The sequence below is a fragment of the Bidens hawaiensis genome, unplaced genomic scaffold, assembly GCF_021521415.1.
Source record: "Bidens hawaiensis isolate Kalapana, Puna unplaced genomic scaffold, B.hawaiensis_p1.1 tig00009543_1, whole genome shotgun sequence".
NCBI classification, from domain to species: domain Eukaryota; kingdom Viridiplantae; phylum Streptophyta; class Magnoliopsida; order Asterales; family Asteraceae; genus Bidens; species Bidens hawaiensis.
In genome coordinates this window covers 370,627-425,523 of record NW_027491711.1, presented here as the reverse complement: position 1 = coordinate 425,523, position 54,897 = coordinate 370,627, and the positions used below count along the sequence as shown (strand labels likewise).

The 54,897-nt window shown below is 39.6% G+C and overlaps 2 protein-coding genes and 2 pseudogenes across 3 annotated transcripts; all 4 read right to left on the bottom strand.

Annotated features, from left to right (window-relative positions):
- Positions 1–1,774: 1,774 nt before the first annotated feature.
- Positions 1,775–4,720, bottom strand: LOC143532829 (cytochrome P450 704C1-like; annotated as a pseudogene). Its single transcript, XR_013135249.1, has 4 exons — positions 4,316–4,720; positions 3,053–3,553; positions 2,266–2,601; positions 1,775–2,191 (listed from the first exon to the last, which is right to left on the bottom strand). The product of XR_013135249.1 is annotated as a cytochrome P450 704C1-like (transcript).
- An 18,294-nt stretch (positions 4,721–23,014) lies between these two features.
- On the bottom strand, positions 23,015–24,510 carry LOC143532828 (xyloglucan galactosyltransferase XLT2 pseudogene; annotated as a pseudogene).
- A 9,877-nt stretch (positions 24,511–34,387) lies between these two features.
- LOC143532802 (CDGSH iron-sulfur domain-containing protein NEET-like) lies at positions 34,388–35,361 on the bottom strand. The gene is made up of 2 exons (XM_077027746.1): positions 35,149–35,361; positions 34,388–34,575 (listed from the first exon to the last, which is right to left on the bottom strand). The coding sequence occupies exons 1-2, from the start codon at positions 35,334–35,336 to the stop codon at positions 34,473–34,475; spliced, it is 291 nt and encodes a 96-aa protein (XP_076883861.1). The 5' UTR covers positions 35,337–35,361; the 3' UTR covers positions 34,388–34,472.
- A 7,587-nt stretch (positions 35,362–42,948) lies between these two features.
- Positions 42,949–43,704, bottom strand: LOC143532778 (protein PSK SIMULATOR 1-like). Its single transcript, XM_077027728.1, has one exon. It carries the CDS (start codon positions 43,702–43,704, stop codon positions 42,949–42,951), a length of 756 nt encoding a protein of 251 aa, XP_076883843.1.
- Between the last annotated feature and the right edge of the window lie 11,193 nt (positions 43,705–54,897).

The following is a 54,897-nucleotide window of genomic DNA, read 5'->3' as shown; positions in this document are numbered from 1 at the left end:
ATTTAATAATTAAAAAACTAATAACAAAAACCAAAAATGACATGAGAACTATATTAGGAAAACCTATCAGCAACTTGTATTATGGCTTTTGCAGCACGACCACCAGCACCTTTAGCAACAGCCGGTTGAGGAGCCAATATATGTTCAAATTTCATACCTTCCCTCTCTAACTTTTAAATATTTGCCTTTCGTGGCTCATAAAGTGTGATTGATCAAACACCAGATTTTCCTAAAAGACCACCAAAGACATTAATTGAATGCTTATTACTTTATTATGATAAATAATTAAATATCAGAAATATGGAATTTACCTGCTCTTCCTGTCCTCCCGGATCGATGAATATAATCTTCAATGTCACGTGGTTGTTCACACCGAATGATTAAAACGCAACTTTAGATGTATTCTATAAGTACTGAATTTAAGTTCTAATTTAGAACTTTAGATATTGATTTAAAGTATAAACAATACCTGGATGAGCAAGCAGTGTCAGGGGTGGCCAAAACAGCGGGTTCGGGCCAGAATTGGTTTTAGACAATGACCATTTGTGGACGTATTGGGCTCCAGATAATAATATAAAAAAGGAGCATTGGATTGAAATGACTGTGGCAAACAAATGTGTGAGATATAACATCGTGAGGATTCAAGAGGCGATCGGGCTGGGGCAGAGGATTAAAATGCATGAGTGTATGTTGATGGTAAACGGGTTGCGAAAGGAACCACAGTTGGATATAAGAAGCTTCATAGGCTTGAGAATGGAGTAGCGAGCGGGCACAGAGTCAGGATACGGGTAGTTAGTTTGTTAGGGGTTCTGTTAATGTCTTCTGTTGGACTTCACTTTGATCCGTTTTGGAATCCAGTTGGAAATAAAAACAAGTTATGATTAATTGCATTTTTGTTTACTAATTTGTGGATACTAATTTAATTTTCATGAATTGACTATCTCGGTTATGAACTTGATTAAACTTAGAAGATACAATTTACCATATATAAACATTCATGTTTTTAGAAAGTATGAATACCCGTAATTAAAATGTATGAAATTGCATAAATATTTATTCGAATTTTGGTAAGCCAGAAGAGATATGATACCTGACCCGTCAAGGCGTCAATTAGGGTCTATTTAGCCCACGGAATCCTGATCCGTTGGGTTGGGTCTACCCAACTACTAACATGATGGCTATTCACTTTTGAGGCCCACCCTTTTGATGGTATGAAATATAATGATATCGGGCATTTGCTCTCTACGTGTTATTATAATCTTACACGTATTGTGAACCATTTATCACGTTGGATGATGTTCACAGAGGGGAAAAATCTCACTGTGGTGAGGCTAATGCGACTTGTTTTGCAATTAATTGATAGGCCCCGGGTACTTGAAGCTCCAGTCCTTTGAAGTGATCATTACTCAGATCTTAGTGGTGGAAATTTGCTTTTTCACCAATAACATCACAAAGGGCTCTCTAGAGCTAGGGAAAAATAAGTAGCATGTTATTAATCAAGAGACTAATTAAGGAAAGTTATAAAATCAAGCTTGCTTTATTACTTTCATTGTTTTGAATACAGAAATACAATTGGCATCATAGTTTAAAAGTGAAAGTGCTTGTGTATAATTAAACTATTGTCTTCCGTGACAAATGAAGTATCAATTATAACCGAAGAGTTATTTAGATGTGACCAAATAAAAGCTGAAATCAGTAACCTTCCATTGTTGCTGTTAGAAACGAGGAAAAGCATACAAATGAAGCCCTTCATCCATATGAAGATTGAACATGGTTCTATACCTAACTTGTTTACTTTCATCCTCTAGTTTGAACTTGAAGAAGTAAACAAGAAATGCAGCTAGTATCTTCATTTGCCTGTAAGCAAATTCCTTCCCTAAGCATATCCTTGGCCCACCCTAAACATACCAAAAAATAAAAACAAGCAAACATTGTCTCAATATCCCAAAATAAACCATAACAATCCTCAAACTGGTCACTGATTACATACCTGAAAAGCAGTGAACTTGAAAGGACTTTCAGGTTGAAAAACACCATTGTTGAGCCATCTTTCTGGTCTAAAAACCTCTGCATCTTGTCCCCAAATGTATGTCATCCGTCCCATTGGATAAGCCATATAACCTACACCATCCCCTTTCTTGATCTTGAATCCATCAGGAAGAACATCATCTTTTTCTGCACTCTTCCCATCCTGATAGAGCGATTCATGGTTGATTTGTAAAAGAAAATATATATATAAGTTTTTTATTAATGAGCAAAACTTACTAAAGGGACTGCAGGATAGAGCCTGAGAGTCTCTGTCAGTGATGCATGAAGATAATGCATGTTTTGAAGCGCGGATTCGGTCAACTTGAGTGCGAAGTCGTCGATAGATGTATCCTTATTAGCTTCAGTGACTGATATAACTTCTTGTCCAATCTTTTCTTGAATTAATGGATGCTTGCAAAGCATGTAAAAGAACCATGCGAGAGTGCTTGCAGATGTATCCTTTCCTGCGATCACAAAACTTAGTGATATATCTCTCAGATACTCATCGTTCATATTCTCTCGATTGTTTTCACTTTCCATTATAAACCTCGACAAAATATCTTCTTTATCTCTCTGTCACCATTAAAATGAAAGGAAAAAAAAAGTCAAACCAACATAACCGCTCACCCATAGCATGAAAATAGACATCTCGACCCACCTTTTTACCAAAATATGGGCATTAACTTTTAACCATTCAAAATATTAAGCAATGTCAAAATATTTGGGGAAAAAAAACCTATATGACCTGCTATCAAGGTCAAGTGTCTATGATTGAAATACTAAATAAAGTTTAGGTGAACCAAATAGAACAAAACTTTACACTAGTGATCTGATTGGAACAAAACTGAAACAGTGAAACTTGTTTACTATTATGTAAACTAATCCCATTTTAAAAATGTTAAAAGTCAAAGCTATACTTTTGCAAAATATAATGTCAAAATGTCTCTTTTGGTGACCATATAACTTGAAAAAAGTCTAAAAACATTAAAATAATTAACTGAGTTAAATGGGAAAAGATACCCACATAAAGATTTTCGTTTTTCATCTGCTCCCTCTTACTGTTTATCAACTCATACACAAAATTGTCAATGATCCTGATGTTATCCTTAAGAGCAGCTTCAGAACCAATATTAAGAAACCTTTTCACCTTCCACAAAAGATCATCAAATCACCAATACACTAAACCGTTTGAATCGTCAAACGCTGTCATAAACCGGTTACTAACCTCATCTGACCCTGAAAGAGTATCAAGATCAAACCCAAATCCCACCTTAAATATGGAGTCCATAGTCAATTTCATAAGCAAATCCTGCAAATTCATGGCTTTCTTAGCGGCTGCTAGTGACTCAATCTTTTTCACTAGTTTAGCACTGTTTGACTTGAAGATAACAGTACTAAAATCTCGTAAAACTTTGGTTGAGAACTCAAAGCTTGCAAGCTTCCGTTGATGGCGCCATTTAGCTCCATCCACCGTGAAAATCCCGTTTCCCAAAAGATCTTTCGTTATATCAATATTGTACTCACCCTGTCAACAGAAACCATCAAGTTAAATTTAACATGTAAAGTGGTGGTTAATAGGCACCAAAAAAAAACAGAGCCCAATAGGAATACCGAAAACACAAATTCACAAAACCATATACGGGACCCAATTACCCGACACCATATTCTAGTTTACTCGAATCATATATACGAAAATTTTCTTTTTTTTCTTTTTTTCTTTTTTTACTTCAAGCCTTGTCTATTAATCCTTCATTCTATTCTAGTGGTTTCATAATGTTGAAAATGAACTTATATTTTGGAATATGCATTTTGATAATTTTGTTTGTATTTGTTTTATATATGTATATGGTACAAAGTGCTCGTAATTGTCTTTTGAGATTTATATCATCTTGAAATTTATGCATTCTAGATATTTTAAATATTTTATGATAACAATGATATATGTTTAAATTTTCATATTTTAGTTTTGTAGTTGTTAAAAACATAAAATTATGTTAGGAATTCAAGGAACAGGGGAAGGATTTCCTCCGTATCTCAATTCTCATATGGGTTTCATTCTTATAGGAATTGACCGACCCTACTCTTGCTACGACATTTGCAAATTAAAGTGAAATAAAATATATATAAAAACCCCAGCAGGTATTATTAACAAACTAATAGATAAGCCAATGCCTGTCAAGTAATTGCCTAGCAAATACGTGACAAGTACTATTGAATCGGGCATGGGACATAGTTTTATAATCGGGTATGATAGTGGGTTACCAATGCCTTTGTGTTATGAATATACCTTGGTGTAATTTGTGAAATTGGTCTTGAGGATGTACTCAACGTTCACAGGATCAGCAGTATAGACTTCACTATGTGTAGGTGTGACGAAACGAAAAGTGGGATACTTTCTAGCAAGTGATGTCATGTGATCGTAAAGCGATCGAAAGTGTATGACTTGAGCGTGTATTGGCCCGACAACAGGTGGCCGGTGATCATTAAATATTAATTCTATGAAGTAAGGTACAAGCACCACAGCCAAGAGTACAAGCACAAGGGAAGTAAGAAGCCCACTCAGTGCAAGCATTAAAGATGGTGAAACGCAATATCCGGTAATAAGGAAGATGGTGGTAACAAAGAAGGGAACCTTCATGGTGGTATTTGTGAATGACCAGCTTTTGGTTTTTCATAATGCTGGAGATTGGACCTTTATATAAGGTAAGGAATAGAGTTTATGATCACTTGTTTGGTCTTTCATTTTTTGTTTGGTTTTGCATAAAAACAAAAAATCATAGATATTTTTATTTGAGGATTAGACTTTTGTTCAACCCGCGCCTAATCCAATCAATGCAAGAATAATACGTTTAACTAATCTGGTAGACGACTTGTACAAATCATGTTAAATGGATAGATGTTACTATGTTAACATAACATGTTGAATGTTTATAACCTAATTTTCCAAAAAAGAAGATTAGCATGCAAACAAACATGATTAAACTAATCCCCCCCCCCCCCCCCACAAAACCAACCGGCTAACGTAGCTCATTAATGACTTTATGGTTTATAACGTAGCTCATGTTATTTTGTAGCAAGGTTGTGACAAAGTCCATTAACATTTTGTGACGATTTTGTCACAATAAGAACTTAATTAAATATTAGTTTTACTAATGTTATCAATAATTTAATATATTTTAAATAATACGGTGACAAACTTGCAGTAAAGTTGTAAGAAAAGGTAAACAAAACTATTGTGACAAAACTGTCACAATTATAGCGGCAACTAGCATTTGCAGTAAATTTGAAGCAAAATTTGTCGGAAAATTGCCAGTAACCGAATTTGCCACGGCTTTTTTTTCTCTCAAATTGGGTTTGTCGGAAAAATGTGGCTATGAGCTTTTTACCATAAATTTTCTACAAAACTGTTGTCGCAAATTGACCAGTTTTCTAGTAGTGTCTTATCGGTTATGTTTATTATCATGGTTGCAGAAGTTGATATGCGCTGCCAACTTGGTCGACTGAGTAGTTGCGAGTACTTGGCCTCAGTTGGGGAGCACTCGTCCTAGGCGAGAAGTACTTGTGGCGTAATCAACACCTAGGCGCGATTTTTACAACAGTGTTTATTTATATATTAACCATGTTAAACCTAACACGTCCATTTAATTTGGTTATGTGTAATCATGTTGAACAATGAACTCGCTATGTTTAATCATGTTAAACTTGTATTAACACTACTGTATTGGCTCCAACCTCTTTTAAGTCTTACCATTTCCTATAACCACCGTGCCATGCACTGCTGCCACCACGCCTTCCACGCAAAAATCTGCTGCCATGGCCGCCTCCAGGTCCATGTGAGAATCCACCACCACCGCCTCCAAATCTCCCCCTTGACTGCTCCTTTTTCTAGCAATTGTGGCAGTTCTTTTACCACCAGTGGCGAAGCTTGAGAAAAATTATCGGGGGGCCGAAGTTATGGATCCAAAAAATTTTGGGTCAGTGTTCGGTTTGAGTCGGGCCAAACTCAAACAATAAAAAAATTTTCAAGTCAGTGGTTCGGGTCGGGTCATGATATACCTATTACCTAATAAAAAAGCAACAGCACGATTCGGTTAAATTACGATACTAATTAAGTAGATCTGAGTTCATACAAGCAGGATCTAAGTTCATACAAATCGATTTCTGAGTTCAAAAAAAAGCAACAGTACTGAAGAGGTAGGTCCCAGCAGAGCCCAGTTGGACCCGCAAGACTCACCTTGAACAGGGACGTCTGCGCAATGACCAACTGCTCCAGCAGGACCCACCATGCTCAAAGAACCTTACGCGCAGTACGCCAGCTGTACCCGCAGGGAAAGCCTCCCAATGGTGAAGTACCCCGCCTGTTCCCGCAGCTGCGGATACAAGCCATCAGGGAAGGCTACCCGCACTAACAGCAAGGCTACACGCACAAGGCATTCGTTCAGTAGTCACATGAAGGAATGAGCAAGGCGGGAACACTCCCGCCTAAATGAGCCAGTCCGTATGCTTCTGGAAGGTCTTTCGTACTATACCTACTAAGCTATGGGCGGAACAGACAATTTGACCAGAGCAGCCCATGAACTAATCACAGGGTGACAGCTCACCGACAACAATACGAGGAGGAGCGCCCTCTAGTACTGTTTGTCACTATTAGCCGCTGCCTACTCACCAACCCTTACGAGGGGACGTGCACAGCCTACAGTTGGTGGAACAGTGCGTAGCCGGCAGTAAAGGAACAGTATACGGCCGACCTTATTACTGTTGGCCGTAACCTATCCACCAACCAGCATGGCCTGTGCGTACGTCCACTGTTGGTAGAACAGGAATACTATTCAGCCGGCTGTACCTGCTTGGAAACCTACCTTCGGCTATAAATACTCCAACACCTTGGAATGGTAAGGACATCATCTAACATCCCAATCTTATCTAGCAATCTCTTAATATACACTTATATTCAGAGCAATCTAGTCTGATTCTCACGCCGGAGGGTGGTCACAAGGAGGAACCCCCCCCCCTTCTCAGTGACGAGCTTACGGTGTCTGTTTTGCAGGTCCCCTGAATAACAACCTTCTCTGCTGGACCTCATCCGTGGGAAACATTACTTAACCCCCAGATTATCTATAATCTGCCTGTGGGTTCACTTAGTGTTTCTTCATTGGCGCCATCCGTGCATAAAAGCTAGAACTAATTTAGTTTTTTTCAAAATTTCTGAAGAAATGGTTAACGTTACTCCGGTCCCAAGGCCAGTAACCGACCAAGAAACCCCGGTAACCACAACCCCAGCAACTGGGGGGAACACCGGCGGTTATACAAATCTTACGAACACTACCCCGACTACCCAAGCCGGGGCAAGTGCAGTAAATATTCCACTGGGGTTCACTGATGCCCAGTTGGAAAAACGAACGAGGGCCCCTCGCCAAACACTAGATCAAGTGAGGGCGTGGGCTGAAGCACGTCAAAGAGAGTTCCAAGCTGAATTGGATGAACGCTTGCGTTCAGTCCAACAGGCTGACGAATTCGGCAGTACTCGCCAACAGCTCAATATGAACAGCGAGTGCGAGTACTCAGACGAGGAGAGAGAAGAATCCGATACCGACGCAAACCCTCGCCATAAGGCGAAAGGGAAGCGTAAGGAAACGGACTTCCAGCCAAAAAGGAATTTTGGGGAAGCTTTTAAACCAACAAATGCGGAGAGAAACCCGCGTGACTTCTCAAAAACCTTTAGGCCAACTGCTACAAATGCAGGAAAGTCAAAGTTTGCAAGGGACATTGCGGAAGCAATCGCCCCGAGAAGTGCCAAACAAATGTCTAACATTGGCACTTATGATGGTCTATCCGACCCAGATGACCACTTGAACAGATTCATTGCGGGGGCAACCGTCAGTAACTGGACGGAACCCACGTGGTGTTATATGTTCCAGATGACTCTGGTTGGAGCGGCCAGGGCATGGTTCGATCGTTTACCGGTCCACCACATATATGACTGGGCGGACTTTCAGAACAAGTTCAGCCAGCACTTCAGCCAACAGAGGAAATACACTGAGGAACAGTGGACGATCCTCAACTGCGTTAGAGAGGAGGATGAATCTTTATTAGACTTCATCACCCGCTTCAACTCCAAAAAGCTAAGTCTCGGCAACGTAAGTGAAGATCTTGTCCGCGCCGCTTTCATCCAAGGCGCCGAATACCCGGAGCTTATCCGCACATTGACGGGTAAGGATGGCATGCCATCAACATGGGATGCCATCATGACGGCGGCCAAGCGCTTTGCCGAGACGGAGAAGCAACTGGGAAGGGACCTTCCCCAGAGTACACACCTCTACACGCATAGGACAAGAGAGAACAATGTCCGGATCGCCCGGCAGAACAAAAAGAGGAAGCTAGGTATCTGGCAGTCAAGGGTAAACTTTGACACCTCATCCAGCTCTCGCCCTCTTGTTGGCGGAAGAAATCACACACACCTTTCAAGCCAAAAGCACCGGTGGACGCCACTCACCAAAAGCGTCACGGAGATATTTGCCACGGAAAAGCTACCGTGGCCAAAAGCTCCAGTGATCCGGCACCGGCCTAATGCGGATCAGAACAAATCCTGTGACTTCCACGGGACAAAAGGTCATGGTACGGAAGAGTGTACATCCTTGAAGGATATTGTTGAAGCATTCGTCAAGGATGGAAGACTGGCACACCTGGTGGCATCAATCAAGAAGGGAGGACGGAACGACAACCGGTACAGAGGCAACGGACGAAAGCCCGTTGACATCAGCATCAACATGGTTCATGGTAACATCAGAGGAAGAAAAAGGCGAACGCCAGAACCATGCGCGTGGAAGGAAGCTGAGGTGCGCTTCCCGCGAGTGCCAGGAGGACCCAGCAAAGAAGGCCCTATCGTCATAAAAAAGCCAGCTGGGGCACTACATCACTTCTCGCACTCTTGCTGACAACGGCGCCTCGTCAACGGTGATGTACAGGCAGTTCTTCGACAAGCTAGATGACGAAGACAAGGAGCGCCTGGAAACGATCTACGCCTCGATGGAAGGGTTTGATGGCAGCACAAACACCCCCTGGGTATCCTATCTTTCCCCGTCACTCTTACAGATGGAAAACACTCCCGCACAGAAGATGTGGACTTTGTCGTGATGAGGAAGCCACACCACACGTACGACATTCTCTTCGGGAGAGACGGGATGGCAAGATTCAACGCCGTGGTATCCTCAGTCCACGGCATGATGGGATGGCCAACAGCTGAGGGTGTAGCGATGATCACCGGCATTCCCCAGGTATGCATCGCATCTGTCTCATCTAAACCCAAACCAAAGATGGCTAAACCAACCATCACCGAACCAGAAAGATGGGCCTTCAACGGCAAGTACCCTGACCAGGCCGTAACCATTGGCCCAACAATTGTTGATCCCACACGCACCTTACTTAAGCGCTTATTACAAAGGAACGCCGACATCTTCGCGTGGACACCAGCTGACATGACTGGTGTACCCCGGAGTAAGGCAGAGCATAAGCTCAAATGCGATCCGGCTGTCACGCCGATCGTACAAAAGCGCAGAGTAATGGGGCCAGAACAAACTAACGCGTGTAGAACCCAAGTCAAGGAACTCCTTGACGCAGGCATCTTACGCGTTAGTAGATATCAAACTTGGGTTGCAAATCCCGTTATGGTACCGAAGAATGACAAACAATGGCGCATGTGCATAGATTTCAAGGATTTGAACAAAGCATGCCCCAAAGATTGTTATCCGTTACCTGAAATTGATCTTAAGGTGGATTCATTGGCACCATTCCGCCTTAAATGCTTCCTGGACGCGTATAAGGGGTACCATCAAATCCACATGGCCGTTGATGATCAGGACAAAACCGTTTTTCGGACGCCCGATGGCACATTTTGTTATCAAATGATGCCATTCGGACTTAAGAATGCCGGGTCCACATACCAACGCCTGATGGACAAAGAATTTCATTCCCAAATTGGGAGGAACTTGGAAGTCTACATGGATGACTTGGTCATCAAAAGCCCTGACCCAGAAGCGATGTTGAAAGACATCGAAGAAACTTTCAACACGCTCAGGAAGATAAACATGAAGCTCAACCCGAGCAAGTGTGCCTTTGGAATGGAAGAAGGGAAGTTCTTGGGGGTCATCGTCACTAAAGATGGCTTTAGAGCGAACCCTGAAAAGGTCGAAGCCATTATCAAAATGGAATCACCTACTACCATCAAACAGGCTCAGACACTGAATGGACGACTAGTGGCACTTAATCGCTTTTTGGCAAACCACGCGGATAAGTCGTTTCCCTTCGTGTCAACGTTGAGAAACTGTTTGAAGAAAACGCACTTCCGCTGGACACCAGAAGCGGAAGCAGCTTTTCAGGAGATTCGGTCACGCTTGATCGAACTCCCAACACTCACAGCACCAGAAGCGGGAGAGGAGTTAATCCTATACCTTTCCGCAACAGATAGAGCAACCGGGGCAGTCCTGCTAGTAGAACGAAAAGGCATCCAGATGCCAATCTATTACGTCAGCCGTATCCTAACAGACGTAGAAACCCGGTACTCTACCCTAGAAAAATTAGTCTTAGCACTTATACACGCTTCACGCAGGTTAAGACGATATTTCCAGGGTCACCCAATCACCATTCTCTCCAACTTCAAACTTGCAAACGTTCTAGGCAAACCCGAGTTATCGGGACGCCTAGCCAAATGGGCAATTGAGTTGGGGGAATACGCGATAAAGTATAAGCCAAGACCAGCCATAAAAGGCCAGGTTCTGGCCGACTTTATTGTAGAAGTGCCTGCATCGCGGGAAAAAGAGTGCTAGGAAGAGGCTCAACCCTCTCCAGCACAAGACATCAATGATGTCTGGCGACTCTACACTGATGGGGCAGCCAATAACGAGGGTTCAGGCGCAGGGCTAAAGCTAACCAACCCAGCGGGCCAAGAATACACTTACGCTATTCGACTGAATTTTCCAAGTACGAATAACGAAGCCGAGTATGAGGCATTCTTGGCTGGGCTGAGAATTGCGCGTAAGATGGGAGTTAAAAACTTGGAAGCCCACGTGGATTCCATGTTAGTAGCCAATCAAATCAACGGGGCGTACACGGCCGTGAACGACACAATGGCCCTGTACCTCGCACAAGAAAAATCCCTTATGCGCGATTTCAATGACTGCAAAGTCATACACGTCAAGCGAAGTGAAAACAAATCTGCGGATGCGTTAAGCAAGCTTACATCATTAGCCTTTACCCACCTAGGAAAGGATATCCGCATTGAACTCCTCGAGACACCTTCGGTCCCGCACAAGGAAATTTGTGTCATCCAAGCCGGCACGGAAACATGGATGACACCAATAATAAAATACCTTGCGACATGTACACTACCGGAGTCCAAAACACAGGCAAGAAAACTACGCTGTAAAGCACTGAATTATCAACTCATTGATGACATCCTTTACAGACGTAACTTTCTTGGCCCACTCTTAAGATGCGTGGACAACCAAGATGCTGACTACCTCCTAAGGGAAGTACACGAAGGCATCTGTGGAGTACACGCAGGTCCCCGCGCTGTTGTAGCCAAGCTAAACAACGCGGGATACTTTTGGCCGGGGATGCATACGGATGCACTGGCATACATCAGAAAATGCAGGTCTTGCCAGCTTTACGCACCCAACACGCACCGCCCGAAGAATGAACTTGTTCCAGTCACTTCTTCATGGCCATTTCAGAAGTGGGCCATCGATGTGACAGGCCCATTTCCTACAGCAGCAGGAAATGTTCAGTTCCTAGTGGTAGCCATCGACTACTTCACCAAGTGGATAGAAGCAAAACCTTTAGCCCAAACAACCGCGAAACATATCAAAAAATTTATTTGGGAATTTATTATTTGTCGTTTTGGACTTCCACAGAATTTGGTGAGCGATAACGGCACCAACTTTGCTGACAAGAAGCTACAACAGTGGCTGAAAGAACTTCAAATCACCCACACCTTTACCTCAGTGGCACACCCGCAAGGTAATGGTGAGGTGGAAAGAGCAAACAAGAGCATCGTCGAAGGCATCAAGAAAAGACTCTTGGAACACAGATCCGGCTGGGTGGACGAGCTTCCGCACGTCCTTTGGGCAAACAGAACGCTGAAGAAGGCCAGTACGGGAGAAACCCCGTTCAGCCTCACTTATGGCACGGAAGCCATGGTCCCGGTCGAAATTGGTTTACCCTCACCAAGGATCTTAATTCAGCCAGAAGACAATGATGCGGAAAGACGGTTGGATCTTATGCTGACCGAGGAACGCAGAGACTTAGCCGCAGTGCGTGAAGAGAACTACAAGCGACAAATGCAAAAGTACTACAACACGCGGGTAAAACTCTGCAACTTCAATGTAGGAGACTACATACTGCGTAACAACGAGGCTTCGAACCAAGAACGCCCAGGAAAGCTGGCCCCGGTCTGGGAAGGGCCATACATTATCAAAGAAGTCCTGGGAAAGGGCGCATACCGGCTCGAAAGGCTCGATGGCACTCCCATTCCAAGAACATGGAATGGAGCTCAATTACGCAAATGTTATATGTAGATCAATTCCAAAACTTGTAAAGAAAAGGCCTAGAGCCACTTCTAATGGAAATGATTCTCCTTTCATAATGTGTTAACTTTACCTTTATACTTATGAACTTCCCACACTGGTGCCGGTATTCACCGCATAAATGGGGAAGAAGTAAGTCGTTACGTGTGGAAGGCGGCAAAACCCGCATAAACACAACGCTAAAAATAAGGAAAACCTACACGCAGGTCAGATGTAAGTAAAGTTTAGCCATCCTTGTAAGTGCAAGTGACGGTCTTACCCGCACAATCACGAACAAGGAAGCAAAACTTCAACCTATCATCTACCACGTTCAAAGGTTATCCTAAAAAAGGATGAGGAAAACCTACACGCAGGTCAGATATGGGTAAAGTTTAGCCATCCTACTAAGTGCAAGTGACGGTCCTACCCGCACAATCACGAATGAGGAAGCAAAACTTCACACCTATTATCTACCACGTTCAAAGGTTAACTTATCCTCAAAAGATGAGGAAAACCTACACGCAGGTCAGATATGGGTAAAGTTTAGCCATCCTACTAAGTGCAAGTGACGGTCCTACCCGCACAATCACGAAAGAGGAAGCAAAACTTCACACCTATTATCTACCACGTTCAAAGGTTAACTTATCCTCAAAATATGAGGAAAACCTACACGCAGGTCAGATGGTAAAGTTTAGCCATCCTACTAAGTGCAAGTGACGGTCCTACCCGCACAATCACAAAAGAGGAAGCAAAACTTCACACCTATTATCTACCACGTTCAAAGGTTAACTTATCCTCAAAATATGAGGAAAACCTACACGCAGGTCAGATGGTAAAGTTTAGCCATCCTACTACGTGCAAGTGACGGTCCTACCCGCACAATCACGGAAGAGGAAGCAAAACTTCACACCTATCTACCACGTTCAAAGGTTAACTTATTCTAAACACTTGGAAAATTGCTAATTTAAACTAAAGTATGCAAGTCGTATAACGTTTATAAAGCAAGGAATCCAATGAAAGAAGCGGTCTTAGCCGCACAAAGATTTATATTTCATAAATATTCGTTACAAGAATGGCCGGGTAACTACCCGCCTACAAGAAAGTAAATCTATACAAACTAAATCTATCCTAGCGGCGGGAAGGGATCTTCAGGATCAGGCTTCAGGGCCACTTCCACTTGGACCAGCGCCGTCAGTAGAGCGTGGCAGTTCAAGGAAAGCCTTAAGGATAGCTAGCCCATCATCAGCAGCAACAACTTCATTCACCTTCTCCACCACCGGATGCGGGAAGGCAGCATACTGGTTCACTGCTTGGTCGTAAATAGCTTCAGTATCCACATTATACAAAGGGAAGTTGGAAGGCGGGACGCCTTTCTCAACGAACCCTAGACCAAGCAGGAAGCCGGTCCGTTCCCCATCCTCGTGAGAAGCGTTGAGGGCTGCGCTCATAGCATCGTCGTAAGATGTCTCTGAGAAGACCCGATGCACAACCTACAAAAGAAAATATACAAGTGTCACCCTTTCTATTTACAAAGAAGAGCGTAAAGACATGAAAGCTTACCTGAGACAACGCTTCTCGAAGAAGCCATTCCTTGGCAACCAGAGCTTCTTAGAGGGCAGCTTGAACTTCGTTACGGGCGCGTTCGGCTTCACTCTTGTTAAGGTTGGCAAGCAACACTTCTTTAGCCGCAGCCTCTTCGACGCCCTTCAGCTTCCGCTCAGTATGGTCAAGCACCCCCCTCTGGTCCAAGATCTCCTGGAGCTTTTTGGCGTCTTCCATCGCCAAGGCATCATGAGCCTGCTGGAGAGCCTCTAATTTGGCTTTAAGTTCTTCATTCTCCATGCGCAGAGGCTCAGCAACAGCTTCAGCCTTGGTGGCCCTCTCGGTTGCGTTCCTCGCAGTTTCCTTAGCCAGCCGAAGCTGTTCATTAACAGCTTGGGCAGCCTTGGAACGGGCCTCGAGTCGAGCCTGAACTTCAACCTCGAGGGCCTTGAAGGCCTTCTCCTTCTCCGCAGCCACTGCGGCAAGTTTAAGGTTCTCCTCCCGGACAGCCCGCGCCTGAGCTACTTCCTTGAGGCGAGCTGCTTTTAACTTGTCGTTTTCACGACAAAGCAGCTCGACGCGCGGCTGCATCCGGGCCAGGAGAACCCGAAGCTCATTGGTTAGCCTACCCTCCTGGTAGCTAGCCATGGCTTCCCCCAACGCACCACTGGGAGCAGCGTGACGAGCCCATTCCACGCACTCCACAGGGGTGCGAAGGGTTGTTCCTCGGCGAATGTTCCATCGTGGAACATACACTTCATTGGAATCCGACACTGCAAAAAACACAAAGCAGTTAGGAAAAGATGATAAAATATATATATATAAAATGGGCCAGAAGAACCCTACGCACCTGTAGGGTCAATAACAGGCCGATAGCCGCCGAACCCATCACCTGAACCCAAAGAAAATCCATCCAAGAGGTCAGGCAGATGGGAAGGTGGCAAAGATTGGCGGGAAGCCCCATGCGTAGCTGATGGACCGGCCGTCGTTGCCGATGGCGGGGGCATGGTAGCAGCCGCCGTGGTCGCCGTCGCGGTCGCTGCCGCGGAATCCGCAGCAATAGTAACCGCCGGCTCGGTGAAGGATGCTGTAAAAATCGCACTCACAGCCGGCGGTGACGTCATCTCGGCTGGAACAGTCGGCTCAAAGGAGTAAGCAACTGAACCAGCGGAAGCAGGCGCAGGCGCCTGGGTCGACGCCTCAGGTAGGCTGACCAAGCCTACCGTCATTGGCGGAGAGGTACTACTCGGCGCATCACCCTGGAATGCGCCAACATCCACGCCTGCGTAAAGAAGAAAAGTGTTAACAGATTAAGCTGTGAAGATAAAAGCTAAAGAAAAGTTGTACTTACGGGTTTTCTTGAGCCTAAAGGTACGGAGAGGCAGGGACGCACCCGATGGAGCCGGCCTCTTTGCGCCGGTCACCGTCGTCTTCTTTGGCTCTCCGGAGGTGACAGTCGCAACCTCCGGAGCTGTGGTCTTATCACCACCGGGATTCCCCGCCACCTCTTCGCTCTCGGTCTCCGAATCAGACCGAGGCGCTGGATCGGCAGTGGAGGCCTTCTCCTTCCCCTTCCCGCCGGCAGCCTTCTTCTTCCGGACCAACGGAGGACCATCTGCGGATTCCTCAGAGGAATTCCAGCAGAGGTTTCAACATTGAGGGGTCGAGGGTCGAAGAGCGCCTTACCTGGCCGACGGGCGCTAAGGATCTCATGGCCTAGCGGATAGACCTCCACGAACCGATCCGCCGTTTGATCTAGGATGGGCAACTCGTTCTCATCTAGAGCGCGAGTACCCATCCGTGCGGGACCGTCAGCCTCCCGCGGGTTCAGGAGCGACTGCAAGTCGTTCCCCTCTGAAATAAACAAGAAAGAAGTTAGAAGAAATTCAAAATCAACAAAAGGGAAAAAGGCATACCGTAAGGAACAGAGTTCGAACCGTATTCGAGGACGATCGGAATCTTGCGCGCATCAGCCTCCTTCCACACCCGGCTCATCCCCAGCATCACCATCCCGGACTCCGCAAACCGGTAAACCGGAGATTGGACCCGAGATATCCTCGCAAACCATTCCGCCTCCTGGTAGCTGGAGGCGTGAAGGCTGGGAAGTGCTTGCCCGTTCTTGAATTTCATGGCAATGGGGATGGCGCGGGCGGATATGAAGAAGAACTCCCGCTTCCACGAGCAAAGACTGCGCTCGGTCGCGCAGATCTTTAAACCCTTGATTCGGGTTGTCAGGGTATACCACCCCTGGATGCACCTCCAAGTGTAGAAGGTCATCAGGCGGTCAACATAGGGCTCAACGCCCAAAATCCGGCACACCCACTCGAAGTGGCGAATCTTGGCGATCGCCATAGGGTGCAACTCGGTCAAATGAACACCGTGCCTCTCAAGGACACGGTAAACAAACTTTGTCAATGGGAACCTAAGATTCCCATAAACAAAGAATGCTGCATAAACCCCGATCTTGCCTCTGGGGGCATCGTACACAGTATGATGGGGTTCAGGAAACTCAGGCTCGAGAGACTCGAGCATGAACTTCCTGACGACATACCGGTACAGATCGCCAGGCAGAGCACACTGGCACTCGCCAGCAGTACTCTTGTCATCGGCTGTGGATTCAACATCACGAGACGACATCTTGTGAAGGAAAGAAGAAAACGATTTCGGGAGAATGCTTGCCTGAAAAGGTGAGTATTCGCCGGAAATCGCAAAGAAGATGAAGAGAAGAGTGAAAGTGTGGATTACAAAGAACCATCTCCCCCTTTATATACTAATCGCAATTAATGCGATGAAATTAATGCGGAAGAGAGAGAAAACGAAGGTGCAATGAAACTATGACACGTGGCAACAAGCAAGCTGGCAACAGCTGTTGACAGGACGCATACCATTAATTTCGCGGCCACGCGCCCGAAAAATCGCGCCCACGCGCCTGAAAAAGCGTCTGGAATGACCATGTACCGTCACGTCACCATAACTTCCTGCACGTCCTGACACAGTCAGAAGAAACCGTCGCACGACGTTTCAGAGGTTTGGACTGTTCTTATCCTTTCACCAACTCTTCGAATTTCAAAATTCAAAATTCAAAAAGATTCAAAAGTAAGCGGGAAAATACCCCTTACCTTGGCAACCAAGTAACCGTAAGACGGATGCGGGTACAGTGTAAAGGCAAAACCCTTCACATACCTAGCACCCGCAGGGAATTGAAGCCAAGAAAACCTCGGCAACCAAGTAACTATAAGACGGGTGCGGGTACAGTGTAAAGGCAAAACCCTTCACATACCTAGCACCCGCAGGGAATTGACGCCAGGAATACCTTGGAAGTAAAGTAACCATAAGACGAGTGCGAGTAGTGTCAAGGCAAAACCCTTCACGTACTTAGCACTCTGCAGGGAATTCAAACCAAGAAGGATCTTCTGGGCCATGCTTGCGGAAACAGGAATAACATCCCCGCACGACGGGAACGTCGAGAACTATATTGTTTGAAACTCCAAGATGGAATTGGTGGTTTTAGCATAATTGATCACTATGTTGAAAACTATCAAGACCCCATGGAGAATCCACACAAGTGGGACTCAACGCTCCTGACGTGCGAGGAGGTTACAAACCTACCCGCTTCACACCCAAAGATCAAGCAGAAAAGTCGGGAATTTCTGCGGGACATCAGGAAAACCGCGGGATGAATCACCACGGAAAACCGAAAAACTAAACCCTTTTCAAAACCCCTTGCTAAGTCCAAAAGTTCACCTCACTTATTAATAATTCATGAGAAGAACATTGGACTGGGGGGACTTGAAGAGGTAGGTCCCAGCAGAGCCCAGTTGGACCCGCAAGACTCACCTTGAACAGGGACGTCTGCGCAATGACCAACTGCTCCAGCAGGACCCACCATGCTCAAAGAACCTTACGCGCAGTACGCCAGCTGTACCCGCAGGGAAAGCCTCCCAATGGTGAAGTACCCCGCCTGTTCCCGCAGCTGCGGATACAAGCCATCAGGGAAGGCTACCCGCACTAACAGCAAGGCTACACGCACAAGGCATTCGTTCAGTAGTCACATGAAGGAATGAGCAAGGCGGGAACACTCCCGCCTAAATGAGCCAGTCCGTATGCTTCTGGAAGGTCTTTCGTACTATACCTACTAAGCTATGGGCGGAACAGACAATTTGACCAGAGCAGCCCATGAACTAATCACAGGGTGACAGCTCACCGACAACAATACGAGGAGGAGCGCCCTCTAGTACTGTTTGTTACTATTAGCCGCTGCCTACTCACCAACCCTTACGAGGGGACGTGCACAGCCTACAGTTGGTGGAACAGTGCGTAGCCGGCAGTAAAGGAACAGTATACGGCCGACCTTATTACTGTTGACCGTAACCTATCCACCAACCAGCATGGCCTGTGCGTACGTCCACTGTTGGTAGAACAGGAATACTATTCAGCCGGCTGTACCTGCTTGGAAACCTACCTTCGGCTATAAATACTCCAACACCTTGGAATGGTAAGGACATCATCTAACATCCCAATCTTATCTAGCAATCTCTTAATATACACTTATATTCAGAGCAATCTAGTCTGATTCTCACGCCGGAGGGTGGTCACAAGGAGGAACCCCCCCCCCCCTTCTCAGTGACGAGCTTACGGTGTCTGTTTTGCAGGTCCCCTGAAGAACAACCTTCTCTGCTGGACCTCATCCGTGGGAAACATTACTTAACCCCCAGATTATCTATAATCTGCCTGTGGGTTCACTTAGTGTTTCTTCAAGTACGATCAGTGGCGCCGGTTAGTTGATTCGAACCTAATTTAGTAATTTTAACCCAATTCGACTCTTAGTTCATACAAAATCGGCCCTATTTTAACCCAATTTAACTCTAATTTCAACCCAAATTAAGTATTACCGGTTACGAAGGTCGGGCTCTGGTATTCCGGTAGGTGTTGGTGGCGAGAAGAGGTGGCACTTCGGCTGGGGGCTGCGCGCTGGCGGCTATGAACGATCGCTGCAGGCTGTAGCTATTACTGTTTCACCTTTTGACAGACGTTTGGAATGCCGCTGGAGTCTGGACACCTGTGCATAGGCGCGAAGGCAGAACCCTAATTGAAACCGTCATTTGTTATTTGATATATTTTATTGATTTAACAACTTTAGCATATTTACGATACAAGCCCTTAAAGTTTGAGATTTCTTTTAAAAAAAGTAAATTATAATAATAAATAGACTTTATGGAATTTAGATGGACTAACAAATTGAGTAGGTTCTTGGTAACAAGATAACTAAGTCCATGGTTGCTTAATGTGGACCTAACAATCATGAGAAAGTTTACATGCACTTGGGACTGGACTGGGAGAAGAATTGATGGGCCAATCGATTTGATAAATATAAATATTTTAATACATACAAAAACAAACGCACCTACGCAAGTATCGGTAAAAATTGAAGCAAACGAAACAATACCGAGGGTTTGGCTATGTTTTGGTTTCACACCCTAGGCTTATGAGACTATAAAATTACAAATAAATAAATAAAAGATAAAAGCTGTTAAGAACGACTATTATTCATCATTGTATTGTTATGCAAAACCCAATCATGTGTATAGTTCATCATAAGATCATTAAATTTCCAAAAAAGATACAAGAAGTTATATAACTCAAAATCCTTTAGTTAGGCCATTTTTAAGGTTTCTTGTTAAGCTGTATATAAACTGTTCGGTATGGTTTAAAATTGAGACGAAATAAATTCTAAAGCTCGGCATGAAATAAGCACCCCTAACCAATTGTATATATGCCAACTTTTGTTCCAAAAAGGTGGGATAGTTTAAATATGCTTAGCGTAAAAGCAAATTCATAAATTGTAATCATGGTTATTTTGTTATATTCAAAACTAATATATGCGTGTACATAATAAATACTTGGATAAATATTTCTTATATATAAATAATTTGATAGAATGGTTGAATTGGTGTAATTTTGTTTTTATGTAGTTTTGTTGGTTGGGGGCTCTCCTCGGGGTTGAGAAGGGAATTGGTTCGGTGTTTGACGGTTATTTATAAAAGTATTTTGTTCGAAAACAACTATTATAATAATAATAATAATAATAATAAATAAAGAGGGGACAAAACAAACGCATGAAACAAAATCAATGCAAAACATTCAATTAAATTTTGTGTCAAATTAAGTAGTTGTATAAAAATTTAATCTTTTTAAGACCCAAAGATAATTTTCAAATGAACAAGTATGCTTTTCTTTTTTCTCTTAGAACATCAATTTTTTTGTTTTTATATTTTGCTTTTTATGAGACTCGAACTTCAATTTTTACTGAATAATAACACCACCTTTAACATCACACCAAAGGGGTGGGGGCAATGAACATGAATACACAATTCATTGTTGATATATCTAATTACAAAAGGTAAGAGACAAAACTGATAGATAAATAAATAATACTTTTAAAAAAACACACACACACATCATTACTATTTTCATAATCTTTTAATAGTTTTGGCCATGAAATAAGAACATGTGTCCTTCACGTGGCACATAGACCGAGATTGACGCAGAATATTACTTGGTTACCACTAATTCACAGCTTTCCAGTCTTTCTTCATATTTACGGTCAGGGCCTCGCCCTTCCATCGCCACGAATAACCAATAGCACAACAACAACCAAATCAAAAAACAAAACATAAAAGGTAACGTGTAAATAAAATATATTTTTAAAGAAACTACTAATTCATTATAAAAGATTTGATTTGATATCAGTTTAATTATATATTGGCTTTGCATATACTAGGTAGGTAATCGTATTTGTAAATTGTAAATAGTTAATTCTCATTTCTTAAATAAATCCCAAGTATTTTGTAAACAGAAGAGATCATGAGTTTATAAAAAATGCCCAACCTCAAAAGCACCATCACACTTTGGATTTGGACATATTAACTTTGGAATGAAAACTCTATAGCTAAGCATGTTTGATTGGAAAGAAACTTAAAATGAATGTCCTTCCTTTTGTACGTTTCTTGTTTTTTCCTTCTGTATGTCTTGTGATTCTAGCTACTGGTTATGAGTTTTGTGTTTTTGTTTTAATATATTCGGCCTTTTAAACAAATTGATGGCCTTTTAAGAAGTCACCACTTAGGCAAAAATATATGTATGTGTCGCTCCGTAGGTAAAATGAATAATATTGGTTGGTATGAGGAATCATATGTTTCAAATAATATCAAAGCAACTAACGTGACATTCGGGTATAGAGAATATATTTATCATTATATTATTCATAGTTAAAAGATATGCAATTTCATATGTTTTTTTATAAATATGGAATTGCATATCAATAACATAATGATGAATATATTCTCTAATACCGTGATGGTAGAACAAACTTCATTGAGGATGATGAACCCCAGAAGTATTTAGGACGCCTTTACATGAATCTTGCGTCCTTGATTAATGTGGTGTGGCAAACTTTACCGACAACTATGAGCTCATAAGAGGGTGATTGTGATGCCTATAAGAAATCACCGATTGGGAACGAACGAGAGAGGTCACGAGTTCATGAACAATGTCAGGCCTTAAATACTATCAATTCATTTTATGCCCACAGAATTCCATAGTTAAATATGCTTAGATGATGATAGCATTAATGCTGGTGGCACGCGAAATCTTCACCTAGGCACCCGTAGATACTTGAGCTCCTCACGTGTAAACCAAACAATATTGGTTAGTATGGTGGATCGAAAGTGCATAATAAGATTTATTAAACATTCCATTTGACCAATAGCACTTTTAGGTTTGGTTCGGTTCGGTTTCAGGACATGGGTTTGGTAGCTTTGAGCACATCATTTGGTAACCTTACTTTTTCCAGTTAGGATGAGCCCTTCATGTATTATCCAAATATCACAAATCGGTCGTCATTTTTGTTTGAGTATAAGACAAATCGAATTTTTGTTTATGTCACAAATCAAATGTACATAGTTATTAACGAAATATCGTTGGTCACAAATCAAATGCTTATTATAAGGTTTTGCTAAAATTAGTGTTTTCATAAGAACTCAAAAATATGAAGATGTTTTGTCAAAGCCAACAATGATCTAGCGGAAAACAAGTAATTGCATAATTAAGAATGCAAATATATTGCATAATTTGTTTTTAATTTCACGAGATCATCACAATTTTTTTTAAACAACAAAATATCACCTTTACTTTTCATTTGTAAACATGCAACCTCTAAATAATGAGTGAGAATACAATACCACTAAACCAATTAGGAAAATAAAATCAGTAAACCAGTATATTTCACATTAACTTTTGAAAACAAAAGTGGGAGTTCCGAAATGATAATGATAACATACATGGACCCTGTAATTACTAAAACTATTTAATGGTGCTTTGTATTACCGTAAGTAGCCCACTTACATTGTTCATCATTAGTTATCACTTTAAACTTTAAGAAAGGAAAAAAAAAATTACCCATTCACATTTATACGAATGTAAACTCTTTAAAACGAATTAAAATTCAAAATTCAACAATAGTTACAACTAATAATTTAGTTAAAGAATATATGGTATATCCATTGCATTTAATCTCATTTTAACAACATTCAAAATAAAGAAATTGTATAAAAAAATTATAATAAAACAAAATAGAACATATGCATCTTTATGTAGCAGGGTCCACTGCTATCAGTGCGCTATCTACTTGTACGAAATCAATAATATAAATTGTACACATTTTGCATCACCAACACGCAAATCTAGTATAAACTATAAACTAATTTAACTATCCCCTCAACATGAACGTATGATGATGATCACACCCCACAAGAAATGTTCACAATCATTACAAAATAAATAAATAAATAAATAAATTGAACCCTTATGTATCAAATTTTCACCAAAAATAATTACCATTTGAACCCTTCTTGTTCTTGATCCTTGATTCTATTCAAAACCCCTTCAATAGCCACATCAAATGCATCTTTCAAACCTTCAATACCTTCATGTGGTTTTGCATACACAATTCTTGGAATGTATTCTATTACTTTTTCCCTCATTTTCTTAACTTCATTTGCCCCAAATTTCTCAAGAACTTGTTTTATTGATTTCCCATTTAAAACCTCCTTTTTATCAATAAAAACCGAATAACTTTCGGGTCGACCCGGCAAGAACCATTCATACTGCGAATAAGCAGTTCGGTTCCAGAAGAAAACCGGAATCGAACCCGCAATCATGCAATCGAAAATCGACCTCCTAGTGAAACTATCACCCCGCGGTTGGAGACAAAAGTCCGAAAAGAGGAAAGACTCAAGTATCAGCGACGTCCCGTTCGAGCATTTCGACCCGCCACAGTCCACTACCCGACAAGAACCCGAAGAGTTGTAACATTGGTTTAATAAAATCCCTCGAAAATCATTCTTAATAAGGCCACGTGTCGCACCCGCAAAACAAAACAGCATTTTGCGTGTACGCGTACGAACGAAGTCCTGCCACGTGGTGACATCAGATTTCGATGTGGGGTGGAATCCTGTAGGATAGGGTACCCCAACATCGAAATAGTCCCACGAGTTTCGTTCGATTAAAAGACGCGTTATGTTTCTCATACCGGCCAAATATATACACCCGGAGCCCCAATCTTCGGGTTTCGACCTTCGAAAATCCCATGTGATGCGGCCCATAGTAAGGAAATGATCCCAACCGTCCGATTTATTCCAATACGGTTGATCATGTACCCACTTTAACATCGTACGGCAATGACGATCACGGTCCTGTGCTGTGTAATTATTCGTCCACAAATATTTTCCTACTGCGAGTCCCGCGTAGAATGGAATGTAGAACGCTGAAGCGGACTCCGCGTCAAGCGTTCTACACCGATAGTTCAGCATCCGATTATGATAAATAACCTCGGATGCGAACTGATCGGTCCAAAACCACGCGCCGGCGATACTCGCTGGAACAACTCCAGCGAGTGTCGCCGGTCGGCCAAGTCCGTGATTTGAATACGTGTCGCAGCGGGAGCCCCATGGGTTTAATTCATGGCAGTTTTCTAATAATTCTGTGTTGAAATATGGCGGGAGGTTGTAGACGTATACCTTACCGGACGGGCAGTCGTTGTCGGTGTCGTCGTGGACGGCGGAAATGACGGGTGGTTGAGGGAGGGGTTGGTGGGTAGTGAGGACGGTGGATTTGCGGTAGTTTCGGGCGATTAATAAGAGGAAGATCTGGAGGAAGAAGACGGAGAAGATGATGGATGTACGAGGGAGGTAGCGTTTGAGTGAATGCTTGCTGCGATCTAATTCTGGTTTAGGGGAAAGAGAAAGTATGATATTGATGAACCTGGAAGGTTTCATGTGGGATGTAGAGATTGGATGGGTTTAGGAGATGACGGCGGTGAGTGGTGGTGTGGGTTTTAGAGACAATGGGAAAGTTTCGTTATTATTTGTTGAGAAGATATAGGGTACAGTTTTGTTTTGTTTTGTTTTTCTTTAAGTTGAACACGTATACCAACAAGTTTGTTTTTTTATGAGTAAAATAAATAAATTATTTAAAGTGTAACAAAGATACTTTAATAATGCAAAATAAGTTGTTTAATTGATTAATAAAAGTTTCAAGCTATTTATAAATTAAAAATGGGAAAATATATAATTTGATCAAATAAGTGAAAATAAATAAATTAAGTGAAACTATAGAGTTTTATTTTTACCAATTGGGTTGGTAGTTCATTGACAAATTTAAAACCTTTAAAATATTAAGTGTTTGAGAGATTTCGAGTTCAATATTCCAAGTAACAGAAATTCATCATTCAAAAATAAAATAAAGCTATTGAGTTTTTAAAAATTTAATTAGTTAATTAACTAATTAATAAAATTTTAGTTAAATTTATAAATAAAAGTGATAGGAAAAATAAGATAATCTTAAATATATATATAAACGAAACGTTTAAAAGCTCACTGGTTGCTTCATGCATCATCTCAAGCCATCAAATTATTTTATTTGTAAATAAAGACTTCTCATGCATTTGACCCAAATTCATGTGTATGGGTCTCACCAAACCCAGATAACCCTTAAACGGGTTATAACATCTCATTATGACAAAAATTAATCTTATCAAATATTTGGTATGAAAATCTATGAAATAGGGATATACTAAAAATTAATATCCATTTTTTAAAAAAAAGATATTATTTATATTAAGAATCAATTTTATAATAAAAAAATAAACGGGTCATGGGTCTCAACTAACACAGATAGTTTTTAAGCAAGTTATAACATCTCATTTATTTATGAAACTCTTTTATAATATTATTAACTTACTTACAATAAATAAAATTCAAAAAATATACAAATATTAAAAACAAAAAGTAATAACAACCCCGTAATACGGGAGATAAAACCTAGTAATAAAATAAAAGGAAACGATATAAATAAAGAACTTACCATTTTCATATCACTTATTAAATTTCATTTTCAGCCGAAATGGTTGAGACGTAAATTGGAGGGCAAATTAGCAATTTATGCTTTTGTTTTTTAGTTGTTATACAATTAACCTCCATCTTTTACAAAATGACAAATTTATGCACTATTCACTGACGGTTAAAGTGCATTGTTTTTTAAATTCTTGAATGCTAAGATTTATGCTCGTTTGTAAAAAACGAACAAAATATCCGTATGTTAAAAGAAAGAAAAAAAATATATGTAAAATCCATTTAATATGAAAGATTAATGATAATAACTAACACAATTTTGTTTTTTAAGCTGAGCACGTTAAAGCATGATTTTTATTTTATATAATTACATATTAAGCTCCATCCTATACAAAATGACAAATCTATGGTGATAAAAAACATTTGATACCTTATCTTACTTCTATAAAGTTGATAAAATATATGGATGGTTTGTTCACTAATTACTAAAATGAATGGTTTCTGAAGAAGGTATACGTTATTTTTCAGTTTACTAGAAACAACCATTCGTGAACATTGATGAACATCAATGTAATTTTTGACACTTATGAATAAAAGTTAAAAATATATAAATCATACGAACTATTATCTTTATTAATTTTATTCATCTTAACAATAATAACCTTCGATCTCAGAATCTCAAATGCATATTTAAGATATAAAAAGCGTTATATTTATAAGAATTATGCCCATAATATTTATTTACTATAACTTCTCACTCATAAATTTTTGAATCTATTTATTTAAAGGATTGATCTAGCTTATCACATTATTAAAACTCGTGGCTTATTCTAAGGTCAGTGGTCAGTTGCATAGACAAAGTCTATTAAATACAAGAAGATCCTAATTCGAATCGTAGGAGGTATATGAAATTTGCCTTTAGAAGGAAAAAAGAATCAAACCCATGGCTTGCAATGTGTTTTATTGATGGTTTATAATTGAGTTGGTATCTTCACACGTAATAGTTAAGAAAGGACTAATTTAGCATCATATTCTTTCAATTCTTACCATAATAATATAACTTGCTTAGTAATTAATTTCAATGTAATTATATTTGTTATATATCCTTTACTTGTACAATAGCAACTTTCTCCCCTATGAAGCACCGCATTGTTAGAGGCTGGTACTGAGTAGTGTGTAACTTTTAAGGTTTTATTGTTTTAAAGTATAAATTGTAGGGGGTATGGTTACTAGTGTTTGCTACTAAATGTAATTAATAATGTAACGGGGTTCACTAAATAATTGAGATGTCTACTTGGTTTTAACCCTTTTTCATTTTTAACGAGGGTCATGTTATTTAAACGTAAAAAGGTATAATTTATTTGTTTGTGACGTAAGTATCCAGCTAAGTATAATACCGATATTATTTGATAAACTGTTGTTCGGTTTAGCTTATTCTTTTGTAAATAAGAGTCCATCTGTTATTTATATAAAGTGGTATCAAAGCATTGATTAAGACTGGGATTAAGAATAAAGTGAATTATCAATTTACCATTAGAATATGGGATCTGCAAAGTTTCGAATAAGATTCATGTAAATCAACAATTTTAAATTGCATATACATGATACTTTCCAATATTATTTCCCTGCATCTTGTGAATATAATAAAACAATTAACACGGGACAGTTAAGTCACTAGCATAAAAGGAGGGCCAAGTATCTAGCATAACAACAGTGGGGTTACCGGTTCCAAAGAGCAACCGACATAGCTACAATCTTTGTATTTACTGACACGTGTCAGTTTTCAACCGGCCATGTCATTATGGTTCTGGCTCCGGTTCTGTGGCATCTATGAGTAGAGATGGCCAAAAAAACCGGTTGGGGAACCGGTTTACCGGTTTAAACCGGAAACCGGTTTTTACGAAAACCGGTTTTTTAAAAACCGGTTTGACCGGTTTAGAAACCGCCGGTTCGTCTTTCGGTTACAAGTTCTAGATCCAAAACCGGTTAATGGAAAAACCGGTTTTTTTTATTAACCGGTTATGGAAAAACCGGTTAACCGGTTTATAAAAAAACCGGTTTATAACGGCTATATGCCCGTTTTTTTTTGTTTTTGGACCGTTTTTTTTTTTTTTTACCATTTTACCCCCACAAACATCTATATATAGTTTAGGTTGGGTATTAGTTAGATCACACTCGATTATACAACTCCAAACGCTCTAAACGTTTATTTCATACGCGATTATTTTGTTATCTCACGCTCAATTATACCACATTACCACTCCATACGCTCTTATTTCGTAGTCGTTTATTTCATACTCGAGTAAACCACTCTTATTTCGTAGTCGATTATCATGGCCTCCCAAAGTGCTGCTTCATCCGTCAACATGGGTGCCTCGAACACGGGAGAAACGGTCGTTCGGGTCATCCCCACGAAACGAAACCATGATGTTTGGCAACATTTCGACCTATGCGAAATGTCTAACGGTAGCCAAAAAGCTCGATGCAAACATTGTTTGAAGTTTTATGGCAAAGATGCAAACTCCACTTTAAAAGCGCATGTAAAAAGGCCCTTTTGCAAGGCCTTGAAGGACGAATCGGGAAGTAGTTCGCAGCCGGATATGACGAATCAAGGAGCGGTGTTTACGTACGACGTTGAAGCGGCACGTCAACAGTTTTCAAACTTTGTGATTCAACAAACACTTCATTTCAACCACTTCGACAACCCTCAATTCACGGAGATGATGCAAAACTATGTTCAACCACGCTACCAACACGTAAGTCGTTCGACCCTTATAAGAGATTGTCTTAAAGCATGGAAAAACGCTAAATCCGAACTAATTTCATACTTTTCAAACTTACAAACTGGTGTAAACTTAACAACGGATGTGTGGTCGGTACCTCATGGTTCGCCCGACTCATACATTTGTGTGACGGCTCATTGGGTTGACCCCGAGTCGTGGCAAATGATGAAACGAACCGTTGCGTTTCAATTGTTTGATTACCCGCACACGGGTAGAAATATTTTTCAAATCTTTGATAAAGTCATTCGACAATACAAGATTGAACATAAAATCTTTTCAATTTCGTTTGATAACGCGTCCAACAATACGGCCGCGGTTGGCCATTTAAAATTAAAGTATAAACCTATTTGTGATGGAGCGTTTTTTCATAGCCGATGCATTGCACATATTATCAACTTGGCCGTGCAAGATGGGTTAAACGTGATCGAAACGCAAAGAAACAATTTTAAAATAATGTTACGAAATGTTTTTAGCAACAATAAAACATTTTCAAGATACAAAAAATTTTGTGTAGAAGCTAATTGTCAATGGTTGGGGCCAAATTGGGATTGTCCAACAAGATGGAACTCGACTTGTAATATGTTTGAGAAAGCCATCCAACAAAAAGAATCATTAATTGCGTTTCATCAGATTTTGTCAAGTAGGGGTAAATGTGCACCGTACGATCCTAGAAACTGGTTATTGATTGAGATCGTTACGGAGGTCCTTCAAATTTTTAAATCTTGCACAACTAGTTTATCCGGGGTTTACTATCAAACAAGCCCCATTGCTTTACCAAAAATTGCTGTCATGTGCACAAAGTTGAGTTCATTGTAGGGGTGCACCTTATTTTGATATGGGTGTAAAAATGAAAGAAAAATTTAGAAAATATTTTCAAGAACTACCCGCTGTTTTGACATGTGCTGCTGCGTTAAACCTTTGCATCAATGTTGGTGGTGTTGAAGCTTTAATATAAAAAATTTGTGATGAGCTAGGGTTAAACGACGATCAAAACCCCTATTATAGCCAAACTTTAAAGAATGCTTTCAACACCCCCTTGTCAAACATGTATGATGTCTACCTTACAAAATACGGGTCGTCTTCCCAAATTCATGACTCGTTAAGAGCTGTTGCCCAATCCCAATCCCAAACCGACCTTGAAATGGGGATGTACTACATGATTTGGGAAGACGCCGGTAAACGTCAAAAGGTAAACACCCCAAGCAGTGAACTTGGAAGGTATGGTGGTACCAACTTTGTGAAACACATGACTCCGAATGAATTTAGAAGTCTTGATTTGCTGGCTTGGTGGAGAGGTAAGGAGGATGAGTTTCCGATCCTCGCCGCCATGGCCAAAGATTTACTAACGGTCCAAGCTTCCACGGTAGCTTCGGAGTCTGCTTTTTCTGTTTCTGGCAGGGTTATATCGATTAGGAGGACTCGACTCACTGCACCAGCTATAGAGATGTCGATTTGCTACAAGGATTACTTGGACTCTTTAGATAGGGCACAACATCAACGCTCACTCGAGGGGGAAATGGAGTATGAAGCGGGCTTGTATGAAGACGAGGTCAATGAAGGACACACCCAACCAATGACCGATGAAGAAGCCGCGTACGACGATTACCTAAGAAATAGCTCGGGATCGGGTAGCGAAGAAAATTAGTTAAAGAAACAGCAAACATGGAGGCAAATCATGAGTAAGAAACAGCAAGTTGTTCATGTAATCGTGTCTAAGCATTCTTTTTCCTAATATGTGCTCTTATTTACTTGTTGATTTGGATTTTTCTAATTTAGTTAAAGAAACAGCAAACATGGAGGCAAATCATGAACAAACTGCGATTGGGAACAACAGGAGCATCTGCTAGTTCACGATTTAATGTTTGTATTTTTGAGTTAAATCATGAACAACAGTTCTTGGCAGAGATTTCTTCAGTGTTAATGATTTAATGTTTGTATTTTTGAGTTACGAATATGCGATAACGATTTAATGTTTGTATTTTTAATGTAAAAACTATAAATGAAAGTTATGTGTTTTTAATCTTTGGTTTGTTGAAAACACATTCACCAACACACACTCATACTCATCTTCCAAGCAAAGAACCCTAACAACGAAAGCAAAGAATGGCTTCGGTCAGTCCGTTTTGCCTTGTAGTTACCGTTTTGCCTTGTAGTTACCGGTTTGTTTATACTGTGAAAAAATAATGGTCTTCATTAAGTACAAAATATAAAAAACAAATATTCGTATTTGAAACCGCGAAATTTAAAAAAAAAAAAAAACCGGTTAATAAAAAAACCGGTTTATTAACCGGTTCTAACCGGTTTCTAAACCGGTCCTAACCGGTTAGACCGGTTAGGGTTTTGACAGCAAAAAACCGGTTATTAACCGGTCCGGTTATTAACCGAACCGGTTTTTTTTCCGGGCTAAAAAAAACCGGTCCGGTTAATAACCGAACCGGTTTTTTTAAAAAAACCGGTTTGTGCACCTCTATTTATGAGATGACACGTTGAAGGTGTCATTTACGAGAACGAAATTACTGATCACGTGATCCTCACGTGGCTGTAGGTGTTGACTGTAACAGGTTCATCTTTGGTGGCGGACCTCACGGTGCGTTTCTTTGCCTCCAAATAATGGTTTAATTGAGTTAAAATAAACAAGTATATATAAATGGGCACAACCACGTTCGTTTTTTAGATTTTGGGTGCCCCTAAATTCCAATATGACTCTTCCAAAGATTTAACGATAATTTTGATAATGATAAATAAAACAAAGTTAGATGGGACCAAGATAGTGATTTAAATTGTGATAAAATAAATAAAAGGAAAATTGGAAATAAATAATCTCATCTTTTGTGTATTAGCCGATAATAATCTCACCTTTAAAAATCAATAGTAACGGTCCCACCTTTTAACTATTTTTGTCTCAGTGGTCCTTTGTTAAAATATACTTAACGTCGTTATGTTTTTTCACTAGTTTCAAACCGATGTTTTAGGGCTTTTGATCGGAAGAACGATATGAGTCGACTGATGTAAAACTTATCTTGAAACGGTGATTCAATGGCTTAATTTTTGTTAATTGGAAATTCAAGCACCCGAATTGAAACATTATTTTGTCGTTTAGATCACCATTTCGAGATAAGTTTTATATTGGTCGACTCGTATAATTTTTCCGATCAAAAGCCCTAAAACATCGGTTTAAAACTAGGGAAAAAACATAACGACGTTAAGTATTTTTTAACGGAGGACCAATGAAACAAAAGTAGTTAAAAGGTGAGACCGTTGATTAGTGATTTTTAAAGATGAGAATATTATCGGCCAATACACAAAATATGAGATTATTTATTTCCAATTTTCCTAAATAAAAGCATGAAAAAAAGGACTCAATAATGTTTAATATGATGAAAAGTTAATATAAAGAACATTTATCACAAAGCATGAACCATGAAAAACATAACGTAAACCAGAACAAATATTAAAATAGGTTGTAACATGTTTTAGAAACAAAAAGCCGAATTAATAGAATTGAATAGGCTGCTATGGAAAGTGAGGAATGAAACAACATTCTCCAATAAAGAAATCTCGGCTTTTAAGGTAATAGAGGATCTATAATTGTTGGGTTTTTCTTTAAATGAAAAATAGATTCAAGTATAAAGCTTTGAATTAGAAAGATTGGTTTAGCTTTTCATTTTACTTTCCTCTTGTAATTTTTTTTGGCGTCTAGCTCATGGCTAGTTCGCCGGTGCTTTGAAATTTACCGTTCTATAAAAAAAAGGAAGAAAGAAAAGAAAATAGGTTGCTACGGGTGTTGGAATGTTGTTAATCGTTAGGCTGTATCGATGGGATGGATTGAGCCATGGAGGAACCTGGTCGTAGTCATACAACTGGATTCTTCCAGGTGGGCCCAATCGGCCCATCACGTTCTCACCAAAGATGGCCACCGACAATATAACCTTCTAGCGTCTTCTCGTATTACACCTGTCATTACACATACAACCTATGGGATTTAGAATTAACCACGTAAAAACAAGCTGAAGGTGCGCTATATTATTCAATTTTAGCAACATAAAATCATTAAGGTTTCTACCCCATTATTCAATCACGTTTGTTTTTCTAATAAAATAACAAAAGAATATGCCACACTTCCAAATTTATAAACCTATATAACTGAAAACTCTTACAAGTAGTAACAACTACCATTCTTCATGATTAAAAAGATATTTTCCTTAATTTGATTACAAGTTTAACACAGGTCACTCTTTTGTTCTTTTCCGTAGAATTTCGTTTTAGTAATTGTAAATGAGTTGTTGCAAAATAAAAAACTACACTGAAAAAAAAAGTTAGTGTACCATATTTAATTTATAATAGTTATACAAATAAACCAACGAGCATGTTCGATACCGAACGGCTAATAAGACCAACCAATATATTAGACTCAAATCATTGTAAGCCCAATTAGGACAAGCCTATGTTGAGATTAGGAATTTAGGGTTAGTTCCACATGATCCTATAAATAGGTGGCTCTTACTTTTACAAGAAAATATATGATGTAATGAAAATCTGATTCTTCCACGCGTGGTGAAAAATTACTGGTTTGATTGCCCCTTTTTTATACTTGTTGAGTTCTAAAACTCTTTTGGTGTGTATATTACTAGGATTACCAATTTCTAACCTGAGCCCGACTCATTGTCTTCTCTAGTGTAATTTTATGAGTGCATATGTTGTGTTGATCGATTAAGAGTTTAAGACCATAATCCTTTTGTTTTTGTTCCGTCTTATTCATCACTTTTTGATTGTTCATCCATTTTGTTTAGGTTTAGACCATTTTCTTCAACAACTTCCTGGTGTGTAAGGTTAGATTCGATGTTTTCCTTGTACTCTTTGTGATTTTCTTTAAACGGATACTCAAAAGTTTCTTACACGTTTTTGGATTCATAATTTTCCCAATGCATCTATATACCTCAAAACATTTTGAAATTTTCATTAGACAAAGAATAAATTATTCCTAAGGCCTTAATCTGAAAACAGTAATGTATTATTGGGTCGGGCTTACAATGAATGGTGAAAGAATCTATATAATAATGTGTAGTTTGTCAACGGTGTAAGAGCGGATGCATGAAACCTGCATGCTTGTTGCATGTTGGCACAGATTAACCCACACAAATCGAGTTCTAGCAATATGAACAGGAACAGGAACAGTTCAGTAGTAGTAAAAACAACTCTATTTTATTAAAAAACTTTCAAAATTCAATACATAAAATGATAAAATAAAAACCTTAACTAAGCTCAAATACTACTTCAACCTATTAGTTAAACCAATTTATAATTAAATTAGCCACCGAAGGCTTTGGCCTGGTGGTATTGGTGTCCCTCTGTATCCTGACGGATGCGGGTTTGATCCTCACAGGGAGGTATTAGATGGATTTAATAGGTTTAGTTTAGGAGCAGGTGAATCTAATAAATTATCTAACAAACCTGTTAAAACTCAAACTCCTAATATTTATAACTTCAAACAATTGATTAACAAAACATATAGACCCAAACAACATAACCATCTTATTGTTCCATCCTTACGAACCCGTTTTACATGTGGACAATTAGGATTAAACCTCCATTGCAGCTCTAATCAAACCTTACCAACCCGTTTTACATGTGAACAATTAGGATTAACCTTCATTGTAGCTCTAATCAAATCTTGACCAAAGTTTCAACGGATCATATTGAGGGTTGCATCTTTCCGATGGTTTACTTGATCGGTTCAAATGCACTTTAGTTCATGTTAACTACTTAGTAAATATGTCAACTTGGTTATTTGATATAAGCAATTGCTTTGATCTCCCAAACACTCTTTTGTTCCTTCAGTCCTATTTTCTTTATTCCCCCATATAAGTAATTCCATTATCCATTAAACCATGCAATTTTGATGTAACTGAACATACTGAAATCTAGATAACATTATAAACACTCATAAAACATGTTTATGTGAATCCATCTCCCCAGTTTGCCATAAGATTACCCGTGTAGATGGGGTTGATAAGACTAATATTAGATGAGATCAGCAAATATCTTGTCCTTGAAACAAGACTTATTTAATTAAATATCAAATTTATCCGCTCTATATGAAAAGATTTAGCATACAAAGATAAAACACGACTCATAAGTAATACCATAAGCATCTATTGCTTTTTCAATAACAAAGGCCCAACATTATCTCCAGTAGCTTTATTGTGCTTCACATGGCTACCATCACATAGTGGGAAAGTACCAGACCTCCAACACCTACACAATCAAAAGCCAAAATCAAAATAGTTAGCTTTCTACAATTCTAGGGTTTTTACATAATTAGATAATGACGAATAGGGATGAATTTTTTTTAACCGAATATACAGTAGCACCCAAACACAATCATTACCTGTACCGGTACTTGATTGTGCCATTCTGTACCAGTCATGTGATGTTTTCAGTATCAGTACCATTCTGTTTTAGTATTATTCATTATATTTATACCAATTCCAATCTTTACTCAACCGAAAAATACGGTAGGATATTCTTTTATGGCTTTAATCGTTCTCGGAATCAATACATTACCGATCTCATCCCTAAGCAAGCAGAAGGTACCGTATTGTACCCAGTGGCGAAGCTTGGACCAAGACACCGGGGGCGGACTTGATGTATACAGAAATTCACAAAGGATGGGGGCTGGACTCAAATTTTCGGCCGAAAATGACTAAATTTACGGTGAAACCCTAGTCGGAATTCATAGCGATTATATACTTCGTAATTTGTATATAAGAGCAATCATCGAGTTCATATTTTACTTCGGTATTGGTATATGTGTTATGGGTACGTTACCTGCAATAAGCAGTGAGTGGTTTGGCCAGTTCGGTAACGACGACGGAATCAACGACTTTGTCTTCGGTCTTTCTGATTTCAGGGTTGATAGCGCCGGCTTCTGCTCTCACCGCCACCATCCGCCGTGTGAGGGACTTGGGTGGTGATGATAAGCCGAAAGGAAGCCCAACTGAAACCATGCTAGCCATTGATCGACTCTGTATTTGCAATTAGTTGGTTTTATCGGTGAAGTGGATAGTGAACGTGTGGAGAACACGGTCTATGTATGGAAAATATACAGGTGGTCAGGTGGATGTGGATCTTTGCTCCACCACACGATTTCATATGGGCCTTTGTAAGATTATCTATAAAATGGGAAATAAAGTTATTGGGCTTTAAAGTTACAACAGCTGGTTTATGCATTTTCATTCACTCTGAAATAATTCCAAATACAAGAAAAATACTAGAATAAAATTTATGCAAGGCGGATTTAAAACAAAAGTGAAGGCCTAGTTTGGGCTAACATAACTGACATAAAATGACGACATAAAGACATAAACCGTAACAAGAAAATTAATATTATTTCATAATATTATATTTTTATTTGTCAGTTATGTTTTTGTGATTTCGTTTTGTGTCACTTGCGTTTAAACTGGTTTCTAAACCGGTTCCTAACCCAAGCCACTCGAACCAATTCTAAACCAGCGGTTTGCCTCCAAATCTTTTGGTTCAAAAACGGTTTCATTATGGGTTCCATATTGATTTCACTACTGGCGTGGCATCTCTATTCATGGTTTGACGATTCAAACTCAAAATTTTCTCTCCATGCATATTCCAACACGGCTGGTGCCTTGATCAAAGTTCAAGGGCATTGTACACACCGTATTCCTTTGCATTTTGCACTTTCAGTCAGAATAAATATGTTTTCGAACCTTCTTTGATTTTCTTACACATGTTCATTTTATATTTTGTTTCATAAAGATCAAATTATTATAGCTTTTACTAAAGCCAAATTACACTCTCTTACTCTTCATTAATCACAACTGATTATTTATTTTTATTTATTCATCATCACAAAATCATCTCCAAAACACACCTGCACATACTCCTTTAAATCATTCAACCTCAATTAATATACATACCAATCTATATCATCATTCATGAACACCACCCACCGATTCAAAAAGAATAAAACTGAAACAGGGATACAAATCATCATTTGGTACAATTTAACAAAGCTTTAGCATTATCAAACCTCCATATATAATTCAAACCAACTAATAGCTCAGTTATAGCATCCTCAGTCTTCTGTTGATCAGCAAAGAACAATGTTTGCAAAAGAAGGACACCCGTTTTCGGCATCAAATTCTGATGTTCATAGCTTCTTTCATTCTGCCATCTCAACATATTATGAGCCAATGGTGACAACCACCCCAATATCTTCCCCAAAGCCTCCCTCCACTCACCTGCAAGAACCGGATCACTCGTGGTAAACCCGATCCCTCTCAACCGGCCCCTTAACGAAGCCCGTATGCTATTCGGTAACATGTTATAAACATCATCCCGAGCATCAACACCTAGCAGTTGAGGCGATCGTATCATCTTCTCGGTTACAATAATCAAATTGGCATAATGTAAAGCGAGAGCAGCGGATCCTAAACACGTCGATGACGGTTTTAGTATCTTTGAACTCGTCTCGAAAAACCCGTGTGAAAGATTGTTGCTTTCTTCATGTTTTGAGGTTCGGGTGGTTCGGGCTAACGGGCCCGATACAAAGTTTAAAGAACTCGAGTCTTGATCGGATGGGTAGACCATCGCGGATGCAGAAAGGCTTCTCGAGAGAGGTTGAAGAAACACTAACCGGACCCCGGACAGATTACTGGTAACCTGGGGGTTGGATAGCTGTTTCCCACGAGGGGTTAGACCCTTTGAAGATGGTTCTTCTGATAACCTGCAAAACAGACACCGTGAGCTCGTCACTGAGAAGGGGGGGGGGGGGGGTTCCTCCTTGTGACCACCCTCCGGCGTGAGAATCAGACTAGATTGCTCTTCAAATATAAAAGTATATTAAGAGATTGCTAGAGCAGATATCAGGTATAATATGATGATAATGTGATGAGATATGATAAGATGAGATGGTCATACCATTTGTGGTATTTATAGCCGAAGGTAGGTTTCCAAGGAGGTATGGCCGGCTGCAACAGTGTTCCTGTTCCACCAACAGTAGCCTACGCACGTGCCCTGCTGGTAGTTGGTGGGTAGGTAGCGGCTGACAGCGACCAGGCCTGCTGTATACTATTCCTTTTCCACCAACTGTCAGCTACGCACGTGGTATGACAAGAGTTGGTGAGTAGGCAGCGGCTAATAGTGACATACAGTGTAGGAGCATGCTGCTCGCCATACTGTTGTCTATAAGCTGTCGTATCTTTAGTCAGATCTTTTTCCCATACCTCGTCAGGTACAGTACAGAAGATCTTCCTGTATCGTACGGACTGGCTTATTTGGGCGGGAGTATTCCCCCTCCCGCCCTTGTGCAAGATTGTTCCCGGCTTCGCTCATTCCTTCAGGTGACACTGAACGATTGAGAGCTAAGTGCCTTGTGCGTGTAGCCTTGCTGCGCGGGTGGCCTTCCCTAATGGCTTGTATCCGAGGCTGCGGGGACAGGCGGAGTCCTTCACCATTGGGAGGCATTTCCTGCGGGACCAGCTTGCGTACTGCGCGTAAGGACGTCACGTCTCTGAGCATGGTTGGTCCTGCGGATCCAGTTGGTTTCTGCGCAGACGTCCCTGTTTGAGGTGAGTCTTGCGGGTCCAACTGGGCTCTGCTGGGACCTACCTCTTCAAGTCCCCCCAGTCCAATGTTCTTTTCATGCGTGTTTAATAAAGTGAGGTGAACTTTTGGACTTAATCAAAGGGTTTTGAAAAGGGTTTTTTAAGGTTTTCCATGGGGATTCTTCCCGCGGAAGTCCTTGTCACTTGCAGAAATTCCCGAGTTTCCTGCTTGGTCTTTGGGTATGATGCGGGTAGGTCTGTAACCTCCTCGCAAGTCAGGAGCGTTGAGTCCCACTTGTGTGGACTCTCCATGAGGTTTTGGTAGTTTTGAACATAGTGATCAATTATGTTAAAACCACCAATTCCATCCTGGAGCTTCAAACAACGTAGTTCTCGACGTTCCCGCTATGCGGGGATGTTATTTCCGTTTCCGCAAGCATTGCCCAGAAGATCCTTCTTGGTTTCAATTCCCAGCGGAGCGCTAGGTATGTGAAGGGTTTTGCCTTAACACTGTACCAGCGCTCGTCTTACGGTTACTTTACTTCCAAGGTATTCCTGGCGTCAATTCCCTGCGGGTGCTAGGTATGTGAAGGGTTTTGCCTTTACACTGTACCCGCACCCGTCTTATAGTTACTTGGTTGCCGAGGAATATTTGGCTTCAATTCCATGCGGGTGTTAGGTATGTGAAGGGTTTTGCCTTTACACTGTACCCGCATCCGTCTTACGGTTACTTGTTCGCCAAAGTTTACTTGGCTTCAATTCCCTGCGGGTGCTAGGTATGTGAAGGGTTTTGCCTTTACACTGTACCCGCATCCGTCTTACAGTTACTTGTTTGCCAAGGTTTTACTTGGCTTCAATTCCCTGCGGGTGCTAGGTATGTGAAGGGTTTTGCCTTTACACTGTACCCGCATCCGTCTTACGGTTACCTGTTTGCCAAGGTAAGGGGTATTTTCCCGCTTACTTTTTAATATTTTCAAAATTTGAATTTTGAAATTCGAAGGGTTGGTGGAAAGATGGGAACAGTCCAAACCTCTGAAACGTCGTGCGACGGTTTCTTCTGACTGTGTCAGGACGTGCAGGAAGTTATGGTGACGTGACAGTACATGGTCATTCCAGACGCTTTTCAGGCGCGTGGGCGTGATTTTCGGGCGCGTGGCCGCGAAATTACTGGCACACATTCAACAGCTGTTTCCAGCTTGCTTTTTGCCACGTGTCATAGTTTCATTGCACCTTCGATTTCTCTCTCCTCCGCATTAAATTCACCGCATTAATTGCGATTACTATATAAAGGGGGAGAGGGTTCTTTGTAATCCACACTTTCACCCTTCTCTTCTTCTTCTTAGCGATTTCCGGCAAATACTCCCCTTTTCAGGCAAGCATTTTCCCGAAATCGTTTTCTTCTTCCACTGCAATATGTCTTCTCATGATGCTGAAGCTGTAGCCGACGATAGGAGTACTGCTGGCGAGTGCCAGTGTGCTCTACCCGTCGATCAGTACCAGTACATCGTCAGGAAGTTCATGCTTGAGTCTCTTGAGCCTGAGTTTCCTGAACCCCACCAGACTGTGTACGATGCCCCCAGTGGCAAGATCGGGGTATATGCTGCATTCTTTGTTTATGGGAACCTTAGGTTTCCATTGACAAAGTTTGTGTACCGTGTCCTGGAGAGGCACGGTGTGCACCTAACCGAGTTGCATCCAATGGCGATTGCCAAGATCCGGCACTTCGAGTGGGTGTGCCGGATTCTGGGTATTGAGCCCTATGTGGACCGCCTGATGACCTTCTATACTTGGAGGTGCATCCAGGGGTGGTACACCCTTACAACCCGTATTAAGGGTTTGAAGATCTGCGTGACCGAGCGCAGTCTCCGATCGTGGAAGCGGGAGTTCTTCTACGTTTCTGCCCGCGCCATCCCCATTGCCATGAAGTTTAAGAAGGGGCAAGCGCTTCCGAGCCTTCATGCTTCCAGCTACCAGGAGGCGGAATGGTTCGCGAAGATATCCCGGGTCCAATATCCGGTTTACCGGTTTGCGGAGTCCGGGATGGTGATGCTGGGGATGAGTCGGGTATGGAAGGATGCGTCCCGGTTTCCCATCCTTCTCGAATACGGTTTGAACTCTATTCCTTATGGTATGTCTTGTCTTTCTTGCTGATATGAGTCTGTCTTCTAACTGTTTCTTTTATTTCAGAGGGGAACGATTTGGAGTCGCTCCTGTACCCGCGGGAAGCTGACGGTCCCGTGCGGGTGGGCACTCGTGCTCTAGACGAGAACGAGTTGCCCATCCTGGAGCAAACGGCGGATCGGTTTGTGGAGGTCTATCCGCTGGGCCACGAGATCCTGAGCCAACGGCGACCAGGTAAGGCGATACTCTATCCTCAACCCCTCAATGCTGTACCCGCTGCTGGAATTCCTGACATCCTGTCCTCTTCTGAGGAATCCGCAGATGGTCTTCCGCTGGTGCGGAAGAGGAAGGCTGCCGGTGGGAAAGGGAAGGAGAAGGTGGCCTCCACAGCTGATCCGGTGCTCCTATCTGACACCGAGTCAGATAGTGAAGAGGTGGCGGGGAACCCCGGTGGTGCGAAGACCACTGTTCCGGAGGCTACGACTGTTACCTCCGGAGAACCATTGACGACGACGGTGACCGGCATCAAGAGACCGGCTCCATCGGGCTCGTCCCCGCCCGTCCGTACGTTCAGGCTCAAGAAAACCCGTAAGTACAAACATCCTTGTTTTTGTAGATTTATCATACTTCATAAATTTATTAACACTTCTTGTGCAGGCGTGGATGTTGACGCATTCCAGGGTGGAGCGCAGAGGAGTACCTCTCCGCCGATGACGGTAGGCTCGGTCAGCCTACCTGAGGCGACGACCCAGGCGCCTGCGCCTGCTTCCGCTGGATCAGTTGCTCAGTCCCTTGAGCCGACTGTTCCAGCCAAGATGACGTCACCGCCGGTGGTAAGTGCGATTTTTACAGCATCTTTCACCGAGCCGGCGGTTACGATTGCTGCGGATTCTGCGGCAGCGACTGCGGCGGCTGCCACCATGCCCCCGCCACCGGCACCGACGGCCGACCCATCAGGTACGCATGGGAGTACTCGCCAATCTTTGCCACCTTCCCATCTGCCTGACCTTTTGGATGGGTTTCCTTTGGGTTCAGGTGATGGGTTCGGCGGCTATCGGCCTGTTATAGACCCTACAGGCGCGTAGGGTTCCTTTGGCCCTTTTTCACTTTTATTTTTATCATCTTTTCCTAACTGCTTTTTTTTTTTTTTTTTTTTTTTTGCAGTGTCGGATTCCAATGAAGTGTATGTTCCGCGATGGAACATACGCCGAGGAACAACCCTTCGTACCCCTGTGGAGTGCGTGGAATGGGCTCGCCACGCTGCTCTCCATGGTGCGTTGGGGGAAGCCATGGCTAGCTACCAGGAGGGTAGGCTAACCAATGAGCTTCGGGTTCTCCAGGCCCGGATGCAGCCACGCGTCGAGCTGCTTTGTCGTGAAAACGACAAGTTAAAAGCAGCTTGCGCCAAAGACGTATCTCAAGCGCGGGCTCTTCGGGAGGAGAACCAAAAGTTGGCCGCAGCTGCTGCGGAGAAGGAGAAGGCCTTCAAGGCCCTCGAGGTTGAGGTTCAAGCGCGACTCGAGGCCCGCTCCAAGGCTGCCCAAGCTGTTAACGAACAGCTTCGGCTGGCTAAGGAGACTGCGAGGAACGCAACCGAGAGGGCCACCAAGGCTGAAGCCGTTGCTGAGCCTTTACGCGTGGAGAACGAGGAGCTCAAGGCCAAATTGGAGGCTCTCCAACGTGCTCATGATGCCTTGGCGATGGAGGATGCCAAGAAGCTTCAAGAAATCCTGGACCAGAGGGGTGTGTTTGATCACACCGAGCGGAAGCTTAAGGGCGTTGAAGAGGCTGCTGCAAAGGAAGTGCTACTTGCCAACCTTAACAAAAGCGCAGCCGAACGCGCCTGCACCCAAGCTCAAGCCGCCCTCCAAGAAGCTCTGGTTGCCAAGGAATGGCTTCTTCGAGAGGCGTTGCCTCAGGTATGTTTAGCTTTACGTCTTCACGCTTTCCTTTGTACATAGAAAAGGTGTTTGACACTTGTATATTTTCTTTGTAGGTTGTGCATCGGGTCTTCTCAGAGACTACTTACGATGATGCCATGAGCGCAGCCCTCAACGCATCTCACGAGGATGGGGAACGGGCCGGCTTCCTGCTTGGTCTAGGGTTCGTTGAGAAAGGCTTCCCGCCTTCCAACTTCCCTTTGTACAATGTTGATACTGAAGCCATATACGACCAAGCAGTAAATCAATACGCCGCCTTCCCGCATCCAGTGGTGGAGAAGGTGAACCAAGTAGCTGCTGCTGATGATGGGTTAGCTATCCTTAAAGCCTTCCTCGAACCGCCCCGTTCTTCTGATGGAGCGGGTCCAAGTGGAAGCGGCCCTGAAGCTTGATCCTGAAGATCCCTTCCCATTGCTAGGATAGTCTTGTACAGATGTATTTATTTTCTTTTCGTAGGCGGGTAGTTACCCGGCCATTCTTGTAATAATTCGTTTGTGAAATACAAATCTTTTTGCGTATAAGATTGTTATTTCCTTCTTTGGGTTTCTTGCTTTATAAACTTATGACTTGCATACTTAGTTTAAATTAGCAATTTTCCAAGTGTTTAGAATAAGTTAACCTGTTGAACGTGGTTGATAATGGGTTAAAGTTTTGCTTCCTCTTTCGTGATTGTGCGGGTAGAACCGTCACTTGCACTTAGTAGGATGGCTAAACTTTAACCTTCATCTGACCTGCGTGTAGGTTTTCCTCATCTTTTGAGGATAAGTTAACCTTTGAACGTGGTTGATAATAGGTGTGAAGTTTTGCTTCCTCTTTCGTGATTGTGCGGGTAGAACCGTCACTTGCACTTAGTAGGATGGCAAAACTTTACCCATATCTGACCTGCGTGTAGGTTTTCCTCATCCTTTGAGGATAAGTTAACCTTTAAACGTGGTTGATAATAGGTGTGAAGTTTTGCTTCCTCTTTCGTGATTGTGCGGGTAGAACCGTCACTTGCACTTAGATGGATAACCGTGGTTGATGTTGAAAACAAGTTTGATTCTTGAAAGAATTGTGAACATTGATCTTGCTAGCAATGAAGTTATTGCATCAAAAGTTTTGTTCCATAAAGATTTGTTCTTTAGAAACTTGATCTTTTGTTTCTGCCATTGAAGCTTTTGCTGCAAACCATGAATATGATGATCTTTACTTTGACTATCACATTTTGTATATTTCTTTAAACTTTTTTCTATAACAGTTAGCTCATCAATCTCTTTATGCAGTGTAGCAGTGGCTGCAACATATTGTTCCATCTTCTTATTATTAGCCTCCATTTCTTTCCTGCTCAAAATCCAAGAATACGGATCACGGCCCGTATTCGCAAACCCGTCAAACAACGTCTCGAATCCCCGAAGCTTCGAGTCTACGCACCTTTTACTCAGTCTCGACACCGATTTGGATATTATTTTCACATTTTCAACGATCTCCGCACACGCTAAGCTCAAAAGAAGCGCGTCGTTCGTTGAGACAACTTTACAAACTCCTTGTATGCATATTGTCTCATTTCGAAGACGGGCCATGCTTTCGTCTGAGAGATTCTGCCACAAGTGATTGAGTTTCGGCATAATTGTCGCGATCTCGAAGGCCAAAACACCGACCTTTGATTTCTTGATCACCGGTTTCTTGTCTGTCCCGGTTACATGGACCGAATCGAAGGTGTGTGATATGGATTTCTTAACCTTGATTAGCCATGTTTCAATACCCATATTGGTGTTTGAATTTGGGCTAGGTGAATAGACAAAGAATTATTTATATCAAAGATTTAAGCAGTGAATGGTGGGTTTTTGGTTGAGACATTTTTACAAACAGGTTGTAGGCAATCATATGGATTTAGATGAAATATTTGAGTAGTGTAAGGTGGGGTTTTGATTGGTTGAAGAAATTAATGCAATAACAATTGACAAGTTGAATGTTTTAGATTTTGATGTGAGTGGATGCATTATATATATTTGCTTGGTTTTTAAACTACTGTGTGTTTGTATGTGTTACATAGACCAAAGGGCACATGCAATCTAACTTATTTTCAAGTAAAGAATCATTTATATATTTGAATAACTTTATTTTATGCATCAACTCCCTCGTGTCTCCTGGTTGTCATTTTTTTGGTTTCGACGTAAAAATTAGATTAAGCAAAACTACAATGATAAATTGATACTTAATAATCTTATCTTACTAGTATATTAAATCAAGATAATTCTCTACACATGTTCTTATTCTAGCCTATTTACATAGAATTCCATGTAATCATATTTCCATATCAATAATTTTCACATATTCATAATTATTTTTAATCCACTAAATTAAAATCAGCATTCCAATTTAATTCAATTAATTCTATAATTAAATCTATTTATTCAAATTAATGCAATTAACTTCATGATTAAGTCTATTTATTCCAATTAATAACTACATTCTCAAATGTATGTCTTTCTTTTTAAGTTTCTGTTTCATTTAAATCTATTTATTCAAATTAATGCAATTAACTTCATGATTAAGTCTATTTATTCCAATTAATAACCACATTGTCAAATGTATGTCTTTCTTTTTAAGTTTCTGTTTCATTTAAATCTATTTATTCAAATTAATGCAATTAACTCAATGATTAAGTCTGTTTACTCCAATTAATAACCACCTTGTCAATGATTTAATTTACTCTTGAGGAAAGAAGAAGAGCCGGTGAATGGTGATCAACCGAATGCTTTTTAAGTTTTATTTATTTATTTATTAAGAAATGACATGAAAAATGCTATAAAAATATATAAATCTCTGAAAATTATTTATAAAAAACACTCTAAAAGAAAAAAGAAAAAAAACGTTCTTTAGAACAATTAGGAACATTTAAAAATAAATAAATAAAGCTAAACACAAAAAGATTTTCAGAAACTTAATCTGATACAGTTTAAAGCTGGTATGTATTTGTAAACTTAGTTTTCAATTAATATTAAAAAAATCTTTTACTAGTATGTGTTTTTTATTTTTTTTTTCAGGTCTAATGGTTCATTTATGTTATATTATTTCTTATTCATTGCATTGTTTATTTATAAAGTATTTTCTTTTTATGTTATAGACATAGTTTAAAATCTTTTATAACATCTGAGGGTAAAAAACTTATGTCAAATATTTGTGTTGACTGAATGCGTAGTTTATATTTTATATTATTTGTTGATGTATTTTCCACCCGTGTGTAATATGGGTTATTATCCTAGTAATAATAATAATGCTTGACGGTGTTTTTATTAATTACATTCATGCGATTGTTGTATTTTCGGTGTAAAATTTGTTTATTAGTATTGGTATCCAATCCGCGAGGGTAGAACAGGGATTGGAGTAATAACAAGATACGTGTGGCCACTTCTAAAATGAAGATGTTCATGCAACATAAAAATTGAAAACATATGAAAAACTAGTTTGCTGGTTTTTATATAAAATAAACATAATACTCTTGTATTTGTATGTAACAAATAAGAAAACTTTAGTAGTTTAGTGCATACAAGTCATTGATAATTTTTTTTAATCGAATCAGGTCGATCTATTCTTGTTCTTGCAATCACGCTTTGTTTGTAAATTTGTTAAAAAGGTTGGAATGTGGGCATGGGTGAAGAAGTAGGGATGGTTGTGGCTTGACGAAGGTAATAGGGGTGAAGAAAGAGGAGATTTTAGTTCCTTCGGTTTGATGCATTTATTATTTGAAATGGATACTAATTTGTTCTTATTAATATTGTGGCATTTGTTATAATCTTACATAGATGTTCTAAAAGTTATTTGGTACTCTTAAATTACTTAATCACATGAAGGTTATATAATTAAACATACATTTCTAATATATGATTAAACATATTGATTAGAAGATTTTTTTTCTTTGATCTATTATATAACTATAAACATATATTTATAATCATATAATTAAAGATATTGATTAAAAGATATTTTCTTTGATCTATATATCATGGATATATACCAGCTTATGTGTATGCCTTCTTTTTTCCATTCTCTTTGTCTTTCTCAAATATCAACCAAATGCCCCCAAAATGATTTACAAAAATACATTGAGATTCTAAAAATACGCAAAATAATTTCATCAACTGATGAAACTTCAAAGATTAGATCTCCTCCCTCGAAATGTGGGAGGGGCTTGCAATTTGATCAACCAATTGGCAACGAAGTTTGACTTTTGACCTACGATCTTCCAAGTAGATCAACTATCATGATTCATCATCATCCGTGACCTTAAAAACCAACACCTAATTTGTCCTAAACACATTCTCTCCGTTTGTAAAACTTTATTTTTTATAACATGGATTAGGGGTGTTCTTCGGGTTATTTATTCGGGTTTCGGGTTGTTTGGGTCGGGTTGTTCGGGTTTGAGCTCAAAACAAATTTACCCAAGAACCGACCCAAATAAGTTCGGTTTGTTCGGGTTTCGGGTTATACGGGTCGGGTAAATTCGGGTTGGGTTTCGGGTTTAACCAATTAAAAAAAATTCCACCTTTAACAATATCATAAATTAAAAAACCGTATTCCGAGCCGTTATAAAACCATATTACAGCCATATTCAACAATAGCAAATATTATTTAGCAAAACATGAAATTTATCATACAAGAATGCATTAGACGGGATGAAGGAGCGTTGTAGCATGTGGATTAATACTTGTGTAGATTGAAGAAATATGCTCAACAAATATTTGTTTAAATACTATACTATTTAAGTTTTTGAATTGAAGATACATTCTCAACAAGCTTTATGGTCATTAATACATTGGGATGTGATAGATCCAATATTAATTGGAGTCTTGAGAACAACCAAACAAGAATACATAAGGTCACTGTGCTACTTCACCGCTAAACTACCATATAAAGTTAGGGATACATGCATCGATGTATTATACTTCGGGTTATTCGGGTCAACCCAAATCTAGGTATTTCAACTCAAATGCCGACCCGAATATTTTATCCCGGGTTCGGGTTAGGAGTTTAATCGGTTCGGGTGAATTCGGATTGGGTTATTTGGGTCTCGGGTCGCTTCGATTCGGGTTTCTTATTCGGGTACATTTAAAAAACACACCCCTAACATGGATGATCTCAGTATTGATACTGAAAATATCAGCATCAAAAATTCCGGTAACGAACCCCCCCCCCCCCCCCATACGAGTATAGGTACCGACCCTGAAACCTCAAAATGTCGGTTCCAATTTGGTACATATAAGGGCAAAAATGTGACTTACGATATCAAAAAGCGAAACTATTAAATATATTTTGGTTAATCAAACAGGTAATGTCAGCAAGCAATCCGGATTCGAGGCAAGATCTTCGATGCACACGCTTAACTTCAACGAAGGAGAAAGCTTATAAAATGTTAGGTTACTATGTTTAGCTATAAATAGGGCTTTATTATTTTCATTTTAAGGTGTGTATTGTTGGTGTAAATCACCCAACCCAATGGGAGTTCACCTGGGTTGGCCCGGTGCTTATTCAATATTTGAATCTCTCTTATACCGATTACGGAATCATTTGACTTTCATATTATCTTTATATTATTCTTCGATCGTGTGATTTCCCACACCCGTCTCGATCGATTATCAAGAGCAAATTGTTTGTTTGATAGATTCGGTTTTAGGAGACCTACAATTCCGATTCGGGACCGGTACCCAGTACCATTTGTCCATCCCTATTTTACGGTGGTTAATTTCTCAAATAGTAAAAAATCTAGGATTATATACTAAACGATTGTAAACCTTAATAGTAAAGTAATGACCTGGAAGTGTAGTCAGCTTAAAGTGTCCAAGTTGCTTACCATGTTAAAGATAATCTATAGGCACTAAGTTTTGTTAGATATTTAGTTATATAGTTATGCGTATTAAACGTTAATTAGAAAATGAATTTTTAGATTTTGTCACGCATTAATTAATCCTAAGTCAAAATAAGCGCATTTTGATGAAATTGAATTTCAGTAAATGAACCACAATATGTGAATACTAGTTCCCCATCATTTTGGTCATTTCTCGAATCCTCATAATCATCATACTAATTTCTTGAAAGTGTATAACATATTAACATGTCTCTCAGATTTTCTAAGGTTATTATCATGAATCACACAAACCCGCAACCCCCCCCCCCCTCCCCCCAAGTTTTGAGTAATAAGTTAGTTTATTGAATCATCAAAAGTGTATGTTTAAAATACATTTATTTGTTGGGTCGTTACTCTTTAACAAAGGACTCGGTTTTACATTTTCTAGCGTACATATAAAGAAAATTAGAAAAGTAGAAGGTGGCAAACTGTAATTGTGCCTAGGGATTATCATTTATCAACGCCATTAAAGAGAAAAATAATATAACCTTAGATCTTTGCTTTAATCTTTAACCACAATACCACTTGCCAAAATTGCCCCATAATGCATAGACAACATGTCGATAAATAAAAGGGCAATAGAAGCAGTTTTGTTGTATCATGATTTAAATATTTGGGTTTTATGTTTGTTGTAACTCGATGTAAAGTTTATCATGACATATATGCTGTGTAAAAGTTTATATATGTTGTTGTATTTATTTCTTTTACTTTTGACGCTTTTGATTTTCTCATGTTTGAAGCTGTTGAGTTACTTACTCGAGTTTAACGGGTTATGGATAGTAATGTTATAACATAAAAATCAGTGGATGTAGTTTTTAAAAGATTGTGTTTTGCAATTCAAAAAGGGGTAGTGGCGCAGCTTGTTGCCCGCTTGCCTTCTGTTTCGATGCAATTAATACCTTGCTTATTATAATACTATTAAAGTTATATACAAACCTAATGGATATAGAAGTTCTGGCATATACTTTTGGTTTTAAATACATAAAAGGAGGCTTAGGTAGTGGAATTTTGTAGGATCTCAAACAGAATCAATCCACAAATAGGAGTTTCAAGAACTCTTGGAGACTCAAATTTGCCTCCTTTTCTTGATTTCACAAGTACATAAAAAATCATTTTACATGATAAAAAGATTGTTGACTTTTATAAAAAAGGCTCTTATCAAGAATAAGTAGTGTTTTCAAGATAAAATTTTTGTTTTGCTTATATAAAAGTTATTTTTAGTAGCTTTAAATAATAGAACTTGATGTGTTTTTTAGTAAGCTTTGAAAAGAAAAGAAAAAAACGGGTTTTTTTTATTATGTTTGTCATTTAGAAGATGCAGACGAAAATTATGATTTACAAGAAAAAAAATCTATTTTAATTGTATAAATTTTTAAAATACACTTACCATGACACTCTTTTTTCTAAATTACAAAGTAAATCAAACTTATGGTTGTTTACTTTTGATTTACTTGTACAAATAATACATTTTATCGTAAAAGATATATTAGTTGTATGTGGGTTTTTAAATAGATGGGTTTATAGACAATTTCTCTTAATTCGGTTAACGTCTATCATTCATGAGCATTCATCATAAATAATCAAAACATTATGAGAAATGTCACGATTGCTATCTATTTAGACCATTTGAGCCCATCAACGGACAAAATGGGTGCAACCGAATTAAATCCAATTGCCTGTCTCATACAATACATATATTTACTCATTGTACTGGAATTATGCCGTCATCCCATATTCCCATTACCATAGTGTCATTATCGTAAAAGAGATACCCATCATTTTATAGATTTTTTATTGATAATTTGATATAATTAGTCAAACACTTATGAGTCTTATGACTACTATGCTGAAAAAAGATAAAAATAGGTATGCATCATCATTGCCCAATATATGAGAGCAAAGTTTTTTAAATCTAAACATTATCTGAACAAGATATTTTCACGAGTTTAAACTATTTATGAAACACTTATAAATGGTTGGTGAAAAGTTGCATAAGGCTCATGTTATAGAACCAAAGAATCGAGTTCAAACATTTTGGTGTTGTAACCTTAGTTGATGGTTGGGATGGATATAAACATATAAAACAAGTACATACGCCTACATACCCCCAAAGATTGTATTGTCATGTTTATAATGTACAAGGTAATATAAACATCTTTTAACATAGCTTTATGTGATAGGATATTCTCTGATAAACACAATAAGAAACTTAGCATTGGTGATAGATCATGATTGAAGAGGTTTATCAAATTTAACCATATGTGACATCCGGCTTAAACTCTTTAAGCTTAACCGATCAATAATATTAGAGGAAAAGAAAAAACTCTAGTAACAAGTAAATATTACATCAATTGATTGAAGCAGATACTATATCAAAATCAATAGCAAAATGTTCATTTGTAACGAGTCATACGACATGTTACAAACAAATAAGACACAAAGAAACAACAAATTCACAGTAAAGCACTAAAGCAAACATTATTGAAGAAGATATTTTCACAAGTTTAAACTAGTTATTAAACACCCTTAATTAATTGGTGGGCTATATTGCAGAACAACTTGGATGTTACCATGAGATCCAAGTTTAAGCATTATGGTGTTTTATGTTGGAGTTAATTGTATAGAGCAACACTGATATTTTTGTAATAAGTCACAACTCTTTTAATACTATTAATAACGAAAACCACAAATTTCAATTACCCCTAAACCCTCTATTGATTACCAAGTAACCCAAATCTAATCCTACTATGACTCAAACCCTTTAAATAATAAAAGACATTCTAATTTAAACTCAAATTAATTAATTAATTAATTAAACTAAACTTGCAATTTATCTATTTAACTTCTCTTTTAAAACCCATATAAAGATTTAACCTCCAACATTGTAACCTTAGTTTGGAGGGATGCGCCTACTTACCCTAAAAGAATATACTGTTGTGTTAAATGTGTTTATAGTGTGAAAGGAAGTTTAAAAATCCATAAAATAACTTTATCCGATAATTTTATATGATTAACACAACAATAAATAATAAACTTAACATTTACGGTAAATCATGGTCGAAGAGTTTTATCAAATTTAAATATACCTGAATTAAACTTGAACTCTAGCATATGTGAATTAGAGTTAAAACTCTATAAGCTTAACCGGTTTGATAAATCCATAATCGGTATTAGTAAGCGCGCTGGGTATGTGGTTTACCCACTCACCCAAGTACTCACTCAACAATTAACCAATAGGATAACGTCACCTCAAGTACTCACCAACCGAGCAAGCGAGCCCGTCCACACTAATTAGATGCTAGAACTCTTGTCATATTCATCTAGATTTTGACATAAACCTGTATAAGAGAAAGAAGAAAAGGATAAGACATGTCTTAAATTTTTGGTGGGGCAATTGATTGGAAATAAGGTTAACACCTGTTTGGTCCCATGCTTTTAGGTAAACGAAGGTGTCAAATATACGTTTCTTCAATGCATTTAATTTTATTGTTATTATTATTCTTTAACTCCTATACATATAATTTTGGTATATGAATCATGCAATTTATAGAGTTGATTTAATTCAGTGAAATATACAAGTACGGAAACATGTTTTTAGGTGTGATCCACAAAAATACTCAAGCTCTATCGGTAATATCTAAGGCAACGATGATAATATCAACGTTTTCGATCGTTTCATCTCCATAATCTGCTTTTCATTTTTCTTTCACACATTTCTGTAAACCTTTTCTTTTTCATTATTTCATTTTTTAATCTTGTTCTCAAGCGGTAACTGTCAAATATCAAGCATTCACATTTTATCTCGACTTAAATCTTGTTTGACGCCTTTTGAAATAGGTTGTACGCGTAAACCATTGTGATGCATATGTCTCAACCGAAAAATGAAGAAGTTAACCGTATGCAAGACGGTAAAATAACACAACATAAAAAGGTAGTTTATCACAATCCCTCATTTGATCATTTATCCCATAAACCAAAAATTAACACTTGAATATAGACCATCACTACTTGTAAGTTCGTGAAGCAAAACAGAAAATGAGTTGAGCCTGAACTAACCCTGACTCGGCCTGTTTGGCGGGATAGCTCGCTCGTTTAGCTTGAATTATGTTTTTGTTTAGACACACACCAATCACATACCATCCAACTGGCCCACTACTAATTAAATATCTGCATATAAAATGCAGTAATCTAGTTGCAGACCACTGTCCAGCTGCCTAAATCTAAGCCCAGTGTCTAGCTGCTATTGAAGAAAGCCCATGAAAAAAAAAATCTTTTAATTTTGTGACCATGGGCGAAGCAACCTTCGCCACTGGTTGTGACAGATTCATAAACAAAAAGTTAATATGTAAACTTTTTGGGGGTGTAGCACATCATGTTTTCTTTTGTTGATGTTTTATTGATGCATTTTCAAATCAATTCACGCATTGTCATGATTGTTTTTATTTTGTTACATACATGTTTATGAATTATGTGAATTTACTTGCAACGTGTTTATCGCTTTTGGTGGAAGAGACTCACCAATACGCATAAGCATACTCGTAGTGGGAGGGTCCGACGAGAAGTACCCGCGCCGCTTAATTCTTCAACTTATATTGAAACCCACGGTGGTTCTCATTCCCCTATTAATTCGGCTTCTGTCAGAAGAACGAGATGCCACTATTTATGTGTTATTCATTTACATTATGTTTAAATGTTACAATTTGACAAGTGAATTGTGACCAAATTTGCGCAGTAAGTATATAATCAAACCATGAATGCTCACCAACATTTTTGTTGAGAGATATTATTTTACACGTGCTGCAGGTTGATATGATGATGTGCGAGGACAAAGACAAATAGATTGCCCCTAGGTTTTTATTTGAAATTAATAATGTGTTTCCCGTTGTATTGGTATTTGTTTGAAAAAAAAATGTGTACTTGCTATTATTTGGAATGAAATAAATATACCGTCACTTTAATAATGCTATGGGCTCATGAGCAATCAACGTACCGTCCTGACGTATAATCCGATGGATAATGAAAACAATTCTTCATTTATGAAGGGATTCCAATTAGAGGGGAAGGGGCACTCATATGGGTAGGGTGTATGGCTTCCAAACCATTTAGTAACACCACCCCACCCCCGCATAGGTAATACCCATGAGTGCCATTCCCCCTCTTATTAAAGTGTAAATATATGTAGTCAAGATCAAACTAACATCTTTTTTATGCCTATGATAATATATGGTCATTATGGGAAAGTGGTCAAAAGAGAACTTAGCAAATATACTCCATGCTCTTAATTGTTTCTTTGTTATTTCATTTTTGAAATTAAACAATGCAAAATCTAATTTGTTTGGAGTCAATGTCAAGGTTAATGATGTTCAAATATGGTCGAGAATATGGGAGGCAGTCCGAGTTTGTTTCCGTATAGATATCTCGGTGTTCCGGTGAGTGTTAGAATGGATACTTAAAGAGGTTGGGAGCCAATTATCCAGAAGTTTAAGCTGAAATTGTCAAATTGAAAGGTGAATCTTTTATCTATTCGTGGAAGAACCACGTTGCTTTCGGTTCTTGGTTTGGTTTCTAACTATTACGTCTCTCCTTTTTGGATACTTGAAGGGTTAAAGAGAAAAATTCTTTTTGGGTGGGAATGATACTAAGAATAATATGGTTTGGGCTAAATAGGAATTAGCTCTAAATGATAAAGCACAAGGAGAATTGAATTTTGGTAGCTTATATGCCCTAAATATGGCTTCACTACTCAAGTGAAAATGGAGGTTTTACGATATTGTTAAAATTCTCTTTGTAAACGATCATTGATTCCATCCATGGCAACAGTAGAAATAACTATGATGTGTTTGATAAAGAAAATGTGGCTAGGTGAAGTGGAGTTTGGAACAAAACTGAGAAAAGTATTCATGCTCTTAATGATCTAAGTGTAATACCTTTATCAAAGATGAAAAAGTTGTAGGCTATAGGGTTTCGACTCGTTTTTGGCAAGATCATTGGATTGGTAATGATTATTTGGCTTTGACGTACACAAGGTTGTTTAATCTTGAAATAATAAAAAAACGTTTAATAAAAGACAAGATACGTGATCAAATTTAGGTGTTGGTTTGGCGGCACCCAAATAGAGGAGTGGAGGACACGCAATGGAGGTTGCTGCTTGACCTAATCAAGAACCACTGGTCATTGAGTAAGGATTCATGGAAATGGGATTTTGAAGATCAAAACGAATTTAACATGTAAGAAAGTCAATAGAAAGAAAATTGCTCCTGGCAGTTTCATGAAAAACTAGCTAGATGGAATAAAAGTATTCCAAAAAAGGTAAACATCTTCGATTGGCGGCTTTTTCTTGGCAGATTACCGAGTATGGCTAACCTCTCGAATAAAGGGTTAGGGCATCTGTTTTTTTGTGAGCATTATTTGCAAGAGAAATTGAAACAACTAATAATCTTTTAACACTCATTTTCGGGAGTAGCATATGCGGCTTGGAAATCGGTTCTCTCTTGGCTTTAGTTAGTCGGGCCGTATACATTGGAACCAAAAAACATATATATACTTGGATGGATCAAAGTCATTTAACTAAGAAGAAGAAACTACTTTTAGAAGGAATTCTCTTTGCTACTTAATTGGTGGGTCATTTGGAAGGCTAGGAACAAAGTAATTTTCAAAGCCAATGACTTGAAAACGTAGCTAATATTTGATTCTAGTTTGCAATTCTCGTTTATTTGGATTGTAACTAGAAATGAAAAGGTTAAAATATCTTGGACCGAGTGGCTTCAAAAACATATACTTTTCATATAATCATGTTATTTGTTGTTTGGTTAGGTTTTCTTTAACCAACAACTTTTTTAGTTATGCATCTTTGCGGTTAAAAAGTAAAACAATTTACTAGTCGTACACGGTATCGTATATCTCAGGTACCACCTTACTTTCGAACATATTACAATAACACGACACCCTACGGATGATTATAAAATTATATTAATAGGTTACCATAGAGTAAGTTTCAATTCTGGCCTTCCGATGTAAATCCAAGATTGAATATTAACCGTTTGATAAGGACATC

Bases quoted from the DNA above. Each gene is read 5' to 3' on its own strand.
- LOC143532802 (XM_077027746.1), bottom strand. From the start codon at position 35,336: ATGGCTAGCATGGTTTCAGTTGGGCTTCCTTTCGGCTTATCATCACCA. The intron at 34,576-35,148 runs GTAACGTACCCA...TTGATTGTGTAG, and splicing joins CCACTCACTGCTTATTGCAG to GTGTTGGAGGTCTGGTACTT.
- LOC143532778 (XM_077027728.1), bottom strand. From the start codon at position 43,704: ATGGGTATTGAAACATGGCTAATCAAGGTTAAGAAATCCATATCACAC.